Raw genomic sequence first — 72,089 nt, 5'->3', positions numbered from 1 at the left:
AAACATGGATAACACATAGGAAAGCGTGCTCGTCGAGTTCCTCCATGAGCACTGGGAAATCTTCGCATGGTGTCCAGCTGACATGCCAGGAGTACCCAGGGAACTTGCCGAGCACCCTCTCAATCTAGATCCAAGAGCCAGGCCGATTCGACAAACTTTGCGGTGTTTTTCTGAGCCAAACCGCAAACTATGCTATCTGAGTTCCGTCGACTCAAGGAAGCGGGTTTCATCAAGGAACTACACACCGAGGCCATGTGGGTCGCCAACCCAGTGCTGGTCTCGAAGAAAAACACTGAAGTCCTTCACATGTGCGTCGATTTCACGTGTCTCAATAAACATTGTCCAAAGGATCACTTTCCCCTCCCGAGGATCGATCAAATTATCGACTCCACAACGGGTTGCGAACGTCTTTCCTTTTGCCACAATTCGTGCTTTATACATTTCGACATTTCCATTGGAATCATGTTTTATTTTGTAGACCCATTTGCAGCCCACTGTTTTGGCTCCTTTAGGAATATTCTCTAAGTCCCAAACATTGTTGGCACTCATCGATCTCATTTCGTCTTCCATGGCCTCCACCCACTTTGATGAATCTGGGCTTCTCATGGCTTTTTCATATGAAGTGGGATCACCTTCCATATGTTTCTGTGTTGTAAACTTTGTAATCAGTCGAAATGGCTGATTTTCTAGCTCTTGTAGACCTTTTAGGGGCCTCATTCTCTGGAGCATTCTGTTCCTCAACTTGTGGCTCATCTTCTGGAGGTGGCTGTTGTTGCTCCCTTTCTTGCTCAACAAATGGTTCATTCGGCTCCTGACAGACAGGTTCCGAATTTTCACTCATTATTGTCATGGGTGGAGTCACAACAGACGCTTGCACCACAATCCCAGGGATTATCGGTGCAGCTGCACATGGTAGCGCAAAAAATGGCCCCTGAGTCATCAGATTAGGTGCATGCACCCTCTTCTCCTCAAGATCTATTTTCCGAGCTACCATGCTCCCCCTCATCATTTCATCATCTAAGAAGACATCGTGTCTCGTTTCCACAAACTTTGTGTATTTATCTGGACAGTAGAAACAATAACCTTTTGACTTTTCAGGATAGCCAATAAAATGGCAGCTGACTGTTTTGGTATCTAACTTTGCGATATTTGGATTAAATACTTTGGCCTCAGCAGGGCTCCCCACACTTTCAGGTGGTTTAGAGAAGGCACTCTCCATGTCCATAGATCATACAGTGTTTTGGGCACCGATTTGCTTGGTACTCTGTTTAGAATGTGAATAGCGGTTTTTAACGCATCAATCCACAATCCCAATGAGAGGGTCGAATAGCTCATCATACAACGCACCATATCCATAAGGGTACGGTTGCTCCTTTCAGCTACCCCATTCTGCTGAGGTTCGCCCGGCATAGAATACTGGACGACTATTCCAATCTCATGTAAGAACCTTGCAAAAGGTCCAGGGACTTGGCCATATGGAGTATGTCGACTATAGTACTCCCCTCCATGATCAGATCTGACTATCTTTATTCTTTTATCGTGCTGATTTTCAACTTCAGCTTTGAATATTTTAAATTTATCCAACGCTTATGTTCTTTCTTTGATTGGATAAACATAACCATATCGGGAGTAATCATCCGTTAATGTTATGAATGAATCATAGCCATCCATACTTTTCACAGGAAATGGTCCACATATATAGGTGTGAATTATTTCTAGTGTTGCAGTGCTTCGATTTGCACCCTTTTTAATTTGCTTTAGAAATTTTCCTTTAATGCAATCGATGCATTGTTCTATGTCTGAGAATTCTAATGGAGGAAGAATATAATTTTTAACATGTCTTTCTATTCTCCCCCTCAAAATATGGCATAAGCGTCAGTGCCATAATTTCAATGATTCATCAGTTTTTTTTGTTCTTTTTCCGACGCGGATATTTGCTCATTCACTTTACACACAGACAATAGTTTCACGCAAGGACAATAAATAAAGCTCATCATGGAGTAAAGAAACCCCCACATAAGCATTATTACACCGTATGGCACACTTGTCATGTCCTTCATGTCCATGTGTACTTTTCTATCACCAGTTGGTTCAGCAGCTGGGTCGCACATATCTTTGAACAACGAGTGAACTGACTCTTTATTCTTTCAAGATACTCCCCTACGGAAGCACACTCTGCAATTGAGCCCACAATAGAATTCTCAGTTGTATTCTTTATAAATGGCACTTAGCCACTTTTTATTCTGCCATGCAGCATCATCATCTTTGTCATTTCTGATTGGATCTTTTGGTCTGTACGGCTGTGGGAACCCAATCCACCTCAGCATAAATCGACCTTCTTTTCTCCATTCAGTGTAGTTGTCACCTCTGAGGGTTGGAACATCCTTGATGCAGCTCATCAAGTAGTACCCTCCTTAAAACCACAATGAAATGAGATCATAACAACAATTGCATGCAATAATTCAACATTGGTCAAAATTAGAACATACAATTGTTTGTGCACTTAAAACTATATCACCGTTGGGTAGAAAATAGAGCTAAATGCATATCTTATTGCAACAAAACATGATCATGTCATTAATAACGTTGTTCCAAAAATAACATAACTATAATTGTTACAATAATCACTTTAATCATTTCTTTAAAATTTTGATTATCACTTTTGCATTTTTTTCAAAATTAAAATGCATCTTTCACTATTTGCAGGGGAAACTTTGAATTCATTAAACTTTAAAACTTTCAGAAGCATCTCTTTTACCTTTTATTTCGTAAAACAAATATCTCGTTGGTTCAATTTGCTCAGAAAAAAACTTGACAAAAATGCTTCTTTTACTATTTGCAGCGGAAACTTTGACTTTAAACTATCAACTTTTAAAATTTTCAGAGACATTACTGTTCCTTTTCATTTCCTAAAACTAATATCTCGTTGGTTCAATTTGTTGGAAAAATAACTACGCAAAAATAGGCCCAAAACTGACCTAAAAATAAAGCCTCTGGAAATTAATAAACAGAAAAACTGTTAAATACTGTGCAGGGCCCAAAAACGCTGCGCGGCCCACAGCCCACGCGAGCGAAAAACTTTCTGCGCCACTCGGACGCGTCACCTTGCGGCCTGCCAACGAGGCCCAAAGTATGGCCCGTGGCCTGTCAACGGCCCGCACTGGCAGCCACTCGCGAGGAGCGACGCCAGCCGTCCGATCTGATCGGACGGCCACGCGCGTGTTTCGCGTCACATAAAACCGGCCGAAACGGCCAAGCCCCCCTAAAACCTAGTTCATTTTCCCCCTCATCACCTCTCTGTTCTCTATGTGGCTGCGGCGGCGAAGAGGCTTCTCCTCCCGCGCGCTCGTGCCGCCTGCCGGTGACGGCGGGGCTCTCCCCTCCGCTCTCACTTTCTCCATCCCCTCTTCCTCTACATCCAAAACTCGCGGCACGACTCGCGCGCTCACTGGTAGCGGACGGCAGCAGCGAGCGGCCCGGAGGAATAATGGAGGCCCCCCCTAGCCCTCTTGCCGGCGCGTGCGTGCACCCAAGCGTGGGCGCACCACCGGCAAGCGGCTCAGGTGGCAGTGCCCTTTTTCCGTCGACCACTAGCAGCAGCAGCAGCCGCGCTGTGGCCGGCGTTCTTTCGGCGCGTGGCGGCGCTGTGCCCCGCTGCCCGCTGTGCTTTTTCTCGCCGGCGAGCCCAAAGCCCCGGCCGGTAAGGATTTCTCTTTTTCCTTTCCCTTCTCGGATACGATCTAGGGTTAGGGTTTGGGGACGAATTAGGATTTTCCTTTTATTTTTCTTTACTCTCCCGAGCGCAAGATCTAAGGCCCTAGTGGCTCTGATACCAATGATAGACTATGTGGATCAACTAGGGTAGATCTTAGCCGGGTAGGATTGGAATGCCGTGAGGTTTACCTTCTCCCTGGAGGACGACGAACCCGTCGACGTCGACATGGTGATGGCGGCGGATGAGTGAGGGAGTGGTGGCGGCGGATCTTCCCGTCGGCACTGCACTAACCCTAATCGGTGGGTCATCTGGTGGGGCGAGTGGCAGCTTAGGGCCACCTCGTACCGAGTGCCACCGGCCCCCACCACTCTATATAGTGCAGGCGATAGAGGCCCACCAACCAGCGAACGGTTGGGTGCCCCCGATCAGGACGCGGTCAAAGGGCACGTCGAGCCGTTGGGCTCGTACGTGGTGGAGATCAACCTAACACTACTTCCTCCCATTTCAACCTTATACTCCCTGTTTTGCGGAATGGTCGTCAAATGGTAACTAAAACTCCAAGAAGCTTCATCATTTCTATGGTGGCACGGCCTGTGCCTTCATAAAATTCAGGTGTTATGGCCATATCGGCAGATCTTATAAGCTTGTAGCAGTGACTTGGATATGTCTTATGTCTACTTCACTTCAGTTTTTTTATCTAGTAGCTTTTTGGTGCATTCCTTTTTGTGGCTCTGAAGTGCCTGATTAGACATTGAGATTTCTAATATAAACTTCACCTCATTGGGCACTGTCTAGTTAATTATATGATCATGTCTAGTTATTTCATCTATCTGCTTATATGATGTTGACACTGGTAGACCCTTGTGTAGGTTAACGGTGAGAGAACATAGTATCTATGTTTCGGGAATTATCTGAGCATTGGCCCCTTTCTGTTAATTTCCTGCAAGCATCTTTAGTACTCCATGAAACATTAAACGTTACATACTGACTGTAGCATGTTCTTATGCATTTGAAAACTGGAAGTATTACTCAATGATTTTTTATTTGGATTGCAGCTTGTTTGCAATTATGTAACACTGCAATCTGGGAACTAAATGTTCTATGTTGTTACGTGTACAACAAATATAACTTTTGTAAATTCCTTGGCAAAATACTGCGAGTCCCCATCAAACATTAGCATATGGCAGCAGATGACTGGCCATTCTTTGAATGGGGGACCTGTCATATAAATCAGCCAAATATTAGAGTCCCCATCAAACACTCAATTTACCATGTTAGGAAAATTACGTGTCTGGAGAAATTTCTTCCTCCATGCCGTACACTAGAGGATCCATGACCTGAACTGCACACGATATGAAATGTTTCACATTGTCTCCGACCCTGAATTGGTCGGTCGACAAACCGCCATGACCGAACTCCGCACGAGACTTCAGGAACTCTGTTATGGTGAAACTTCGGTACCGTGCCGGTTTTTCTGCTGTCACCAGCTCAGGTAGAGGCCCAAACAAGTCGGAGTCGCCGCGCTTGGGAGGATTGAAAAAGGTGGCTACTGAGCGAAAATGGTGAATGGAACCTGGGTACGCGCGCACCCGTTTACGAAAAGTTCAAAAAAATACTATGTAAAAGTTTCCAAAAAATGTGAAGTAAATTTTTGCATGTAGATATTATGTTGGTACTTACTCATGTGTGTTTTCACGGAAAAATACGATTGTGTGTGACCTACACAAAAATAACAAAATGCAAATTCCTATTCCTATGAATAGTACAAATTCCTGTTCACTATTCTCATTTGGACATTTTGTCATTTTTATACAGGCCACACACAATGGTATTTTTTCGTGAAAACTCACACGAGTAAGTATCAACATAATATGTACATGCAAAATTTTACTTCACATTTTTTGGAAACTTTTAAATAGCATTTTTTTGAACTTTTCGTAAACGGGTGCGCGCGTACCCAGGTTCCAATCCTCCGGACCCTAGCATCCTGATCAGACTTGATCCTCAACTTGTGCACCACGCTCTTGTACTCATCATTTGATACCAACTGCAAAATTATCATCGTTTAGTACTGTATTATTTTTTTTTACAAAATATACCCTACCGAAACGTCCTATGTTTTGGTAGGAAGGTAGTAGCTGGTAGATTTTTCTAAACGAGAGTAGCTGGCAGATGAACACGAAGATACATCCTTACCTTGAGCACATCCCCTATGTTGACCACAAGTGCTCCAGGCACCGGCGGCACATCCACCCACGATCCATCATTGTTGCCGCCGTCCAGACGGAACTGAAGCCCTCCGACGTCGTCCTGCGCCAGCACAGTGAGCACGCAGGGGTCCGTGTGCTCCAAGGAGCCCACCACCAGCTCGGGCTCAGGGCACGGCGGGTAGTAGTGGACTAGTGGCCAGCCATAATCCAAGCCTCCACGGCCAGCCGCTCCGGGCCGACGCCGAGCGCCTCCAACATTATCCCGGCCATCTCCTTCCCGAACTCCTCCATACGCTGCTGATGTTCCACCAGCGCGTCCCGGCACACCTCAGGGATGCATCCAAAGTCGGGCTTCGGCGAAAAAAATCGCAGGCAGTCGCGCCAGGGGAGTAGAGGGCCGGCACCTCGTGCGTAGGGCATGGTGGAGTAGGTGACTCCCCTGACGGGGGCGAGGGTGTAGAGCGGCGAGCGGCTGGCAAGAGGTAGCTCATGAAAGGTTCGGACGGCGGACACTGCAGCACCGGCGTCGATGCCGTGGTTGGTGACGTAGAATAATCCACATGTTCGTGCAGCCTCCCCAACGAGGGACACAACGGCCGTACGTGGAAGGGTGAGGTCAATCGTCGGGATGGCGAAGGTGGTCGTCTTCAGAACTGGCGTCGATCCTGGGGTCCCGGGCGCGGGGACCCGGAAATAAGGTGGCACGGTGGTGATGCCGGACTCCACGAGGCCGCGGACACCGCCGCCGGACTCGTGGTACTTGGCCAGGGCGGCCGCGGTGTCACAGTTGTCGTTGGCAGCCATGGCCACCGCGCCGAAATTAACCTGCTCGATCGGCTACTTGTGTTTGCAGTTGTGTGTGGTGAACTGGTGATTCGGGTTGTCGGACAAGTTGGGTGTGTCTCATTCACCTATGGCTATGCTTATAACAGGGCTGAGTGTTTCGTGCTTGAGATTTGTGAGGGGGAAGGGAAATGAGAAGCATGATTGAGTCGACGTGCCTAATACTATTAGATAAACGGTGGATAATACAGAAAATGGATGTGTTGAATGAGAGCGGGCAAGTCAGTCTTGCGCGCGGCATATTCTTCACTGTCCGGTATGAAGATGACAAAACAAGTGTTGGAAGCATCTCCAGGCAATTGAGATGCTCGCCACTCAACGAACACGCCACCCATATTTTAATAATCATTAATTGTAGTTTAAAGTAATAAAAAATAAAAAATAGATTTTTGAACCACATAGCATATGAGAGACTACAGGCACCAGAGAAAGGCGAAAGGTCACCGCCTTCCTCACTGGAGGCGAGCAAAATTTGTCATAGTAAAGTTTGTTGTAATAGGCATACTGGAAATCGTCGCGCTAATAATTCAAAGAACCAATGCATCTGAGCAGTAACCACTGGCGGAGCGCCTTGGAGGCGAACCTGGGCTGCGACCCCCCCTTCCAAAATCGTTCGCATATTTTTCTAAGCATACTTTTCACTGTCAAGTGCAGGCAAGCTCAACCAAGCAAGGAGAAATAGGTTTGGCCTTCTGGGTTCCCAATTTCTAACTAATGCCTGGGCACGCTGTAGTCTTAGGCGGTGCCCCCACCTCGTGGCCGTCAGATCGCAACGAAGCGACGCAAGCCTCCAAAAAACGTTACGTACAGTACTACTTTCCCCGGTGGTTTCCCCCTTTCATCGGCCTCAACCCAAATCCTCTGTTCGTCCCTCATATATCTCCATAAATCAGCCTCGCCGGCGGCGAGCGCGATGTCGAGAAGCTGTGGGGCGGTTCTCCTGTGGATGGGAGCGGTGGTGGAGCAGCCTCGCCATGGCGACCTGCCGGGAAGCTGCGAGATGTCCTCCTGGTGGTGAATCGGCGATGGGGATTCAGCTGGCCGGTGGTGTGGTAGCGGTGAATCGGCGGAAACTCACGTACCCGCAGCTGCATCGAGCAGGGAGGCCGCGGAAGGGGTGGACGGGTTCAAGCTTTGGGCGGTGGCGTTCAATCGGTGGTGGAGGTGCCACATCTGCCGCACAGGTGCGGCTGAATCAGCAAGTCATGGCGACTGCTACTTCAGCGGCGCATCGATGGGGGCTCCGGGTTCCCTCATCAGCGGCCAGGAGGCCATCGCCTTGTTCAAGGGCACCATGCTACCGTCCTAGCCCAGGTACCCCCGTATCCTCTCGATTTTGGGGTGGAGCTAGGGGAAGGGACGGGCGTCCAGGGTGTGCAGGCGGAGGTGGAGAGGCTCGTCGGAGTCCGGATGGAGGCGACGGCGGAGAGGTCTCGAGGAGGAGGTGGCGGCTGCTAGGCTCCTCTTCAGGCGCCGTTGGCTTCTCGGGATATGGGAGGGCGGTGTAGTCGGGGAAGGCAGGTCCGGATCGCCATCGACATCGATTCGGCCGGCAAGCTGCGAGGATAGGGTGGCCGCCGGCGGGCAGGGAGAGAGGGCGGCGGTGGAGGGGGTTGCCGGTGCCGGCGAGCGGCGAGGGAGGAGGCGCAGAGCAGATCGATAGGGAGCAGCTTCGTGTGTGTTGCGTCGTGTCGAGGTCCAGTGGGATTCTGGACTATCCAAATGTGAGGTCCATAGGTATCCACTGTTATTGAACCGGATGTCCAGTTCATGTCCACGTCCAACGAAGAGGAACAATTGAGCTCCAGATGTAAGAATGGTAGTTTTCTCCCGATTTTGCCTAGTTTTTGCAGTATGATGTACTTCCTACCATTTTTTTACATCCAGGTTGATAAAAATCTCAAGATGTTTTTGCTCCCAATTCTAGATGAAACTTTTATGCATCTATATGTAATTTTAATTATTTTTCTACATCTAGTGTATTGATTGGAAGAAGTTAACGCTTGTATGTTTTTTATCCGGATGTAATTTTTATCTTTTTTGTACATCTATTGTTGCAAATTATACATCCTCAATTTAGATCACAAACTAGCTGGTATGTATTATTTTTACGAGAGATGTAACTTTTATAATTTCTTCCTTTTTTTTCTACATCTGCTGCTGTTTTTGTACATTCTCCATTGGAATAAAAAACACTATATTTTCGAGGATGTAATTTGTGAAGTTAAACTTCAATTTTTTACATGTCAATACTTGTTCTAAACTTGAGGCAAAAACGAAGCAGATGACAGTCGCGTTTTTTTGCCGTGAATTTGTGACCAGATGTATTTATTTTACACGATTGCTAATTGTAGTTTTTTTCCAACGGAACCGTGAAATGAGACTAGCTGATCTGCAGATCCCAATTTTTATGTGCAACAGCCATCCCAGACCGAAAGAAGGAACGTGTGGAATTAAAACTTTCTACTTTTAGACCATGAGGGATGTTAGAACTAATTTATTTCCATTTTTGGGTGGGGCACTCTCTAAGACTAACCGGTGCTATAGCACTGTGTAGAAACATCCTTCTGGGTTCTCATCATTTACTTGCCCCACCTCTGCGCATTCATGATTCTTGGCTGTGTGATGAGATGGCTCCTGTTAGGTAGTACGTTTCCTTGGAGCTTTGGGACATGGATTGATTTTTAATGCTATTTCCTTGGTGGCCATCGGTGGATGGATACTCCTTTTGTTGCAAATAAAACTAGAAATCCCTTGTCATGCCAATTACTAAATTAATCAGTTTTAAAAATCCTAGTATATTAATCAAGAAATCACTACTGGCCATATCGGCCAATCTTGGCTAATTTTTTTCTTCACTTACTTGTTAGGTTTATTCCTGCGTAAATAGAAATTAAGTGCATTTCAAAAATTGATTTTTTTTCAAAACGGAAGATTGAAAGTTAGATCTTGTTGGTACAAAATACCAGCCAAATTTCTGTGCATAGTTGTTTTTTATATTTTGAAAAGGTTCAGTTTTGCCCCCGCTCTGCCTTTGGTCACGCTCCGCCACTGGCAGTAACCATCGTCAAAGATGAGAACCATATATCGGAAGGGTCATACTTGCAACCACATCAACTTACACGAATACCAACCAGATCCTACAAAATCTACCAGGGATTGATGAGGACATCCCTACCACGCTACTACCTCCGTCATTACCAAATGAAGGTGAAGCTGCTGTGAAGCTCAAGTCCAATGAAGTTCGGATTGGACCTATTACAAGGGCTCGTGCGAAGCTACTTAAACAACATGTGAACTTGTTCCTAAACGATACTTTGATTGATGAGAACTGTATACTATCTAAGTCATGTTACTTATGTATAATCAGGTATGAAGAGGAGACAAGCATCGCACGAGGAGGAGAGGAGCAGCTGGACGTGAAGATGGACGTGAAGCTGGACATGGAGCTGGACATGAAGATATTCCATGGACGCGCGAGGGAGGAGCGGGAGGCATGCGCGAAAGGAGAAGTCAAAGTCCAGGCCGGTCCAGCACCCGGTCAGACCGGTCGCCACGCCGGCGCGCCCGGTCCCTGGCCCGGTCCAACCGGGCGGTCCGCCGGATCCACCCCGGCGCCAACCCGGCGCCCCGCTGATGCCAATCGGACGGGTTACGACACTGCCAGCCCCCGGTTGCCACCCGGTCACAGGCCCGGTTTGAACCAGCCTGCCCGGTCCCAGGCCCGGTCGACCGGCCCCCAGACCGGCCGTGTACGAGTCTGTCTCGACCAGATCTATTCTGGGTTGGTTATTTTCGTACTTTTTCGACCTGAGGTCGTCCCGGACGCCTATATAAGTGCCCAGGAGGCCTCCAAAGTTGGTTTAGACCACGTTTAAGATAAACCCTAGTTCTTAGTTGTTTGCTCTGCAAAACTATTGAATCCCCTACACCATATTGCTTGATTTGGTGTAGATCTGAAAGTCTTGTGTAATCTGCTGTTCCATTGGGGATTAGAAGGTTGCAACTTACCGCTTCGTGGTCGGCGGCTACGTGCGCAAGTGTGTGGAGTTGCGAATATCTTGCAGGGTTGAGAGCTGTTGCATTGCGACAAGGACCAATCGAGAGATCTCGTTGCGTCATACAAGTTATCATCCACTTCATCATCCGTGATTCTTCGCTGTATTCATCCCGTGATCATCATCAGTTCATCACCACCGTTGCTTACTGAGAAGATTGGGCCACCCCTTATCATCTTGGTATCAGATTTTCAGCGTTTCCTCGGTAAGCCATCCACAATCCACCCCATAGTTGAGTTGTGAGTGTTTCCTATCCAGAAAAAGCCATACAAAGTTAGGGTTAGGGTTTGCCATAGCCTTAGATTGCACTAATTTCGAGCTTTAGTTGTTTTTCGTAGTTGTTTTTGCGTATCTTTTTCTTCCATCTAGTATTGTTAGGGTTTGAGTCTCCACTATCATCTAGTTTCCGTTTTTGTTACTCCGAGTCCACATAGCGTACAGTGTGCTTGTTCCCAACCATAGACACAGCCTTTCGATATAAGTGACTAGGAACTTTCCCAAAAGAGACTAGTTTTACCGCTCGACAGGCTGCTCATTAGGGTTTTGGTGCTTTGCAATTTCTGTTGGCCGTGTTATCAAGGAGTTGTGTCATAAAATCAAAAAAAAAATAGAAAAGAAGCAAAAAGAGATACATAGCTGCGTGTTATACAAAAAGAAAACTCCAAAAAGAAAAAGTGAAGTGCTAGAAGAATCAAGTGAAGGCCTAAGTTTACTTTACTGCACCTGTAGTTGACCAATCTTGTGCCTGTCTCATTGAGCTTTGCTAGCGTCTCTCTAGTGCATTGCAACCTTTACTACATATAGTTGCATTGCCACATTTATCGCCTTGTGTGAGTATCATTGGTTGTCTATGGTCAGCGCTAGAGCTTGTTATTGGTGCAAATAGGTAGCCCACCTACAGCCCCACATATATCCTGCTTTGCCGTGTGATTTGTTCTTATACCCTTGATATTCGCTTCGCTACATCCGTGCACTAGTTGTCACTACAAGTGGTAAGCAATACTAATTCACTTTGGAGCGGTAAGATTTCCTTTTCTTATCAGTTTTGAGTGAGTTGTGAGAGTACCACCATATATTTTTGATTTAGTGCACTAACCTACTAACCATGTCTGCTAGTGATGCCAAAATTGTTAACCAGGAAAATAAGGATGCCGCGGATCTAATGACATGGAGGGAGTATGAGGATCTTCGTAATGAGATGCGACGTGAATTCCGCACTCAGGATGATGAGCTTAGGGGGACGGTCCAAGGGATCTCCCAGAAGCTGGACGCCACTAGTGCGACCGTCACTACAATGAAAGATCAAATGACGGATATCCAGCGCAGTCTTCAAGGTTTGCAAATGGCTGTTGACAACTTAACAAACCTACAGCAACAAGAAGATGACGACGAAGCCGAAGATGAAGCACCTAATGCTAATCGTGGTGCTGCACGTGGTAACCGCCCTCGTGGGTTTGCTGAACTCCGACGTCCAGGTCGTGGGTTTGAGGAAGAAGATGGATTGGGTAAGCCCAAGTTCTCCATACCCAAGTTTGAAGGAGGTGCTGATGTTGAAGAATAACTCACTTGGGAGCTGAAAATTGAGAAGCTATGGCGCTTACATAATTACACTGAAGATAAAAAGATCAAGCTTGCTTCTTATGAATTTGATGGCTATGCATTGCGTTGGTGGGATGGACTTGTTCGTGCTCGTGAAGAAGATGGTGAGTTGCCTATTATCAAATGGCGTGCTATGAAGGCGGCAATGAATGAACGTTTTGTGCCCACTAATTATTTGCGGTCTATATTTGATAAGTTGACCCTATTGAGACAAGGTGTGAAGACTGTTGATGAATATTACATGGAGATGGAGATGCTAATGCAGCGTGGCTGTGTCCGTGAGTCCCTTGAGATGATAATGAATCGTTTTCTCAATGGTTTGAAGTATGATATCAAAGGCATTGTTCGTCATTACAGTTACACCACTATGATTGAGTTGCTACATCATGCAAGAGAAGCTGAATCACAGTTGGCTGACGAAGCAAAGGTTAAAGGTCATGCTACAGGAGCTGGGCGCTTTACGCCTCGGGCGCCCCCATCTAAACCATCTACGCGCTCCGCACCTTATTCTACTCCGCCTAGCAAACCGGTCCCCAATGTGCCCAACACAAAGAAGTCTGAATCTGCTGCAAGTACGACTAGTTCTAGCATGTCTACGGCACGCAACTGCGATATGAATTGCCATACATGTTGTGGCAAGGGTCACTTTAAGAGGGATTGTCCTAACCGCAAGGTCATGATTATCAATGAGGACAATGAGTATGAGACTGGAGATGATGTTGATCCATATGCTCCAGAAGATGAGGACTATGACACTGATGGTGTAGATACTTATCCATCTGAAGCTCGCACTATTGTTGTGTCTCAGCGTGCTCTTAATGTGTTGCCTAGTGCATCTACTCAGCGCTGCAATTTGTTCCAAACAAAAGCTTTAGTTGGTCCTGACAAGGCTTGCAAGGTCATTATTGATAGCGGGAGTTGCCGTAATTTAGCAAGCAAGGAGTTGTGCACCAAGATGAAGTTGATGTATCTACCGCACCCGCATCCATACTATATTCAGTGGTTGAGCGACAATGGTGAGATGAAGGTAAACCACATGGTGCGTGTTGAATTTGTGATTGGACCGTAAGGATTCCATTGATTTTGGTGTGGTCCTATGACGGTGTGTCACCTACTATTGAGTCGGCCTTGGCTCTATGACCGTTCTGTGCAACACAATGGTCGTGCCAATACATATCACTTGGAGTTCAAGGGCAAGAAAAGCAACTTACAGCCTATGTTGACGAGGCGGTTCCTCGGCAATGCCCACCATGAGGGGCTTGGGTTTTAGAGAAAGGCGACGACTGAGGTTCCGGGAGTGAGGCGGTACACGACGTACCCAGGTTCACGTCCCCGCGGTGGAGGATCGCTACGTCCTGCTAGCAATCCACTATATGAATATATGTATACAGGGGGCCGCCATAGGCGGAGTTGTTGGATCTAGTCTAGTTCTAATCCGCGGGTTGCGGTTTCTAGGCGTGTCGCCTCTATGATTATGTTTCTTTTTATGTGTCCTCAGGGGTGTGATACGTCTCCGACTTATCGATAATTTCTTATGTTCCATGCCACATTATTGATGATATCTACATGTTTTATACACATTATATGTCGTATTTATGCATTTTCCGGCACTAACCTACTAACGAGATGCCGAAGAGCTAGTTGTTGTTTTCTACTGTTTTTGGTTTCAGAAATCCTACAAAGGAAATATTCTCGGAATTGGACGAAATCAACGCCCAGGGTCCTATTTTTGCACGAAGCTTCCAGAAGACCGAGGGGGGAAAGGAAGTGGGGCCACGAGGCGCCGACACAACAGGGCGGCGCGGCCTGGCCCTTGGCCGCACCGGCCTGGCGTGTGGGGCCCTCGTGTGGCCCCCCGCGTTGCCCTTCCGCCTACTTAAAGCCTTCGTCGCGAAACCCCCACATCGAGAGCCACGATACGGAAAACCTTACTGAGACGCCGCCGCCAATCCCATCTCGGGGGATTCTGGAGATCACCTCCGGCACCCTGCCGGAGAGGGGAATCATCTCCCGGAGGACTCTTCACCGCCATGGTCGCCTCTGGAGTGATGAGTGAGTAGTTCACCCCTGGACTATGGGTCCATAGCAGTAGCTAGATGGTTGTCTTCTCCTCATGTGCTTCATTGTCGAATCTTGTGAGCTGCCTAACATGATCAATATCATCTATCTGTAATTCTATATGTTGTGTTTGTCGGGATCCGATGGATAGAGAATACTATGTTATGTTGATTATCAATCTATTACCTATGTGTTGTTTATGATCTTGCATGCTCTCCATTATTAGTAGAGGCTCTAGCCAAGTTTTTGCTCTTAACTCCAAGAGGGAGTATTTATGCTCGATAGTGGGTTCATGCCTCCATTAAATCTGGGACAGTGATAGAAAGTTCTAAGGTTGTGGATGTGCTGTTGCCACTAGGGATAAAACATTGATGCTATGTCCGAGGATGTAGTTATTGATTACATTACGCACCATACTTAATGCAATTGTCTGTTGTTTTGCAACTTAATACTGGAAGGGGTTCGGATGATAACCTCGAAGGTGGACTTTTAGGCATAGATGCATGCTGGATAGCGGTCTATGTACTTTGTCGTAATGCCCAATTAAATCTCACAATATTCATCATATCATGTATGTGCATTGTTATGCCCTCTCTATTTGTCAATTGCCCGACTGTAATTTGTTCACCCAACATGCTATTTATCTTATGGGAGAGACACCTCTAGTGAACTCGTGGACCCCTGTCCATTCTTTTACATCGAATACAATCTATCGCAATACTTGTTCTACTTGTTCTTTGCAAACAATCATCATCCACACTATACATCTAATCCTTTGTTACGAGCAAGCCGGTGAGATTGACAACCTCACTATTTCGTTGGGGCAAAGTACTTTGTTTGTGTTGTGCAGGTTCCACGTTGGCGCCGGAATCCCTGGTGTTGCGCCGCACTACATCCCGCCGCCATCAACCTTCGACGTGCTTCTTGGCTCCTCCTGGTTCGATAAACCTTGGTTTCTTTCTGAGGGAAAACTTGCCGCTGTACGCATCACACCTTCCTCTTGGGGTTCCCAACGGACGCGTGATGTACGCGTATCAAGACTGTTTTCTGGCGCCGTTGCCGGGGAGATCAAGACACGCTGCAAGGGGAGTCTCCACAATCCAATCTCTTTACTTTGTTTTTGTCTTGCTTTATTTTATTTACTTTCTTGTTTGCTGCATTATATCAAAACATAAAAAAATTAGTTGCTAGTTTTACTTTATTTACTGTCTTGCACTCTATATCAAAAACACAAAAAAAATTAGTTACTTGCATTTGCTTTACTTATTTCAACATGTTTCCTTTTAATTTTACTGTAAAAGATATACCTGTGGGACAAGGGTCTATAATTGGAAGAGATAATATAGAAGAATTTTTCACCCATGTTAGTATGCATGAAGATCTTAAAGATATACCCCTTGCAAAAGTTGTCCCTACTTATGAAGATGCCTCTGTTTGTTTGGTACGCATGATGGAAGATAGATTTATTAGTCTCAACCCCATGATACAACACATGTTTCTTACACTTTCTGATATGGAGCGGGGAGAGAAGAGAGATTTTGTTCTAAAAGTCTTAGTGCGAGAATTTGCGTGATATAGCTAAAGAAGCTAGAAAAGTTTTTAGTAAGCATGAGAGGCTTGGTACAATCACCGATTTTAAAAGAACACTTGAAAAGATGGACATGGATAGAATAAAGTACACTAATAATGTTAATGATGGTGGGGAGATTAAAGCACCAATACCATGTAAGCTCCTAGCAATGCATGAAGCTCTAGAAAATAATTATGCTTGGCTTGTTTCTGAAAATTTGTTTGATGAGAGCAGCAAGCCCAAGACTAATGAAAAGGGAGCCGCTGAAACTTATGTACCCAACATACTATGCATGGTTGAGAAAACTCCCAACACCTCTGGTAATGATGTCAATGCTTCATCTCTTGACAACACTTGATATACACTTTCTGCGCCTAGCTGAAAGGCGTTAAAGAAAAGCGCTTATGGGAGACAACCCATGTTTTTACTACAGTATTTTTGTTTTATATTTGAGTCTTGGAAGTTGTTTACTACTGTAGCAACCTCTCCTTATCTTAGTTTTGTGCATTGTTGTGCCAAGTAAAGTCTTTGATAGTAAGGTTCATACTAGATTTGGATTACTGCGTAGTAACAGATTTCTTTGCTGTCACGAATTTCGACCTGCCTCTCTGTAGGTAGCTCAGAAAAATATGCCAATATACGTGCGTGATCCTCAGATATGTACGAAACTTTCATTCAATTTGGGCATTTTCATTTGAGCAAGTCTGGTGCCTCAATAAAATCCATCTTTACGGACTGTTCTGTTTTGACAGATTCTGCCTTTTTATTTCGCATTGCCTCTTTTGCTATGTTGGATGAATTTCATTGTTCCATTAATGTCCAGTAGCTTTATGCAATGTCCAGAAGTGTTAAGAATGATTGTGTCACCTCTGAACATGTTAATTTTTATTGTACACTAACCCTCTAATGAGTTGTTTCGAGTTTGGTTTGGAGGAAGTTTTCAAGGATCAAGAGAGGAGGATGATACAATATGATCAAGGAGAGTGAAAGCTCTAAGCTTGGGATGCCCCGGTGGTTCACCCCTGCATATTTTAAAAAGACTCAAGCTGTCTAGCTTGGGGATGCCCAAGGCATCCCCTTCTTCATCGACAACATTATCAGGTTCCTCCCCTGAAACTATATTTTTATTCCATCACATCTTATGTGCTTTGCTTGGAGCGTCAGTTTGTTTTTGTTTTTTGTTTTGTTTGAATAAAATGGATCCTAGCATTCGTTGTGTGGGAGAGAGACACGCTCCGCTGTTGCATATGGACAAATATGTCCTTAGACTTTACTCATAGTATTCATGACGAAGGTTGAATCTTCTTCGTTAAATTGTTATATGGTTGGAATCGGGAAATGCTACATGTAGTAATTCTAAAAGGTCTTGAATAATTTGATACTTGGCAATTGTTGTGCTCATGTTTAAGCTCTTGCATCATATACTTTGCACCCATTAATGAAGAAACACCTAGAGCTTGCTAAATTTGGTTTGCATATTTGGTTCTCTAAAGTCTAGATAATTTCTAGTATTGAGTTTGAACAACAAGGAAGACGGTGTAGAGTCTTATAATGTTTACAATATGTCTTTTATGTGAGTTTTGCTGCACCGGTTCATCCTTGTGTTTGTTTCAAATAACCTTGCTAGCCTAAACCTTGTATCGAGAGGGAATACTTCTCATGCATCCAAAATCCTTGAGCCAACCACTATGCCATTTGTGTCCACCATACCTACCTACTACATGGTATTTCTCCGCCATTCCAAAGTAAATTGCTTGAGTGCTACCTTTAAAATTTCCATTCTTTACCTTTGCAATATATAGCTCATGGGACAAATAGCTTAAAAACTATTGTGGTATTGAATATGTACTTATGCACTTTATCTCTTATTAAGTTGCTTGTTGTGCGATAACCATGTTTTCTCGGGGACGCCATCAACTACTCTTTGTTGAATATCATGTGAGTTGCTATGCATGTACGTCTTGTCCGAAGTAAGGGAGATCTACCACTTTAATGGTTAGAGCATGCATATTGTTAGAGAAGAACATTGGGCCGCTAACTAAAGCCATGAATCATGGTGGAAGTTTCAGTTTTGGACATATATCCTCAATCTCATATGAGAACACTAATTGTTGCTACATGCTTATGCATTAAAGAGGAGTCCATTATCTGTTGTCCATGTTGTCCCGGTATGGATGTCTAAGTTGAGAATAATAAAAAGCGAGAAATCCAAAATGCGAGCTTTCTCCTTAGACCTTTGTACAGGCGGCATGGAGGTACCCCTTTGTGACACTTGGTTAAAACATGTGTATTGCGATGATCCCGGTAGTCCAAGCTAATTAGGACAAGGTGCGGGCACTATTAGTATACTATGCATGAGGCTTGCAACTTGTAAGATATAATTTACATGATACATATGCTTTATTACTACCGTTGACAAAATTGTTTCTTGTTTTCAAAATAAAAGCTCTAGCACAAATATAGCAATCAAAGCTTTCCTCTTTGAAGGACCTTTCTTTTACTTTTATGTTGAGTCAGTTTCACCTATTTCTCTCCACCTCAAGAAGCAAACACTTGTGTGAACTGTGCATTGATTCCTACATACTTGCATATTGCACTTGTTATATTACTCTATGTTGACAATTATCCATGAGATATACATGTTATAAGTTGAAAGCAACCGCTGAAACTTAATCTTCCTTTGTGTTGCTTCAATACCTTTACTTTGATTTATTGCTTTATGAGTTAACTCTTATGCAGGACTTATTGATGCTTGTCTTTAAGTACTATTCATGAAAAGTCTTTGCTTTATGATTCAGTTGTTTACTCATGTCATTACCATTGTTTTGATCGCTGCATTCATTACATATGTTTACAATAGTATGATCAAGGTTATGATGGCATGTCACTCCAGAAATTATCTTTGTTATCGTTTACCAGCTCGGGACGAGCAGGAACTAAGCTTGGGGATGCTGATACGTCTCCGACTTATCGATAATTTCTTGTGTTCCATGCCACATTATTGATGATATCTACATGTTTTATACACATTATATGTCGTATTTATGCATTTTCCGGCACTAACCTACTAACGAGATGCCGAAGAGCCAGTTGCTGTTTTCTACTGTTTTTGGTTTCAGAAATCCTACAAAGGAAATATTCTCGGAATTGGACGAAATCAACGCCCAGGGTCCTATTTTTGCACGAAGCTTCCAGAAGACCGAGGGGGAAAGGAAGTGGGGCCACGAGGCGCCGACATAACAGGGCGGCGCGGCCTGGCCCTTGGCCGCGCCGGCCTGGCGTGTGGGGCCCTCGTGTGGCCCCCCGCGTTGCCCTTCCGCCTACTTAAAGCCTTCGTCGCGAAACCCCCACACCGAGAGCCACGATACGGAAAACCTCACCGCGACGCCGCCGCCGCCAATCCCATCTCGGGGGATTCTGGAGATCACCTCCGGCACCCCGCCGGAGAGGGGAATCATCTCCCGGAGGACTCTTCACCGCCATGGTCGCCTCCGGAGTGATGAGTGAGTAGTTCACCCCTGGACTATGGGTCCATAGCAGTAGCTAGATGGTTGTCTTCTCCTCATGTGCTTCATTGTCGGATCTTGTGAGCTGCCTAACATGATCAAGATCATCTATGTGTAATTCTATATGTTGTGTTTGTCGGGATCACATGGATAGAGAATACTATGTTATGTTGATTATCAATCTATTACCTATGTGTTGTTTATGATCTTGCATGCTCTCCGTTATTAGTAGAGGCTCTGGCCAAGTTTTTGCTCTTAACTCCAAGAGGGAGTATTTATGCTCGATAGTGGGTTCATGCCTCCATTAAATCTGGGACAGATGACGTAAAGTTCTAAGGTTGTGGATGTGCTCGTTGCCACTAGGGATAAAACATTGATGCTATGTCCGAGGATGTAGTTATTGATTACATTACGCACCATACTTAATGCAATTGTCTGTTGTTTTGCAACTTAATACTGGAAGGGGTTCGGATGATAACCTGAAGGTGGACTTTTTAGGCATAGATGCATGCTGCTTAGCGGTCTATGTACTTTGTCGTAATGCCCAATTAAATCTCACAATATTCATCATATCATGTATGTGCATTGTTATGCCCTCTCTATTTGTCAATTGCCCGACTGTAATTTGTTCACCCAACATGCTATTTATCTTATGGGAGAGACACCTCTAGTGAACTGTGGACCCCGGTCCATTCTTTTATATCGAATACATTCTACTGCAATACTTGTTCTATTGTTCTTTGCAAACAATCATCATCCACACTATACATCTAATCCTTTGTTACAGCAAGCCGGTGAGATTGACAACCTCACTGTTTCGTTGGGGCAAAGTACTTTGGTTGTGTTGTGTAGGTTCCACGTTGGCGCCGGAATCCCTGGTGTTGCGCCGCACTACATCCCGCCGCCATCAATCTTCGACGTGCTTCTTGGCTCCTCCAGGTTCGATAAACCTTGGTTTCTTTCTGAGGGAAAACTTGCCGCTGTACGCATCACACCTTCCTCTTGGGGTTCCCAACGGACGCGTGCTGTACGCGTATCAGGGTGCCCCTGCCTGGCTTTATATATCAGCCAAGCTAGGGTTTACAAGAGTCCTAGTAGGATTCGTATTGGAGTCTCCTTTCCTTGTAGCCCAAGTTGAGGCGTGCGCAGGTCCAGCTCGTTGAGTCCTTGTGCTGGTCCAGCTTCATAGTTTGCACCGGGTATGGCAATGTCGAGTACCCGAAGGGTTATGCCCACGTCAGTAGCCCCCGAGTGTCTGGCCGAAGTGAAGCTTCGGGCAGGGACTAAAGTTGTCTTCGCCGAATGTCTTGATCATCTGTTGAATCTTGTGCTTGATGTAGAGTCGAAGTTGCTTTCTGTCGGGTGCGCGAAGCGCTCCCGATGGGAGTAGCCCCCGAGTCTATGGGCGGGTGCTTGCAACCACGCATAGACTCAAGTTGTACTACTCGAAGATCTTGATTGTTGATGCCGACGTCTTCAACTTTATTCTTCTTTGTTGGCGAGGTTGCCATATTTTTTATCGGGTGCGCGACTAGCGCTCCCGATGGGAGTAGCCCCCGAGCCTGTAGATAAATATGAAATAGTTATGTATAGGGTGTAAAAAATGCTAAGTCAAATACCGTACATGTCCTCGCGTTCCGAGAACATGATGCCGATAACTCTGATGATTTCACTGATAGAGGAGTTGATGATTTGGAAGATAATATCCAGGAGGAGCCGATGATTTGGGTGATACCCAGGAGGAGCCGATGATTCAGATGATACCCAGGAGGAGCCGATGATTCGCATGATGGCCCAGAAGAGCCGATTATTTGGATGATGGCCCAGAGGAGCCGATGATTTGGATGATGGCCCAGAGGAGCCGATGATTTGGATGATGGCCTAGAGGGGCCGATGATTTTATCGGGTGCGCGTCCAGCGCTCCCGATGGAAGTAGCCCCCGAGTCTGGGCACTGATGCTTGCAATCGTGAGTAGACTCAAGTCGAGCAACCCGATGTTTATAGTTTTCTTCAGGTCTTGTTGACACATTGTTGTTTATTTCAAGGGGCAAAACGCACCTTGAGCATCGTTGATGCCATTGTTTGTAAGTTTGTCGGCAGCAAATTATTTGAGTGATCAGCTCGTGTTGCAGGTCTTGCTAAACCCGTTGTATGTGCAACTTTGCTTTCAACCGATGTATGTCTTGACAGCAGCTCCCGAATATATCGGTAGCACTAGCTCTGCCGATGACTCCGTTGCTCTTTGATACTTCCATAAGTAAAGTACCGAACGTGGGTCGTTTTCGTACATGTTTCATGATCCTTGCTATCTGCGGCACTCTTTGAGGCATCTATAGCAAAGGAAAAGAGTAAGGTTCCTGCTGTTTCATGATCCTTGCTATCTGCGGCACTCTTTGAGGCATCTATAGCAAAGGAAAATAGCAAGGTTTTCGTTGTTTCATGATCCTTGCTATCTGCGGCACTCTTTGAGGCATCCATAGCAAAGGAAAAGAGTAAGGTTCCCGTTGTTTCATGATCCTTGCTATCTGCGTGTAATATCCCAGATATTGGGGTTACAAAAAATAGATGAAACAGATGTGTGCATTGCATTCATGCATAGAAAATCCGGGGAATTTTCGTGCTTTAAAGTAAAACAGTCACAGTAACTGAAGTTTCACCTGACCTTGATGGAATTGAAGTAGCTCATCAAGTCCAGTGCTATAAACCTCAATGTGACTTTGCTAAAACCTTGTTTTGGGTAGAGATAATTTGATCTAATGGGTTAGATCAAATGGAACTAAAACCAACACAACAACACTTTATTCAATGATCAATTGCTTGATCTTATGAAAGCTCATAACATGGTATTCTTTACCATAACATCTAAACAACTATTCAATTGGAAATCAAGTAACAATAAATGGAGAAACCATTCTTTTTCCATGTCTTTAACAAATAAATATTCCTACCATGAACCTCATGGAAATCATTGAACTAAACTTTGGAATTTAACACCAACACAAGCTTATCATTAAACCCCAGAGATGGGAGAGGCCTATAACCATAAAATAGATAATAATTAAACTCTAAGTTATTAATACTTAAAAGTTAAGAAACTACACTTGAGGTATAATTGAATTCACTTTAAAACTTATTACCAAATATGGTAAAACCCAAGGACCTAAGTGCATAAAAGCCACACCTTCTAATTTTATTCATAACTTATTAAATATGTGCAATATCACAAAACTAAATTCGTTTACATTACGAATTATAGTTCAAACTATTTGAATAAAATAAGATATGAGTACTTTGAAACTCATATGATCATGCCTTGGTGAAATCAACAATCACCATTCAAAATTGGGGTATAATACTTGTCTTTGACATTCTGATCCCAATTATAATATAAATACAATCACATATGATATAGTGACTCACCCACAAGCATAAAACCCTTCACAAGATATTTAGTAACAAAAGCCACTTGGCTATCCAAAAATAAATCACATGAGAGGATAATACCAAAGCCACATAGGATGAAAATATCTACATAGCTTGCATCCTAAGCAATGACACCTCATGCTTAAAGGATTGCTATGGATGAGAGCATGAAAACCAAGCACCTTACTCATCAAATTAAAACAAGAGTCATCCACCTATGTGTCAAGATATTAGAGCATGCCCAAGCCTATAAAAGGAACCCTCTACCACATCCATTTCATCATTTTGCACCATGATGCAAGAAAACCAACACATTGAGCCACCCCATAAAATAGTTAGGATCAAGATGAAGCAGCTAGGAGGTGGAGGCATACCACAAGATGCAGGTTTATCAGAATTCCTGAAGAACAAGCTACAGAAGATAGCAAGGTAGAAATTCTAAGGAAGACCACAGATTTAGATAATCACATCATCATTCCTTGAGTAGAACCTTAGATTATAATCCAAGTCCTTGTGGAGTGAGAGGGGTAATTGGTACAACCATATCTAAATATTTCTAGTAATAACTTAGGAAGCCAAACCTTGATCATTATAAATTGTGTAGTGATCATAAACCCTAAGAACTTGAAGTAGAAGATATAAGCTCATAAGTAAAGCTTAGAGTTAAAGCCTATAATATATATGGTGAGAAACCATTCATCATTATAACCAAAGTTAACTATAAAAAGAACTATAACAACTTTAGTTACTATAACAATAGATTAGGGATAAAATAGAAATCTATTTGTATAATATAAAACCAACTCCCAAGTCCTTAGTAACTAAAGGAGAACATCAACTCTTAAGTAAGTACCCACCTTATCATGGTTAGGGGAAACTAAACCCTAGCACATGCAATATGGTGTCACCCCATATCTATAACCTAGAATTATGCCTTAAACCTAGCTTGTGTATCACTTGGGTGATCACAACTAAAACCTAAGCCACAATCGAATTCTAAACCATGTGCCATTAGGAAAATATAATCATAACCCTAGAATTGCTCACTAGTTAATGCTCATGCTTAAATTTGGAGCTTAAGAATAACCTAGTGCTAAACCATATGATTAAACCATGGTAGTGATCAACCACCTATCATTATAATTAAGACCAAACCATGATGGGAGTAATGTTTACTCCAAGTCATTCAAGGTGTTATTAAATATAATCCTAGTGCCACCTTTGAAATATGGTTATAATAAAATCTACAAAACCTTAACAAGCAAGAGCTCACATAAAATTATGTGCAAGTGACAACATTCCAAAATAAGAGGTCAAATCCTTAGACACATTTTAGAACATGAAATCATGCCATTAAAACCACCTTCTTATTTGCAATTCAGTAATAAATATTACCATGAAATTGTTTCTTGCAAAGTAATATCAAATAAAACCTACATATCACTAAGTGAGAAAAATAACATTGGAAAATAATTTAAATATTTTCAAGATGATATTCAATTCATGTCAATAGTAATATTTAAATCCAAATACCAATAGTAATTAAAAAACCAATGTTTTAGTACATATTAAATTTGTTAATACACAACAACAATCTTTAAGTGCCTGGAATGAATATTACTTGAATTCAATCAACCAAATTTACAAAATATGATTGAATTCAAAATAGTATTTAAATTAACAAAATAGAAAACAGAAAAAGGAAAACTGAAATAAAAGAAGATGTAGAAACAGGCTTACCTGGCAGATCCGAGTAGCCCAGCAGCAGCCTGCCCAGCAGCCCATCAGGCACCAGCCCAACACAGGCCAGCTTGGCCCAAGGTAACCCTTCGGCCAAAATATCAGGAGGCGTCGTCCTCATCCCCTTCCTCCCGCATGCCGGCCAGCACGACGACGTGCCCTTCCTCCTCTCTCTCGCTGTCGACTTCCCAGGGCTCCAATGCGTGACGAGGCATGCCACCGAGCCATATAAGTACCCTGGACGACGAATTAGCTCCGTTTCCCCTCTTTCCTCTCCAAGTTCATCCATGCCGAAACCCTGGCTCCGCCAGTCTCCATTACCGCCGGCGATAGAGGCCTCCCCGAGCCAAGCGAAGCATACCACCGTGACCGCCGCCATCGACAAGCCCAGTCCACGGGAGGAATTAAGCTGAGACACCCGAAATCGACGTCGGCAAGATCATCTTCTCCGACACCGACAGCTGCGAATTCCGGCAAACCAAGCCTCCCTGAGCTTCACCGAGCTCACCAACAGCCTCAGGTCGATCTTGCACGTCTCTGGAGCTCATTATTTCGAGTTATTGATGCGCATAGCTAGCAGTAGCTAGATGGCCGGAGTGCGCCGCCGCGGTACCTCACCGCCGGGCATGCTCCGGTGACCTATTCGGAGCGGCGCTACCACCACGAGGTTCGCCTCATCGCCCTCTTTCCAACGGACCTACGCATGTCCCCGCGGGAAACCGGCAACACCGACGACCATCGTCACTGCCCGCTGGCCACCGTGAGCCTTGCCACGTCGGCGCTGCGTGGCAAGTGACGTGTACATAGCCCCACCAGTCAGGGACTGTGTGGGTAGGCTGACCGTGTAGCTTTAGTAAATTCTCGTTTAAATTTAAAGTTCATTAATATCTGAAACTTTGCAGATTTATAGAAAATTCGTTATAACTCAGAAAAATATAAATAAGATATCAAAATTCTTATAAAGATAAGCTCTATCCAATAAAAATATAAAATGGAATTTTTATTTTTAATAAAAATTCAATTATTTAATACTTGTTATTTAAGCCTTTAATTTTAATTCTAAATTCAAAACAAATTCAATAATTAGTAAAACTTTTCAAAATAAATAACAATCATCAAGTGGATAAAGAAAACAAGAAAACTAATTTCCATTTATCATTAACTTATTAAATCCTTATTAGAAGGATTTAAACCCTGATTAATAATTACCTTAATTAATTATTCATTAAAAATAATAAAATGTCAAATCCAATATTATTTTTATTTCAAAGTTATTACTAACTCAACTTGATAATGAAGTTATTAATCATAGAACTATATGGTAATTAGGAAACCCTAATTCCTTATCAAATGATATTACAACCTCATCATTTCATGTGAAACCTAAAACCCTAATTCAATTAGTAACCCTAGTTCCATTACTTCATATGAACCCTAAATTGTTCCCAAACCTAAAACCCAAGTAACATGTGATCATGTTACTTTATTAGTAATCATAGGTTCATATTTAGCATGAGAGTGGATTTGGTGACCGCGTGTATACGTGAGCACGCATCCATTACCGTCCGATTTGCTTTTAGATTCTTGCTGCGCGCGGAGATGCTCACGGCGACGACACGGCGTCTATTAACTTTTTCTGACCGACTCTTGTGGAACACGCGGGGCGGGCTTCTGGTTCGTCTAACATCGTTCCCGATCGCCCCTCAAACCAGCAGAACCGAATTGATCCAAGCGAGCGTCAAGCCAGCTAAATCCAATCCATCTGCGCGCCGCCGCCGGAACCCATCGGCAAACCTCACGGAGGCCGGCCGTAGGTCCCCAGCAGAAGCACCATGCCGCCCCTAGCAAGTAGCTCATCGGCGTCCACACACATGCTCAACACCACCGAGCAGAGCACCATACCGCCGGCAACGCCCAGGACCATAGCTAGCACCTCCACGCTCGGGGCACCTCCAGGCGTCGCTGGCCGCTCCGGCACAGCTCGCCGGCAACATCGTCTTCTCGCCAACAACACCATCTCATCTCCTCGGCAACGTCGCCTTCTCGTCGGTGGCTCTGTCTCAGCTCGCTGGCAGTTCCGCCTGCTCCCAAGGTTGCTGAGCCGCCTGAACCCGTTGCGCCACACAAAAAATGGTGCTTCCAGATCTTGATTTTAGTCTGATGTTGTATGTACTAAATCTCACAGATGTTGATGATCAAACAATCACTAGGAGTTTACAGTAAAAATCATTTACATGCAGTCAAACTCTACCTATCATTTCTGAATTTGCTACTGCTACAGATTTATGGAGTAAAATCTCTGCTGCTAAGCAATTCCCATAAATGCAGAGTTTTCTCAATCATAGGTCAAACCAGCCACACCTGAACTGGCATTTGGTCCTCCTGCTCTACTTGTTCAGTCATCTCACCAAGGTAGTATGGCACCTACAGAAACCGAAAAATCATAGGTCCAAACTCTGGGTGTCCATGAGCAGGCTCTCAATCCCAATCAGCGCTTGCACTGCAGGCAAAATGTTTGAAAAATCAGGAGGACAAGACTAATCCAATATACAGACATTGTTCTTGGTTCGACTGATGAAACATCAGCATAGCCATCAATTCGGAGTAAGCAAAACATAGAGATACATGGCGACACTGACCTTCGCTGTGGACGCCCTTGGAGGATAGGAGGGTGCGGCAGGGCAGGACAACTGCGAGAAACACCATCGCTGACATTAGGAGGGAGGCGGGGGCGCCTCCATTGCCTAGAGCGTGGCGGAGGACCGGCGGACGAGGAGGGCAACGCCGCAGCCGACGACCATGGCGAGGGAGGTTGTGAGCAGCGCGAGTAGCCTGCGGTAGTCCCCCTCGCCCTCGGTAGGTGGGGCGCGGCCTGTCAGCAGCGCCGCCAATTGGTCCAGCACCGAAGCCGTGGAGTCCATGGCGGGGCGAAGAAGAGCACGACCCGCTGGCTGCCGTCTTGGAAGTCGCCTCCGGGAGCTTGTCCTTGACGTTGAATCGAATTCAGTCGCCGTGGTAGAGGTGCGTGCCAGGGCAGGATTCAAGCGCCGTGGTAGAGGTGCGCGCACGGCAGCCTCCTGGCCGCCTCCCCGGCCTCGATGTCGTCCTTGCACACCGCGCACTGCGCCGCGCCGCCGGACTCGGCGACCGCCACCGTCGGGAGGCCCTCCACGGCGGCCCTCGCCGCCGCCCGCCCGCCCTTGGCCGGGGGATCGTGCTCCGCCTCCGCGGCGAGCTGCCCGAACAGCGCGTCATCGTCGTCGTCGTCGAGGAAGTACGTGTCGACGCCGGCGCCGTCGTCGTCGTCGAGCAGGAGGCTGCCGAGGCTGTTGGCGGCGAGGAGCACCTCCCACTCGAGGCTGCGCACCGCGGCGGCCTCGAACTCGCCGTCCCCCCTGCCGGCGGCGACCTGCTCCCACTCCTCGGCGTCGCTGAGCCCGAGGCCGTCCCACCGCTGGGGGTGCGCCTCCTCGTGCTCCTCCAGCTGCAGGCAGTCCCAGCAGAGCGGCAGGCCCGCCTCGTCCGGCACCGCCCCCATGACGGCCCCGTCCTCGTCGTCGTCGTGGAAATCGAGGCCGAGGAACGCGGCGGCGGGTTCTTGCTGCGCGGCGGTACCTCACCTCGACCGGCGCCAGCACCTTTTGACCCCAGAGGCTCGATTTTGGCCGCTGCCCCTCGAGCTACCGTCGACGGAGCACGCCAAAGAGCAGCTGCAGAGGAGATTGAGGTTTTTCTGGGCGCCACGGCGAGGGGCACTAGGGAAGGTGGAGCAGGTGAGAGGATAAGGTTGTGCTTCAACCTTTTTTTAAGGAGATCAGCTGCGTTATCAGTTAACGGACGAGCCACACCGTCAGACACGTGTCGATCATTGGATGCGTGCTCACGTATACACCTGGTTACTAGGTTCTTTCCCTATTTAGCATCTCAATGCTTGTTCAAATCCACATAAAATATGGGTGTCCCATGTGTTCATCTTCATCAGACCTAGATAATCAAGTAGAGTCAACCAAGTGTAAAACCTAGAACCTATTACCAAAGCCATCATCATTATTTATCCCTATTTAGCATCAGACCATTGTGATGAACTCTATATAGCAACCAAGCTTAATATTTGGCATCAATTGCCATACACCTAAACCCTAATAGTGTAACATGTTTATAAACCACCTTATTTAGGAACCAATTATTCTCTACTTGATGAATTCAAAAGAAAAACCTACACAACCTCAACCTTAATTGTAATACTTCTTATTACTTAAGAAGTATGTTCTTCAAAAGTTATTCTTTTGAAGAAAATAAGGAATCATCATCCATCCTGCCTAATAGGACCTATAGCCAATAACCAGCTATCACCAGCAAGGTATACCAACCTTAATAGCAACTATTTATAATCAATTGCTCAAGATGCCTAGGCTTAGCTCAATCCTTACAAGTTCTAGCTTTTGATGAACCTAACTATGTTGTGATCCATCTAATCCTTATTCCAGAAGCTACTTGGAACCATAGTCAACCATAGAACCCCACCAACCTAATTAACATACTTGTTCTTTATTAAAGAACATGTTCTTCTAAAGTTATTCTTTTGAATTATATAATAAGTAATCATCAACCATGTACTATAGGACTTAAAATCGACAACTGCTCTTTACTTATTATATAACTAGTATTCCTTGGTGTGTATGATTGTTACTAAGCATTTTACCACTTGCTTATGATTCTAAAATAACACAACCCTGAATGAGAACCTTGTTTGTGACTCACTCTAAAAGTGCAACAAACCCTGAACAAATCATTACCACTCACTAATCCTAAATCATCGAGATTAGGTCACGCTTAGAGCGATTGCATCTCATACTTACGCATTATTGCATCCTTGCCAATATTTTAAACATCGTCCTTACCGGACGATGATGCTATTTCAGAATCTGGAGTTATTGCGTATCGAAGACCTTGCCTGCATAATCTTGCAGTAAAGAAAGGCAAGTTCATCACTTGCACATGTCATTTGAGTATTTTTACCAAATTACTTGCAAAGTACTATATTTATCACTATTGCATCAAAAGCAAAACCACTACTTTCATAACTATGAATATGATTATGTGGTTGGCAATGGAACCATGGATTGTGTTGATATGGTGGAGGTTCCATTGCAAGGGTTTATATCCATCTAGGATTAAACAACAAATGTCGTCCAGATGATTCTTGTGCCGTAATACCCGTGTTAACCATAAGATCCGGAGTGGGACGTAATAGTCAATTGTATTTCCACCTCTCGTACATCAACGGATGCGCTTATCGTAGACACTTGACCCAGGTTGGGCAAGCGGTGGGGTGGGGATCCCATTCTAATTCCCCACGGTAAGTGGTCTATGATGGGTTGCGACTACCGGCGAAGGAGTTTGGTTAACGAGTCCCGGATCGTTGTCGTGGTCGGGGTCCATCCTTAATTGGTATAAGAGGACCGGCGAGGACCCGTGGTCGGGGTATGCAACAAAGGGTGGGTGTATGAGGTAGCGGAGGAATATGATTGGCTATGACCTTATACCGGGCCTCACACCAAAGGAAGTGTGGACGAGCTCGCGACTCGGTTGGCACCAAGGTTAAGATCTCTTATGGGTAAAGCAACACACCTTTGCGAGTGTAATGAATCGTGAACTGTCACTCCTCGTTCCGGGATTTGGAACTGCGAACGCTGCCGGAAAGGAACTCCATGAAGTTCTAGTAAACCGGTGAAGGCCGACGGACATAGTTCTTCCGAATAAAAGTAACCTTTTGAAGAAATGGTTATGAAAACCTCGCATTGGTATTAGACTTTCTGGTCTAATGTTGTAGCTAGTGCATTAAACACCTCTTTCCTATAATGAACTTGTTGAGTACGCTCGTACTCATCCCACTCTTAAATCCCCTGCTTAGATATGGAGGCATCGAAGGAGGATCTACAGTACAACTCGAAGACCGAGGAATCAACAATTACTTCAAGGGACAGAAACCTGTCAGAAGAGTCAAATACCACATCTATCATGGAGTAAACATAGACTAGAAGTAAAAGGGAATTAGATTCCTTAACCTAGCTCCTATTTAGCTAGAATCTATTCATAGCCCCTATAACTAGTCAACACCTCTACAAGTAGAGTTAGTAATAAGATTAGACTACAAGTCGTTCTTCTGGAGTTTATTTGCATTTTTACCTCATTGTAAAGTAGGAGGCTGTGATGATCTTATGTAACAGAGTCTGTATGTAATTCTATAGACATGCCTTGGACCCGCATATGTTTCGTTGTACCACTCTGAGCGATGTAATACTAGTGGAACGGTGTTTCACTGGTGTTATGTCAGACTTGCATACTACATCATGCAGTGGTATGCCGGGTCACCACAGTTGGTATCAGAGCAAATGCTTTGACCTTAGGATTAAAACCCCTTAAAGGAGACCTATAGGATTGGTAGTGTCTATAGGAAGTTGTCTTAGGTGAACTAAATATTCTTATGACTTGAGATGGGTATTCACTTGAGAATAATGAAGGAGATATGCCCTAGAGGCAATAATAAAAGTGGTTATTATTTATATCTTTATGTTTATGATAAATGTTTATATATCATGCTAGAATTGTATTAACCGAAACATTAGTACATGTGTGATATGTAGACAACAAGAAGTCCCTAGTATGCCTCTTAAACTAGCTTGTTGATTAATGGATGATTAGTTTCATAATCATGAACATTGGATGTTATTAATAACAAGGTTATATCATTATATGAATGATGTAATGGACACACCCAATTAAGCGTAGCATAAGATCTCGTCATTTAGTTATTTGCTATAAGCTTTCGATACATAGTTACCTAGTCCTTATGACCATGAGATCATATAAATCACTTATACCGGAAAGGTACTTTGATTACACCAAACACCACCGCGTAAATGGGTGGCTATAAAGGTGGGATTAAGTATCCGGAAAGTATGAGTTGAGGCATATGGATCAACAGTGGGATTTGTCCATCCCGATGACGGATAGATATACTCGGGCCCTCTCGGTGGAATGTCGTCTAATGTCTTGCAAGCATATGAATAAGTTCATAAGAGACCACATACCACGGTACGAGTAAAGAGTACTTGTCAGGAGACGAGGTTGAACAAGGTATAGAGTGATACCGAAGATCAAACCTCGAACAAGTAAAATATCGCGAGACAAAGGGAATTGGTAATGTATGTGAATGGTTCATTCGATCACTAAAGTCATCGTTGAATATGTGGGAGCCATTATGGATCTCCAGATCCCGCTATTGGTTATTGGTCGGAGTGAGTACTCAACCATGTCCGCATAGTTCTCGAACCGTAGGGTGACACACTTAAAGTTGGATGTTGAAATGGTAGTACTTGAATTATGGAATGGAGTTCGAATATTTGTTCGGAGTCCCGGATGAGATCCCGGACATCACGAGGAGTTCCGGAATGGTCCGGAGAATAAGATTCATATATAGGATGTCATTTTATATGAAATAAAATGTCGCGGAAGGTTCTATGGAAGGTTCTAGAAGGTTCTAGAAAAGTCCGGAAGAAACCACCAAGGAAGGTGGAGTCCACAAGGGACTCCACCTCCATGGCCGGCCAGCCCTAGATGGGGTGGAGTCCCAAGTGGACTCCACCATAGGGGGCCGGCCACCCCCACATGGGAGGTGGGAATCCCACCTTTGGGTGGGAGTCCTAGTTGGGCTAGGATTGCCCCCTCCTATGGAAGGTTTTGGTTTCGGGTCTTATTCGAAGATTTGGACACCAACACTTGGGTTCCACCTATATAATGAGGGGCATAGGGAGGGGGCCGGCCACACAAAAGCCACCACCTTGGCCGCACCCCTTGGAGGCCGGCCACCCTCTCTCCCCAAACCCTAGCCGCCCCACTCCTCCTTCTTCCCCGCACGCTTAGCGAAGCTCCGCCGGGATTCTCCACCGCCACCGACACCACGCCGTCGTGTCGTCGGATTCAAGAGGAGCTACTACTTCCGCTGCCCGCCGGAACGGGGAGGTGGACGTCGTCTTCATCAACAACCGAACGTGTGACCGAGTACGGAGGTGCTGCCCGTTCGTGGCGCCGGAACCGATCGTGATCAAGATCTTCTACGCGCTTTTGCAAGCGGCAAGTGAACGTCTACCGCAGCAACAAGAGCCTCATCTTGTAGGCTTTGGAATCTCTTCAAGGGTGAGACTCGATACCCCCTCGTTGCTACCGTCTTCTAGATTGCATCTTGGCTTGGATTGCGTGTTCGCGGTAGGAAAATTTTTGTTTTCTATGCAACGTTATCCTACAAGTGGTATCGGAGCCGTGTCTATGCATAGATGGTTGCACGAGTAGAACACAATGGTTTGTGGGCGTTGATGCTCTTGTTATCTTTAGTTGAGTACTTTGCATCTTTATGGCATAGTGGGATGAAGCGGCTCGGACTAACTTTACATGACCGCGTTCATGAGACTTGTTCCTCGTTCGACATGCAACTTGTATTGCATAAGAGGCTTTGCGGGTGTCTGTCTCTCCTACTATAGTAAAGATTCAATTTACTCTTCTATTGACAACATTAGTATCAACGTTGTGGTTCATGTTCGTAGGTAGACTAGATCTATATCGAAAACCCTAAACCACGTAAAATATGCAAACCAAATTAGAGAGCGTCTAACTTGTTTTTGCAGGGTTTGGTGATGTGATATGGCCATAATGTGATGATGAATATGTATGAGATGATCATTATTGTATTGTGGCAACCGGCAGGAGCCTTATGGTTGTCTTTAAATTTCATGTTGAGTAGTATTTCAAGGGTAGTTGTAATAGTTGCTACATGGAGGACAATCATGAAGACGGCGCCATTGACCTTGACGCTACGCCGACGATGATGGAGATCATGCCCGAAGATGATGGAGATCATGTCCGTGCTTTGGAGATGAAGATCAAAGGCGCAAAGACAAAAGGGCCATATCATATCACATATGAACCGCATGTGATGTTAATCCTTTTATGCATCTTATTTTGCTTAGATCGCGACGGTAGCATTATAAGATGATCCCTCACTAAAATCTCAAGATAATAAAGTGTTCATCCTTAGTAGCACCGTTGCCAAGACTTGTCGTTTCGAAGCATCTCGTGATGATCGGGTGTGATAGAATCAACAAGTGCATACAACGGGTGCAAGCCGTTTTTGCACATGCGGATACTAAGGTGGCCTTGACGAGCCTAGCATGTACGGACATGGTCTCGGAACACGTGATACCGAAAGGTAGAGCATGAATCATATGATTGATATGATGAACACTTTGAGTGTTCGCCATTGAAATTACACCTTGTCTCGTGATGATCGGACTATGGTGTGGTGGATTTGGTTCGTGTGATCACTAAGACAATGCGAGGGATATTGTTTTGAGTGGGAGTTCACCTAGATTTTTAATTATGTTGAATTAAAATTTGAACTCAATTTGTCATAAACTTAGTCTAAACTATTGCAAATATATGTTGTAGAGATGGCGTCCCCAATCAATTTTAACCAGTTCCTAGAGAAAGAAAAGCTTAAGAGCAACGGTAGCAACTTCACCGACCGGTTCCGTCATGTGAGGATCTTCCTCTCGGCGGAAATCTGCAATATGTGCTTGATGCACCGCTAGGTGACCCTCCCGCGAAACTGAAACCGATGAAGTAAAAGCTGTTTACGAGACTCGGAAAACTCGGTACTCTCAAGTTCGATGTGCCATCCCGTGCGATCTGGAATCCGATCTTCAAAAACGTTTTGAGCACCACGATCCTCATGAGTTGATGAATGAGCTGAAAGCTATTTTTGAGACTCATGCGGCCGTGGAATGCTATGAAGCATCGAAACATTTCTTCAGCTGTATGATGGAAGAAGGCAGCTCCATTAGTGAGCACATGCTCGCCATGACCGGGCATGCGAAGAAACTCGGTGACTTGGGAATAGTGATTCCTAACGGATCGGGGATTAATCGTGTCCTTCAATCACCGCCACCAAGTTACAAGAACTTTGTGATGAACTACAATATGCGAACATGAACAAGGAGTTACCCGAACTCTTTGGTATGCTAAAAGCTGCTGAGATTGAGATCAAGAAAGAGCACCAAGTGTTGATGGTCAACAAGACCACCAGCTTCAAGAAACAGGGCAAGTCTAAGGGAAAATTCAAGAAGGGTGGCAAGAAAGCTGCCACGCCTCCTATGAAACCTAAGAACGGCCCTAAGCCCGATGCTCGAGTGCTATTACCGCAAGGAGAAGGGACACCGGAAGCGTAATTGCTCCAAGTATTTGGCGGATCCGAAGAGCGGCCTTGTCAAGAAGAAGAAAGAAGGTATATCCGATATACATGTTATAGATGTTTATCTCACTCGGTTCTCGTTCTAGTACACGGGTATTTGATACTGGTTCGGTTGCTCATATTTGTAACTCGAAACAGGAACTAAAGAATAAACGAAGACTATCGAAAGATGAAGTGACGATGCGCGTTGGAAATGGATCCAAAGTCGATGTGATCGTCGTCGGCACACTTCCTTTACATCTACCTTCGGGATTAGTTTTAAGCCTAAATAATTGTTATTTTGTACCCGCGTTGAGCATGAACATTATATCTCGGATCTTGTTTAATGCAAGACGGTTATTCATTCAAGTCTGAGAATAATGGTTGTTCTATTTTTATGAATAATATCTTTTATGGTCGAGCACCACAAAAGAATGGCTTATTTCTGTTAGATCTCGATAGTAGTGATACGCATATACATAACATTGATGCTAAGCGAATTAAACTTAATGATAATTCTACTTATATGTGGCAATCGTCGTCTTGGTCATATTGGAGTGAAACGCATGAAGAAACTCCATACCGATGGATTACTTGAATCACTTGACTTTGAGTCACTTGATAGATGCGAAGCATGTCTAATGGGAAAAATGACTAAGACTCCATTTTCTCGGTATGATGGAGCGAGCTACCGACTTATTGGAAATCATACATACCGATGTGTGCGGACCAATGAGTGTAGCATCGCGCGGTGGTTATTGTTATGTTCTAACCTTCACAGATGATCTCGAGTAGATATGGGTATATCTATTTCATGAAACATAAATCCGAAACTTTTGAGAAGTTTAAGGAATTCCAAAGTGAAGTAGAAAATCAACGTAACAAGAAGATTAAATTTCTACGATCCGATCGCGGAGGTGAATATCTAAGTTATGAGTTTGGCATGCATTTAAAGAAATGCGGAATACTTTCACAATTGACACCGCCGGGAACACCACAACGAAACGGTGTGTCCGAACGTCGTAATCGAACTCTCTTAGATATGGTTCGTTCTATGATGTCTCTTACTGATTTGCCGTTATCATTTTGGAGTTATGCATTAGAGACAGCCGCATTCACTTTAAATAGAGCACCATCAAAATCCGTAGAAACGACACCGTATGAATTATGGTTTAATAAGAAACCTAAGTCAGTCGTTCCTTAAAGTTTGGGGTTGCGAAGCCTATGTAAAAAAGTTACAACCGGACAAGCTAGAACCCAAAGCGGAGAAATGTGTCTTCATAGGATACCCTAAGGAAACTATAGGGTACACTTTCTATCACAGATCCGAAGGCAAAATCTTTGTTGCTAAGAACGGAACCTTTCTTGAGAAAGAATTTCTCACTAAAGAAGTGACTGGAAGAAAAGTAGAACTCGATGAGATTAATGAATCTATACTCGTTGATCGGAGTAGCGCAAGTATCGGAAAATGTACTCGTACCGCCTACACCGGCAACAGAGGAAGCTAATGATAATGATCATGAAACTTCGAACGAGGAAACTACCGAACCTCGCAGATCGACAAGGGAACGTGCCACTCCTGATTGGTATGATCCTTGTCTAAATGTCATGATTGTGGATAACAATGATGAGGACCCTGCGACGTATGAAGAAGCGATGATGAGCCCAGATTCCAACAAATGGCAAGAAGCCATGAAATCCGAAATGGGATCCATGTATGATAACAAAGTATGGACTTTGGTAGACTTACCTGATAGCCGAAAGGCTGTCGAGAATAAATGGATCTTCAAAAGAAAAACAGATGCGGATGGTAATATTACTGTCTATAAAGCTCGACTTGTCGCAAAGGGTTTCCGACAAATTCAAGGAATTGACTACGATGAGACTTTCTCACCCGTAGCGAAGCTAAAATCTGTGAGGATTTTGTTAGCAATAGCTGCATTTTTCGATTATGAGATTTGGCAGATGGATGTCAAAACGGCGTTCCTTAATGGAGACATTGAGGAAGAGTTGTATATGGTACAACCCAAAGGTTTTGTTGATCCTAAAAATGCCGACAAAGTATGCAAACTTCAGCGTTCAATCTATGGACCGAAGCAAGCATCGAGAAGTTGGAACCGACGCTTTGATAAGGTGATCAAAGACTTCGGGTTTATACAAGTGTCATGGAGAGGCCTCGTATTTACAAGAAAGTGAGTGGGAGCTCGTAGCATTCCCGATATTATATGTAGATGACATATTATTGATCGGGAATGATATAGAACTATTAAGCAATGGTAAAAGGTTATTTGAATAACGAGTTTTTCAATGAAAGACCTTGGTGAAGCATCATATATATTAGGCATCAAGATTTATAGAGATAGATCAAGACGCCTAATAGGACTATCACAAAGTACATACTGGACAAGATTCTAAAGAAGTTTAGAATGGACGAAAGTAAGAAAGGGTTTTTACCTATGTTACCGTGCAAGGTCTTGAGTAAGACTCAAGGACCGGCTACGGCAGAAGAAAGAGAAAGGATGAATCAAATCCCCTATGCTTCGGCGATGAGGCTCTATTATGTATGCCATGCTATGTACAAGACCGGATATAGCACATGCTCGTTAGTTTGACTAGCAGATATCAAAGTGATCCAGGAATGGAACACTGGACAGCGGTCAAGAATATCCTGAAGTACTTGAAAAGAACTAAGGATATGTTTCTTTGTTATGGAGGTGACCAAGAGCTCGTTGTAACAAGTTACACCGATGCAAGTTGGAACACTGATCCTGATGACTCTAAGTCACAATCTGGGTACGTGTTTATATTGAATGGTGTTGCAGTAAGCTGGGCAAGCTCGAAGCAGTGCACGGTGGCGAAATCTTCAACAGAATCGGAGTACATAGCGGCTTCGGAGGCTTCATCAGAAGCGGTATGGATGAAGAGGTTCATTGTAGAGCTCGATGTGGTTCCTAGTGCATTGGACCCATTAATCATTTATCGTGATAACATGGGTGCCATCGCCAATGCACAAGAGCCAAGGTCACACAAGAGGCTGAAGCATATCAAGCTGCGTTACCACTCGATTCGCGAGTACATCGAAGATGGAGAAGTAAAGATTTGCAAAGTACACACCGATCCGAATGTAGCGGATCCGTTGACTAAAGCTCTCCCTAGGGCAAAGCATGACCAACACCAGAATGCCATGGGTGTTAGGTATATTACAATGTAATCTAGATTATTGACTCTAGTGCAAGTGGGAGATCGAAGGAGATATGCCCTAGAGGCAATAATAAAAGTGGTTATTATTTATATCTTTATGTTTATGATAAATGTTTATATATCATGCTAGAATTGTATTAACCGAAACATTAGTACATGTGTGATATGTAGACAACAAGAAGTCCCTAGTATGCCTCTTAAACTAGCTTGTTGATTAATGGATGATTAGTTTCATAATCATGAACATTGGATGTTATTAATAACAAGGTTATATCATCTATTATATACTAAAAGCAAAATAAGGGGGTTTAAATAGAGACACGAGGTTAATCCACATCATCTAAATTATTTTTAGTCATTGGATCTATAATCTGTGACCAGGATTTAATAAGAGATAAATATTTACGTACGCGTGCATGTGTGACATGGACGTGAACTTGACATGTTATATTCCTTTCTTGATAAAATATATAAACCACCACGGTTAGGTGTATCAATTTTTTTTCCATGTGACACAAGGAATTCTAAGGCACGTAAAGTATAGTTTAGGAAATAATATACAAACTAGAGTCTCCTTCCTATACACGTAACAGATATTCTTTCCTTATCCGTAGGAGTCCATTTGGCCACGTCTAAGTGAGGTCACGTTTAGGTCAGTTTTTGAAAAGTTTAGCTGAGTTATATCTGTGTACTATACTAGCGTAGGACATGTCGTGAGTTTAAATTTACAAATCAGAATTCAGTTTTTTAGTAACTACATGCGTCATTGACATGTCCGAAAAAGCTGAGCGAGAGTGCCGGTAAGGAGGACACATTTTGCATCGAGTTACTGATGTAATCCTGCCGTCGAGCCCAGAAGAAGACGATGGTAAAAATTAAGCTAAATAGTGTGAAGTGATTTATACTATACATGAATTGAGTATAGAAGATCATAAGAAAAATTATTACCACTTCATCTCGAGAAGGATGTAGCAGATTTGTCTAAATTCAGATGTATCTTTACACTTACACTAAATATTGTACAGATACATCCAAAAAATTTAAAAATTGTGACATCCTCTTCGGGATGGAGGCACCACAAATTAGAGAACTTGTATGTATGATATACCAAAGAAGATTATCCATAAATACTAAGCGCGGATCTTAGTCCACAATTATTTAGCTCGAACGTTGGATACCAAGTTTTTCTCCATAACATCAGTTGTAGGTAATACGGTCGGTCATTGCTCCAATCACACACTCACGATGACCACATTATAACGTGTGTTTGCCACACATACATGTCGTCGGGTCTATCTCAACTCATTCTTAAGCAGTTGTTATGATTAAAGGGTGTAATTGGTTCCCAAGGGTAAATAAGTTCTATATTAGACAAATTATATTTGATAGGGTGCAATGTTTCGAAGAAACATGTTTAAAAGTCTATAGATGATTCAAAATACATTATTATAAGATTTTGGATTTAAAGCTGACCGCCATGTTTGGGTACTTTTATTTACGAAATTTTCCAAATGGTAATTTCAAGATACACGTTTTCCACTTCTAAGCTGATCGATTAAAAATTATGGTTATACTGATTCGGGCTCCGGGTGAAAGTGTACGGCGCGGTAAAATAAACAACAATTATATTATTATGGCTAATTTATTCTTATTTTAATACTGTTTTGCGTGGATTTAAGTGATTTTATCAAAATTTCCACATTGGCATAAGGATATAGAATCATGACAAGATTGCTCCATGTACCTTAAGAGTTAGTTTTAGAGAGATAATGTGAACAATGTTGGAGTCATTATTTGGAATCAAAATAAGTGATATATAAGCAATCCGCTTACATAGTTGGATTGAACACAAAAGAGGGTAATCATAATATATACATGGATGTGGTTCATAGTTATTTTATTAGAGAGAACAATGATGTAAGTGTAAGAGAATCAATAACAGGATGTTGGACCGTCACGAAAAAAATCCACTAACGCAAGGTTACACCTTCGATATCCAGTCAACAAATTAGCGGACTTTTAATTACCAAAAAATAAAATATAAATTATATAATATGTGACATGGTATTATTGGAAATGTCATTGTAACTATTCTTCACAAATCAAAATGATTCAAAAATAATATCACAAATATGATGTTTTACTCACATAATTTTGTGGGAGAATTTCAAATTTGTCTTATTTATGGCACCATAAGTTTACATCATCAAGAGATTTAAACTATTAAATATGATGCCCTCGCATTGGCGAGGGCCACCTTGCTAGTTATATGAATGATGTAATGGACACACCCAATTAAGCGTAGCATAAGATCTCGTCATTTAGTTATTTGCTATAAGCTTTCGATACATAGTTACCTAGTCCTTATGACCATGAGATCATATAAATCACTTATACCGGAAAGGTACTTTGATTACACCAAACACCACTGCGTAAATGGGTGGCTATAAAGGTGGGATTAAGTATCCGGAAAGTATGAGTTGAGGCATATGGATCAACAATGGGATTTGTCCATCCCGATGACGGATAGATATACTCCGGGCCCTCTCGGTGGAATGTCGTCTAATGTCTTGCAAGCATATGAATAAGTTCATAAGAGACCACATACCACGGTACGAGTAAAGAGTACTTGTCAGGAGACGAGGTTGAACAAGGTATAGAGTGATACCGAAGATCAAACCTCGAACAAGTAAAATATCGCGAGACAAAGGGAATTGGTAATGTATGTGAATGGTTCATTCGATCACTAAAGTCATCGTTGAATATGTGGGAGCCATTATGGATCTCCAGATCCCGCTATTGGTTATTGGTCGGAGTGAGTACTCAACCATGTCCGCATAGTTCTCGAACCGTAGGGTGACACACTTAAAGTTGGATGTTGAAATGGTAGTACTTGAATTATGGAATGGAGTTCGAATATTTGTTCGGAGTCCCGGATGAGATCCCGGACATCACGAGGAGTTCCGGAATGGTCCGGAGAATAAGATTCATATATAGGATGTCATTTTATATGAAATAAAATGTCGCGGAAGGTTCTATGGAAGGTTCTAGAAGGTTCTAGAAAAGTCCGGAAGAAACCACCAAGGAAGGTGGAGTCCACAAGGGACTCCACCTCCATGGCCGGCCAGCCCTAGATGGGGTGGAGTCCCAAGTGGACTCCACCATAGGGGGCCGGCCACCCCCACATGGGAGGTGGGAATCCCACCTTTGGGTGGGAGTCCTAGTTGGGCTAGGATTGCCCCCTCCTATGGAAGGTTTTGGTTTCGGGTCTTATTCGAAGATTTGGACACCAACACTTGGGTTCCACCTATATAATGAGGGGCATAGGGGAGGGGGCCGGCCACACAAAAGCCACCACCTTGGCCGCACCCCTTGGAGGCCGGCCACCCTCTCTCCCCAAACCCTAGCCGCCCCACTCCTCCTTCTTCCCCGCACGCTTAGCGAAGCTCCGCCGGGATTCTCCACCGCCACCGACACCACGCCGTCGTGCTGTCGGATTCAAGAGGAGCTACTACTTCCGCTGCCCGCTGGAACGGGGAGGTGGACGTCGTCTTCATCAACAACCGAACGTGTGACCGAGTACGGAGGTGCTGCCCGTTCGTGGCGCCGGAACCGATCGTGATCAAGATCTTCTACGCGCTTTTGCAAGCGGCAAGTGAACGTCTACCGCAGCAACAAGAGCCTCATCTTGTAGGCTTTGGAATCTCTTCAAGGGTGAGACTCGATACCCCCTCGTTGCTACCGTCTTCTAGATTGCATCTTGGCTTGGATTGCGTGTTCGCGGTAGGAAAATTTTTGTTTTCTATGCAACGTTATCCTACAAATAACCCTGACACACTTGAGTCAACCTTTCTTACTTATCTTTCCTAAGAAAAAGTTAGTCAGCTAATCCTAAACATAGCGCACATCATTAAGTCTGAAAACAATAGATGAGTAGATCACAGTTGGTATACAATACACGGTAGTCCAAAGAGAGGATACAACCATAAGGAAGATATCCTATTGGAAGAGGTGTACTAACACTTATTGTGTGGCTAAGCAAGAGTTAATCAAACTTGTCATAGGAGTGATAATAAGTGATTAAGATAAGTACATAAGGAAGGTATCTTACTAGAAGATGTATACCAAGACAAGTAATGGGTAAGTAAAAATATCCCAACTTGTGAAACATTTGATAGTAAGTGGTAAATATAAGTTAGATGCAGTAGTATACACCATGATGAGTCAATCATGGGAGGTAAGAAAGAGAGATAGGAGTAAAATATGCTTACTTACAGGGTAGAGTTGTTAATCATATATGATTCACCTAAGAATCGTTATGTGAGGGACTAGAACATCATAAATACTTAGAAGGAGTACAATAAGAAGTTAGGTGTTCACCAATAGTGCAGGAGTTGTGTTCCAAAACCATGGGAAGTGTGCCAAGCACATCATGACCATAGTCTTATGATAATATAAACACTTGGAAGTATAGGAGCTATATTTCCATAGTATGTGTTTAGAGTAGACATGTTAGAACTAATTGTATCATAGGAAGTAGTCCTCAATAGCACGTATATATGGTATACTATTTTGTTAGTACTTCCAAAGAAAACTAGGTTAACTTCAACTATTCCAGGCCACTTTGTTTCAAATTTATCTCCTTGCAAATGTGCAATTAAGATAAATGATGAGACAAATAGTAGAAATCCACTTATTCGTGCTAAGTATCACGAAATAAACCTATCTTATGTGGTGTTATATACTCACTCCGTTCCTTTCTGTAATGCCTATTGTTTTTTCGCAATTGTTTCAGAATATAAGAGGAAAGCTGTGTTTTTTTGCAAATAACCCCTTCCACCGATTTGTTTCCGTCCAGAAAATCTGAAAAGAATATGTTCACGTTGACAAAATCTGGTATGCAATCACGTAGAGAAAATCTGGATGTGAGATTAGGAAGGAGTAGATCACGCACGCGTCTGTTAAGGAAATAGCAAATACAGATCACGTGAGATTAGGAAGGAGTAGGCCGCGCATAGGGAGCAGATCACGTCTCCGATCTGTTTCCAGTTTCCTTTTTTTTCTCTCAAATGGCGCTGGGGGTTTTGTGTCAATAAATTTGCTTGCGCTAATTTCCGTGCCAAAAAACAATAGGCACTATAGAAAGGAACGGAGGGAGTACTACACATCAGAGCCTGATGTTTAGAGATGTCTTACTCAACTATTTTATTCAGGCTTATGATGGTGTGTATTATAAACACAAAGCTGAATCTTCTTGGATTTTTATTGGATTTTCATTGTTTGACTAGATCCATACATGAAGTTTGACTTTGATATGCAAATGCATGTTGCAATATCAAGTTCTTACTTGATGCTATAGATCTAGAGGGTAATGGTATTCGTGTGAGGAAGTGACGAATTCTAAAGATTCTGAAGACAAGATGAAGGTTCATTAGAAGAAAGGAGTAAAGTTGTGGGAAGCAACCACAATATTCAGAAGGAAGTACCAACCAAAACTCATGCTTTACCTCAACAGAGGAGTACTTTAGTACATAGGAAGCATGAAGGTGAGAAATATGATGACTGTGGAGTAGTAGAAGTAGAACCATAGTCATTATGGAAGAGGGAATGCATGGGAAATCACTTAGGATACTATATTCATAGTGTCAGCTAGTGGTTTTCTTGCAAATAAACCCTGGAGAAAGGAAGATGATATATGAAATCATAGCAGATATAAGAAGACCATAGTTGATATCAGAAGACCACAGTTGGTATAGGATCAATACTGCGAGATAATGTAGAGGATGTCCCGACCAATTGGTCAAAACCTATAATAGAGTCCATTTTTAGATAACAAAGAGCCATAGTTGGTATCAAGTAGTCCGTAACTAGATTATTTGTACCAAGAAGTGGTTAACAAATAAAACTTTATTAGCCAAATGATTATGACATATAAACATTCAGTCGAAGGATTGCCATTGGAAGTCCACAATTGAGTGGATAAACCACAAAGATTCTTCGTGACACTTTTAGAAAAGTACAACCCATAAGCTAGACCTAGACCAATATTCGAACCATAAGTCTAATGGTTGGAAGAAAAGGAGTTGAAGACCATAAGAAAACTCTAAGGGGTAGAGTAAAGATTGAGTTGACTGTACACTAACTCAATATTTTGAGAAAGATAGATGAAGAAGGTCTGAACTGAGAGGAAGTTCGATCTTATTTTCATAAGATTGATGAACAATACTTTCAGAAGGAAGTCAGACCAGAAGCCGAGGTTCATACCTCGAGGGAGTAAGAATTGGACTATAACTTGAGAAAGTGAGTAGTATTTACTCAGAAGTGCTAAAGCTCAAGTAAGTCAAGCATAAAGAAGTTGGACGAAGGAAATACAATAGGCTCAATAAAGCTCAAGATGGCCAAAGACTGAAGAAGATTGACCATACCAAAATCAGATACTATTTGAAAGATTCCTTTTATGGAACCTAAAGAACCCAAAATAGTTATATGTATCAACTATAAACCATGATTGGATGGACTAAGAGAGTCTAATCCATCATTAGGGAAATAAACCATCACGGCCAATTCCATAGTAAATACCTTACTAAGTACCATTATTGCAGTTTTGGTAGTAAGGGAAAACAAAGGCCTATTTACCAATGAGGAATATGTTATCAAATTAGTTTCAGTTAAGACTGGCAGCACCAGAATAAGTCCCAATCATTGAATCTTCAATGGGAAAGGAAACACGATTATGATATTGAAAGAAATCATGGAATTGAAGTAAGAAGCCATGGCTCAGAGACAGACACTATTGGATTCCAGGAAGAATCTGGACAAGGGATATATTCAATTATATCCAAAAGGATCACCAGGGAGTTCGAGAAAAGTTGTAGTCTATACACGTCAGATCCACACTCCGAAACGTGAGAGAGTTCAAACTTCCAGGATGAAGTTTAGTTTAAGGGGTAGAGACTGTAATATCCCAGGTATTGGGGTTACAAAAAATAGAGGAAACAGATGTGTGCATTGTATTCATGCATAGAAAATCTGGGGAATTTTCGCGCTTTAAAGTAAAACAGTCATAGTAACTGAAGTTTCACTTGACCTTGATGGAATTGAAGTAGCTCATCAAGTCCAGTGCTATAAACCTCAATGTGACTTTGCTAAAACCTTGTTTTGGGTAGAGATAATTTGATCTAATGGGTTAGATCAAATGGAACTAAAACCAACACAACACTTTATTCAATGATCAATTGCTTCATCTTATGAAAGCTCATAACATGGTATTCTTTACCATAACATCTAAACAACTATTCAATTGGAAATAAAGTAACAATAAATGGAGAAACCATTCTTCACTTATATTTTCCATGTCTTTAACAAATAAATATTCCTACCATGAACCTCATGGAAATCATTGAACTAAACTTTGGAATTTAACACCAACACAAGCTTATCATTAAACCCCAGAGATGGGAGAGGTCTATAACCATAAAATAGATAATAATCAAACTCTAAGTTATTAATACTTAAAAGTTAAGAAACTACACTTGAGGTATAATTGAATTCACTTTAAAACTTATTACCAAATATGGTAAAACCCAAGGACCTAAGTGCATAAAAGCCACACATTCTAATTTTATTCATAACTTATTAAATATGTGCAATATCACAAAACTAAATTCGTTTACATTATGAATTATAGTTCAAACTATTTGAATAAAATAACATATGAGTACTTTGAAACTCATATGATCATGCCTTGGTGAAATCAACAATCACCATTCAAAATTGGGGTATAATCTTTGTCTTTGACATTCTGATCCCAATTATAATACAAATACAATCACATATGATATAGTGACTCACCCACAAGCATAAAACCCTTCACAAGATATTTAGTAACAAAAGCCACTTGGCTATCCAAAAATAAATCACATGAGAGGATAATACCAAAGCCACATAGGTTGAAAATATCTACATAGCTTGCATCCTAAGCAATGCCACCTCATCCTTAAAGGATTGCTATGGATGAGAGCACGACAACCATGCACCTTACTCATCAAATTAAAACAAGAGTCATCCACCTATGTGTCAAGATATTAGAGCATGTCCAAGCCTATAAAAGGAACCCTCTACAACATCCATTTCACCATTTTGCACCATGATGCAAGAAAACCAACACATTGAGCCACCCCATAAAATAGTTAGGATCAAGATGAAGTAGCTAGGAGGTGGAGACATACCACAAGATGCAGGTTTATCAGAATTCCTGAAGAACAATCTACAGAAGATAGCAAGGTAGAAATTCTAAGGAAGACCACATATTTAGATAATCACATCATCATTCCTTGAGTAGAACCTTAGATTATAATCCAAGTCCTTGTGGAGTGAGAGGGGTAATTGGTACAACCATATCTAAATATTTATAGTAATAACTTAGGAAGCCAAACCTTGATCATTATAAATTGTGTAGTGATCATAAACCCTAAGAACTTGAAGTAGAAGATATAAGCTCATAAGTAAAGCTTAGAGTTAAAGCCTATAATATATATGGTGAGAAACCATTCATCATTATAACCAAAGTTAACTATAAAAAGAACTATAACAACTTTAGTTACTATAACAATAGATTAGGGATAAAATAGAAATCTATTTGTATAATATAAAACCAACTCCCAAGTCCTTAGTAACTAAAGGAGAACATCAACTCTTAAGTAAGTACCCACCTTATCATGGTTAGGGGAAACTAAACCCTAGCACATGCAATATGGTGTCACCCCATATCTATAACCTAGAATTATGCCTTAAACCTAGCTTGTGTATCACTTGGGTGATCACAACTAAAACCTAAGCCACAATCAAATTCTAAACCATGTGCCATTAGGAAAATATAATCATAACCCTAGAATTGCTCACTAGTTAAAGCTCATGCTTAAATTTGGAGCTTAAGAATAACCTAGTGCTAAACCATATGATTAAACCATGGTAGTGATCAACCACCTATCATTATAATTAAGACCAAACCATGATGGGAGTAATGTTTACTCCAAGTCATTCAAGGTGTTATTAAATATAATCCTAGTGCCACCTTTGAAATATGGTTATAATAAAATCTACAAAACCTTAACAAGCAAGTGCTCACATAAAATTATGTGCAAGTGACAACATTCCCAAATAAGAGGTCAAATCCTTAGACACATTTTAGCACATGAAATCATGCCATTAAAACCACCTTCTTATTTGCAATTCAGTAATAAATATTACCATGAAATTGTTTCTTGCAAAGTAATATCAAATAAAACCTACATATCACTAAGTGAGAAAAATATCATTGGAAAATAATTAAAATATTTTCAAGATGATATTCAAATTCATGTCAATAGTAATATTTAAATCCAAATACCAATAGTAATTAAGAAACCAATGTTTTAGTACATATTAAATTTGTTAATACACAACAACAATCTTTAAGTGCCTGGAATGAATATTACTTGAATTCAATCAACCAAATTTACAAAATATGATTGAATTCAAAACAGTATTTAAATTAACAAAATAGAAAACTGAAAAAGGAAAACTGAAATAAAAGAAGATGTAGAAACAGGCTTACCTGGCAGATCCGAGTAGCCCAACAGCAGCCTGCCCAGCAGCCCATCAGGCACCAGCCCAACACAGCCCAGCTTGGCCCAAGGTAACCCTTCGGCCAAAATATCACGAGGCGTCGTCCTCATCCCCTTCCTCCCGCATGCCGGCCAGCACGACGACGTGCCCTTCCTCCTCTCTCTCGCTGTCGACTTCCCAGGGCTCCAATGCGTGACGAGGCATGCCACCGAGCCCTATAAGTACCCTAGACGATGAATTAGCTCCATTTCCCCTCTTTCCTCTCCAAGTTCATCCATGCCGAAACCCTGGCTCCGCCAGTCTCCATTACCGCCGGTGATAGAGGCCTCCCCGAGCCAAGCGAAGCATACCACCGTGACCGCCGTCATCGACAAGCCCAGTCCATGGGAGGAATTAAGCTGAGACACCTGAAATCGACGTCGGCAAGATCATCTTCTCCGACACCGGCAGCTGCGAATTCCGGCAAACCAAGCCTCCCTGAGCTTCACCGAGCTCACCAACAGCCTCAGGTCGATCTTGCACATCTCTGGAGCTCATTATTTCGAGTTATTGATGCGCATAGCTAGCAGTAGCTAGATGGCTGGAGTGCGCCGCCGTGGTACTGTCGGGGGGAAGACCCCGGGTAGGGCAATGGACGCGGAGCAGCCGGCTAGAGGTTGGCCGGCTCGTGGCAAAGGCCGGCTGAGGAGCAGCCGGCTGGAGCCGTGGCCGGCTGCTTCGGAAGCCGGCTGGCTCTAAGTCCTAGTCGGCCCGGCTACGGCCATCCGCGTCGTAGGCTGGGCCGGCTTCTACAAGCCATATCCGACCGGGGTCTATACCTCGGACCGACTCGAGGCCGGCGAGTCTTGCATGAGAAGGAACTCGGGTAGGTGGTCCGGGTTCGAAGGTCCACGCCGACCTCACTTTCCGTGAAGCGCGGGGCACCGTAGAGCAACAGTGCCACGCGGCGGACAGAGCCATCATCGCCTACGACGGTCCGTACCGGCTACAGGACATGATGGCGACAGGGACACCTCCTCGCCATGCCGCTGACCCCCTCTGGCGGACGGGACAGGCCACTACGCCTCAACGGCTCCATGACGTCAACGCCTCGGGAAGGAGCGGAAGCCGGAGCCGGCCAAGCCGGCTAGTAGACCATAGGGACTTCTATGTAAAGTGCCAGCGCCTATATAAGCTGGGCTACCCCCCTCGTGCGGGGGACGATCGGTCATTCTTACTTCACTCTAGACTTAGCGCTACTCGAGGAGAGAGACCTTCGTCTACCTTAGCCTCCCCGAGCAGCCGGACACAGCTCTAGGAGCACCATTGTATTGTGTGACTACTATATACACTCATAGCAGGAGTAGAGGTGTTACCTCCATCGGAGGGCCTCGAACCTGGGTACGTCGCCGTGTCGCTCGTGCCCATACCCGCATCCGGATACCGCCGTGAGACCACTAGGAACCACTTCGATTAGCCACCCTATGGCATATGCCGTGACGATTCCACGACATTTGGCGCCCACCGTGGGGCCTTCAGCGTCCGCGGCCGGTGTCTTCATCCGGACGGGCCTCACCATCACCACCGGCGAGCGCGTCGCTTCAGGCTTGATCTGGAGATTCGGCTCCCTCGACTGCATCAGCGACAACGCTGGTTGCTTCGCCGATCGGCCATTCCCTGCCGGCGGCAACATCATCGGCTTCGGCGGCTTCGACGTCTACGTCGCCACCGTCGCCCCACCGCGCTATCCGCGCCAGATCCTGCGCTGCGCAAGCCCTCCCCCTGGAGCCGGCGCCAGCCTCACCGACGCCAGCCCCTGCATCATGCACGAGGTCATGGCAGCCGGCGACGAGCAGCCCACCAAGTCCACGCGCATCCGCGGCCCCGACTTGGAGCGCAACGTCGGCGGGCACGCGTCCGCATCAGGCGCAAAGCCGCCACCACCACCATCCCGGCTGGAAGAAGTCCGGGCGAAGCTGAGCACTCCGCTCACAACCGGCGCCGGCGCCGACGCCGCCACCGTCGAGGCGGACTCGGAGGCGCACCGCGTGCTCCTCCTCAAGCTGCATCGAGGAGCTGGCCGCCGCTAGCGCCGGTGGGAGATCACCCGCCGCGAGTACAACCGCGCCCACGGCCTCACCCCGGCGGCGGCAACCCCGGCCGAGCCGGCCGGATCCGCCGCGAAGGTCGCGACCTAGGCGCCGAGATCGACCGCGACGGCGCGGACGCGCCGGCTCCGTCAATGGAGCTGCCCCTCTACAACACCCCCGACAAGAACATGCTCGCGGCCGAAGCCGCCGCGAAGAGCTGCACCGCCTCGAAGGCGAAGAGTTACGCCGCCAAACCGAGCGGGTGACTGAGCTGGTGAAGGCTGCCAACCGGCAGTCGAAAGACCCCAGGTACGCCCAAGATCCTAGAGCTTCTCACGCTCGTGGTGCCGCAGGCAACGCCAGGGACACGGCCGAGTCCATCTCCCCAGCGCCAAGCCGGCGCAACGACTCCCGCGCCACGCACGCGAGCTCAAGCCGGCCGAGCCGCCAGCCAGGCGGCGGCAGCAGCCGCAGCCGGCCTGCACCAAGCCAGAACCAGGAGCAAGACTCCGAGCCTCGACGCCCGCACCGGCCGGCTCCAGAAGCCAGCAGCGCTCGCCAGCCGGCCCGCTCCCGGCTGGGCCCGCGCATTGAGCCGGCGGACGCCCGAGATCGCCTCGATCGGCTGGTCGAATCCCGCATTGCGGAAGAAGAGGGGCCAGCCGGCCCAAAGTGCTTCGGGCCCCGCATCGCCAACGAGCCCATGATCGACGGCTTCCAGCTCCCGCGCGACACCCCCAAGTACGACGCAAGCATCGCTAAGCCGGAGGACCGGCCGCCGGACTACTCCACCGCAGTCGGCATCGCCGAGGCAACAATCGCCGGGCGGTACGCTACTCCCCCGATGCCGGTCGGCTCCGCCCGCACTCGGCTCAACAACCCGCCGCCCGGCAGCATCAACGGCTGGCTGGATTTCGAAGAGGCCTTCATCGAAACTTCACCGGCACCTATCGCCGGCCGGGTCGCCCTCAGCAGCTTGAGATGTGCAAGCAGGGCCCGGACGAGACGGACCGCGCATACCGACGCGGCCGGTGCGAGATGCGCAACTCCCGCGAGGGTGTGCACGAGATCCGGGCCATCGGCCTTCTTCATGGGAGGCTGCCGGCCCAACACCATGCCGTGTGGCATAAGCTACGCTGCAGCGACCCCAAGTCGATGGCCGCCTTGATGATCATCGCAGACAAGTACGCGCTGGCGGAAGAAGCCGGCAAGGCGCCGGCTGATATTTCGCCGGCCCCAACAAGACGGGACAACAACAAGCCGGCCGAGCACAAGCCGGCCGAGGGCGGCTCGCATGGCAGCCGGCGGGACAACTACCGCGGCAAGCGGCACAATGACCAGCCGGACCGCCGGTACGGTTCCGCCCATGTGGCAGCCGTGTCGGACCATGCGGCGCCAGGCGGCAGAAGGCGCCAGAAGCAAGACCGGCAGTGGAAGCCGAAATACACCTTCGAGCAGATGCTCGACTCGCCGTGCAAGTACCACAGCGGCAAGAACCCCTCCAACCACACCACCCGCGACTGCCACTTCATGAAGCGGCTGACAAGCGGCGAACCCCTCCCGCCCCCACCCCCGCCTCCTCCAGCCGGCGGGCCGGGTGGCCAAGCCGGCGCAGAGAACGCCAACCTCGAGCACCACGAGGCTAACCAAGTGCAACACGGCCGCTACTTGGCCGAGGACGCCACCTACATCATCTTCACCTCCGAGCCCGAGGACAAGACGAGCCAGCAGAGCCGTTCCCTCGAGGTCAACACGATCATACCGTCGGTCCCCCAGTACCTAAACTGGTCAGAACAGGCCATCACATTTGATCGCCGCGACACACCGGCTGTCCTGCCGAAGCCGGGCAGCTACGCCATGGTCCTTGACCCCACCATCGGCACGACTCGGCGCAGCGTGCGCTTCTCGCGCGTCCTCATCGACGGGGCAGCAGCATCAACATCCTCTACCGCGACACCGCCCGCAAGCTAGGCATCCAAGAAGCCGAGCTGCGTCCCACCCCCACCGTCTTCCATGGCATCGTGCCAGGCCACTGCTGCCAGCCGATCGGCCGGATCACGCTGGAGGTGATGTTCGGGAAGCCGGACCACTTCCGCACCGAAAGGATCGAGTTCGAGGTAGTGGACCTCGTGAGTCCCTACCACGCGCTCATGGGCAGGCCAGCCCTGACCAAGTTCATGGCGGTGCCCACTACGGGTACCTGAAGATGAAGCTGCCTGGCCCTAAAGGGGTCATCACCGTAGCCGGCGACTATCGCCGCTCCATGGACTGTGCCACGCAGAGCTCCAAGATGGCCCAGACGCTGGTCATCGCCACCGAGAAGCAGCTCATCCACGACGCCGTCGCCCTGGCTAAGGCCGCGCAGGCGGACATGCCGGCTGTGGGTAACCCGGCTGGGACGACTCACTTCCAGCCGGCCGACAACACCAAGAAGATCCTGCTCGATCCGGCGCAGCCGGACAAGTTCGTCACCATCGGTGCCGGCTTGAGCAGGAAATAGGAAGGCGAGCTCACCAGCTTCCTCCGTGAGAATCGGGACATCTTCGCATGGTCTCCAAGGGACATGCCGGGTGTGCCGAGGGAGTTGGCTGAGCACCACCTCCACGTCGGACCCGAAGCCAAGCCGGTGAAGCAGCCCCTCGAGCGCTTCGCCGAAGAAAGAAGGAAGGCCATCGGTGAAGAAATCGCCCGGCTCCTTGCAGCCGGCTTCATCATGGAAGTGCTGCACCCGGACCGGTTGGCGAACCCGGTCCTGGTTTTGAAGAAGAACGGCTCCCGGCGCATGTGTATCGACTACACCAGCCTCAACAAGGCGTGCCCGAAGGACCCCTTCCCCCGCCGCGCATAGATCAAGTTATAGACTCAATCGCCGGCCGTGAACCGTTGTCTTTTCTAGATGCCTATTCGAGCTACCACCGCATTCCTTTGAATCCGGCCGATCAAATAAAGACTTCATTCATTACCCCGTATGGGGCTTACCGCTACACGACTATGCCATTCGGCTTGAAAAACGCAGGCGCCACCTACCAAAGGTGCATGCAAAAGTGTTTGCGGGATCAAATCGGCGTAAATGTTCACGCATATGTGGATGATGTCGTTGTAAAAACCAAGGAGATGCCTACCCTCCTTGATGACCCGAGAGAAACCTTCACCAATCTGCGAAGATTCCGGATGAAGCTCAACCCGGCCAAGTGCATGTTCGGCGTGCCGGCCGGCCAACTCCCGGGCTACCTCGTCTCTCGCCAAGGAATCGAAGCCAACCCGGAGAAAATCGGTGCCATTGAGAAGATGGAACTGCCGCAGTGCCTCAAGGACGTCCGGTAGTTCACCGGATGCCCGGCCTCCTTGAGCCGCTTCGTCGGCCCGGCTGGGAGAGAAGGCACCGCCCTTGTACCCGAGCTTGCTGAAGAAATCGGACAAATTCGCCTAGTCACCGCAGGCGGATGAAGCCTTCCGTGACTTAAAGCGCGTGCTCTCAACCGCGCCCATCCTCGCATCGCCGGCTTCAATGGAGCCGATGCTCGTTGTACATCGCTGCCACCAATCGTGTGGTTAGCGTCGTCCTGGTGGTGGAACGCAAGGAAGCCAGCAAGGAAGCCGGCAAGGAGCAGTCGGTCCAGCGCCCAGTCTACTACCTTAGCGAAGTGTTGTCCCAGTCGAAGCAAAACTATCCCCACTACCAGAAGGTCACATACGGCGTGTACATGGTGGCCAAGAAGCTCAAGCACTACTTCCAGGAGCATCCCATCAAGGTGGTGGCCACAGCACCCTTGGCGGAAATCATCGGCAACAAAGACGCCAATGGCAGGGTTGCCAAGTGGGCCTTGGAGCTAGCCGCCCACACCATCATCTACGAGCCGCGCACGACCATCAAGTCGCAGATCCTCGCGGATTTCTTCGTCGACTGGGCCAAGATGCAATACCTGCCGCCTGTGCCTGACTCCACACACTGGAAGCTGCACTTCGACGGCTCGAAGATGCGCAACGGCTTGGGAGCCGGCATCATCGTCACCTCCCCCAAGGGAGATCGGCCGGACTACGTCCGCGGATCCACTTCGTTGCATCCAATAATGTGGCGGAGTATGAAGCGCTCATCCATGGGCCGAAGCTGGCCAAGGAGATCGGCGTGCGTCGCATCCTTTGCTTCGGCGACTCCGACTTGGTTATACAGCAAGCATCGGGCGACTGGGACGCGAAGGATGCCAACATGGCCTCGTACCGCTTCCACGTCCAGCAGCTATCCGGCTTCTTTGATGGCTGTGAATTCCATCATGTGCCACGAGCAAACAACGAGGTGGCAGACGCCCTATCCAAGATTGGCTCAACCCGGCAAGCTATTCCGCCGGGCGTTGCCTTGGCGGTCCTCAAGAAACCGTCCATCATAGCGTCACCGGACTCGGATTCCATATTCGTGCCGGCTGACCCGGGGCTTCTCGGCCGAACCCGGGGCTTCATCGCCCAAGTCGGGGCTTATCGGCCGAACCCGCCGGCTCCACAGCCGAACCCGGGGCTTCTCGGTCCAACGCGGGGGCTTCTCAGCCAAACTCGGGGGCTTCTCAGCCGAACCCGCCGGCTTCACAGTCGGACCCGGCGACCACGCAGTCAAAGCCGGAAGCTCCGAAGATGGAGGCCTTGGTGGTCAGCGTATTTGAAATAAAATGCGTACCATCATGGGCACAAGAATTCCTCTCCTACCTCACCGATGGTGTGCTGCCCAATGACAGGGTTCAAGCCAGGAAGATTGAGAGAAGGGCCAAGGCCTATACAATCATCAACCACGAGCTGTACAAACGCAGCGTAAGTGGGGTGCTCCAACGGTGCGTCGAGCCGGCTGAAGGGATTGAACTCCTACGGGAAATCCATCAGGGTGAGTGCGGCCACCACGCCTCCTCCCGAGCCATAGTGGCCAAAGCCTTCCGGCACGGTTTTTCCTGGCCGACTGCGCTCAGAGACGCAGAAGAACTGGTGAAGAAGTGCAACGGCTGCCAACGCTTTGCCAAGCGAAAGCACACGCCGGCTTCCGCCTTGAAGACCATCCCCATTACCTGGCCGTTTGCCTTATGGGGCTTGGATATGGTGGGCCCATTCAAAACAGCCCGAGGCGGCATGACTCACCTCTTGGTGATGATTGATAAATTCACTAAGTGGATCGAAGCCAAGCCAATCAAGAAGCTGGACGGCTCCACAGCCGTCACATTCCTCAAGTAAATAATCGTGAGATACGGCTACCCCCATAGCATCATCACCGACAACGGCAGCAACTTCACCGAGGGCATTTTCAAATGCTATTGTGGGGAGATGGGGATCCGAATGGACCTATCGTCCGTGGCGCACCCGGAGTCAAACGGCCAAGTGGAGAAAGCAAACGGCTTGATCCTAGCCGGCATCCGGCCCCGGCTGGTGGAGCCACTTGAGCGCTCAGCCGGCTGCTGGATTGAAGAGCTGCCCGGCCGTACTATGGAGCCTCGCGCACGACGCCAAATCGCTCGGTCGGCTTCACACCCTTCTTCCTCGTATACGGGGCCGAAGCCGTCCCTGCCGACCGATATCGAGCACGACGCGCCAAGGATCAAGCTCTACACAGAAGCTGAAGCCAAAGAAGCTCGTGAAGATGGAGTCGACCTGGTTGAAGAGGTTCGGCTGATGGCCGAGTCCAGGTCTGCCGTATACCAGCAAAGCCTCCGTCGCTATCACAGCCGGAAGGTCCAGTCCTTAGCATTCCGAGAAGGAGACCTAGTGCTCCGGCTGATCCAACGGACAGCCGGACAACATAAATTGTCATCCCCATGGGAGGGTCCCTTCATCGTGAGCAAGGCAGTAGGCAATGATTCCTACTATCTCATAGATGCCCAAGAGGCTAAGAAAAACAAGGCAAACAAAGCCGACGAGGAGACTAAACGTCACTGGAATGTCAGGTTGCTTCGACCATTTTATACTTGAGAGCAGGAATGTATGTATCCCTTGTACCCCTTTTGTAAGCTATGAAAAAGCAAGCGCCAAGAGCGCCGATTTCGACAAGTTTTTCGCGTACTCTATTGTTTTCGCCAATTGGCTAACACCCTCTCACGCGGCCGGCTTAGTAACGTGATCCGGTTTCCGACAGCCGGCTTCCGACCAGCTACAGACCGCAACCCGGCTGTCCGGCTGGCGGGAGTAAGTGCCTAAGGAGCCGGCACGCGAAATACGACTAAGGGAAAGAGTGAAAGCGAATTGTTTCTTACACAACTCTTCATAAAAGTGCCGGATTGCCGAACTCGACTCGTTCGACTGAAATACTATCGGCCTCACCCAGCGGCACGCTCTTGATCCGGCGACGGACCGCAAGTCGGACGTACGACCGGCAAGAGCACAGCCAAAGAGTGGGCGGATGGGAAAAAGCGAACAAGTTGGAAGAAAGCAAGCCGGCACACATGATTAAATAAACACATTAAAGTGTGCCCTAATAAAAGGATGATAATATTGTCTTACATATGCACCCGGCATCCCGGGGATTTAACAAATTGTCTTGCAAAAGCATAGAGGAAACAGGTAAAAGCTAAGCACCGGCTGGATCAGGACCAGCCAGGGGAGCATCAGCGGAGCCGGCTGCCGGATCATCCTCATGCACATCTTCCGCCTCCTCATCCTCAACCTCCCCCTCCTCGTCGTCGGATGGCGGATTCGGGTCCGCGATGAAGATGGCCTTGTCGACGAAGTCGGCAATGGCGCAGGCACGGGCGAGCCGGGCGGTCTTGTTCTCCACTGGGAGCTTGTCCTCCACGTCGGCGCGCCGGTACTCCAACTGGTCGAGGTTAACCTCGTTATACCAGGAGAGCACAAACGACAGCGCCATATCAGCTCCGGCGCGCGCGGCCGACTCCTTCCAGTCCAGGAAGCGGTCGGGAGCCCTCTCTAGCCAGGCGATGAGGTTGGAGAGATCTTGCGGAAGCGTCTCCGTCGGCCACAGCAGCCGGATCAGCTCTTCCGCCGCCTTCCGCAGCTCCCAGCCAAGCTTTGTGATTGGCTCCACACGGGCGGCCATGGACGACAGATAATCATCCATGGTGAAGCAATCGAGCTCTCGCTCCCCGGTGCCTGCCGGCGCTCCTCCCGCGCCCCGCCAACGGCCGCTAACGCCGCCTCCTCGCGCCTCGGGGAAGGCCGCCGCAAAGAAGAAACACGTCGAAATCCATTGAAGCCGGAAATAGCCGAAAAATACAAATTTTCGAAGTAAAAAGTAAGCCTGGCGGCAGCCGGCAAGAACCGACTCGCCCTCAGACTCGAAGATGGAGATTCCGAAGCTCAAAAAGTAAGCCTGGCAGCAGCGGCAAGAACCGACCGCCCTTGACCGAAGATGGAGATTTCGAAGTAAAAAGGAAAAAGCCTGGCGGCAGCCGACAAGAACCGACTGCCCCCAGCCTGAAGATGGAGATTCCGAAGCTCTAAAAAGAAAGCCTGGTGGCAGCCGGCACGAACCTACTGCCCCCAGCCCGAAGATGGAGATATCGGAAAAATCAAAGTTTCGGCCGCCGGCTGCCAACCTAAGCCGGCAGCCGACGGCCGAAAGCCGGCAAAGGGAAAGGCATAAGATAAAGGACTCACCCGCCAAGCCGCGGTCGAGTGCGCTAATTTCCTCCACCCACCGCTTGGCGGTGGCCGACAGCTCATTGGACTTGGTGGTCACCTCTTCACGAAGCGCAAGCCGTTGCCGCTCCACCTCCTCCAGCCGCTTGCTCAGGCCCTCCAGTTTCTCCTCCCCGTCCTTCTTGAGGGCGGCAAGTTCCTTGAGGTGGTTAGCCTCAAGCTGGCGCAGCCGTTTCAGCTCCCCATCAGCCACCTTCAGCTTGGCGACGAGCAGCCCGGTTCGCTTCCTTGCTTACGGCGCATTGGGCACGGGCGACTCGGAGATCCGACTCCAGCCTGCGGGACCCGGGCGGCCTCACCGCAAGCCGGCAAAAACAAGCCATCGGTAAAAAGAAACCTAACAGAAAAAGAGCAAGTCAAAAGAAAGAAAGCCTTACCCTTGGCAGCCTCCAGCTCGCGGGCCAAGCCGGCCCGCTCAATCTTGGCCTTGTGGTAGCTAGTCACCACTTTGTTGTACAAAACGGTGCGTCGCTCCGCAACCACCTGAAAGAAACAATCAGATATCTAGACGAAACCCGGACCGGCTCCAAGCAGCCGGCCCATGCCTCGGAGGGCTACCAGGATAACAACGGAATTGCAAAAATGAGAAGACACATACCTTGTCAGCATCCTCCAGCGTTGCCAGCTGGGCAAGGGTCTCGGCGGCCTTGGCCTTGAGGCTGCCACGGAAGCCGGAGAAGAACATCTTCATGGGCGCCACGCCTGGCTGCCCCTCCCGACTTGTCACCTCGTAGGCATCCGCCTGGTGCCACGCCGCCTCCATGGTGCCAGCCGAGCCGAGGCTAGAGTCGGAGGCGGACGCTACGTTAAGCAGTCGGGCGCCTTTGGCCACGTGGAGGCCTTTAGATGGGTCCGACGGGCCCTCCATCCTTACCAGTGCCCGGGAGCCGGCGTCCTTGGCACGTGCCGGCTCGTCCCTGGCCGGCTCCTCCCTCGTCGGCTCCGAAGATGGAGGCGGCGCGGTCGAAGCAGTCGGCCCGGTGGGAGCCGTCGTCCCCGGCGCCTGAGGCGCTCCCTCCGGGCTGCTCTCCAGCACCACAACGTTAGGCGCGGGCCCGCCGACTCCGGTCGCAGGCGGCGCAGCCCCGCCAGCTCCAGCTCCGGTCGCAGGCGGCATACCCCTGCCAGCTCCGGCCGCCTGCTCCACAAATGGGGCGCGGCGCGGAAACATGTCGTCTATGGTTGGCCGGCGCACCGGCTCACCCGAGGCGCCGCCGCCAGGCGCCGCGGAAGGCGCAGCCGAAGAAGACGCCCCGCGAGAAGGCGGCGTAGCCGCAGGCGGCACGATAACAGCAGGCGGCGTGCGCGCGCGCGTCGAGGGTTGCGGGGTTGGCTCCCTCCTCTGCCGCTGAAGCGGCGACGTGATGGGAGGAGCCTGCCGAGAGCCGCTGCCCTGGGTAAACTTTATTGGGGCCCTAGTTGAACAAGCAAGAAAAGATAAATACAAAAAGGAAGGAAAGAAAAGGAATCAAACAACAGAGGAAAAAGAACTTACCCGGCTTGCTCCGGAACCCTCTTGGGCGCCTGCCGGCGTTGCTTCTTGGCCTTCGCCTCCACCGCAGCCGTGGACCCGCCGATGGCCCGCTTCTTCCCCTTAGGCGCGGAAGTCGCCGTGCCCGCAGGCGGCCTCGTGCGCAGAGGCACCGCAGGAATTGGCCCCGTGCCGGACTCTGCCGGCTTCGCCTGCGCCTGCTCCTGCTCATGTTCCGGCGAGGGCGGCGGGTTGTGCTCCCCCTGGCCGCCTTGGTCCGGCACCTCCGGCAGATCGTCGTCGCCGGCTTGGTCGCCGGCTGGGTCAGCCGGATCGACATGATCCGGCGTCTAGATCTTCGTCGCCAGGTCGCCATCCTCAATACCTTGGCGGGTGAAAAGCTGAAAGCAAAACAAGATAAATATCAAGTCGGCCACGCAGCCGCAAGCCGGAAGACGGCCAAAACATCAAAACTTACCAATTCCGGCGGCGCCTCCCGGTCGTAGGGCGGCAGCCCCCAATCCCAGTTCTCCGGCATGTTAGCCTTGGTGATGTTGTTCACCCGGCGAGCAACCTTGGACTTGGTGAGCTCCAACTTCGACGTCCGGGTTGGTCAAGCCGGCCGGACATGTGCCCAATCTTGTGAACGCGCCACTGGAGCGGCAACACCCGGTGCGTGACGTAAGTGCAGAGGAGGTCCTCGGCGCCCAGCCGGCCTCCCGTGACGCACTCCCCCAGGAAATCCCACAGGAGGTTCACCTCCGCGTCCGGGTCCGCTGACTTGGGGTTGTGGCCCCAGTTGAGCCGGCTGACTGGCGGCGCCGGGTTGTATTCCGGCAGGTTGAGCCGGTCGAAGGCTGGGCTTTCGTTCCGCACATAAAAGAAGGACATCTGCCAGTTCTTCACAGAATCCACAGTCGGGATCCGTGGAAAAGACGTACCCGTGCGAGGATAGAGGGAGGCGGAGCCGCAGGTCCTTAGACGGCCTTCAGTCGTCTGCGCCTTGATGTAGAAGAGCCGGCTCCAGAACTCCACATCCGGCCACAAGCCGGCGTAGCCTTCCATGAAAGCCACGTAGCAGCTGAGGAGGATGATGGCGTTGGCCGGCAGATGGTGCGGCTGCAGGCCAAAGAAGTCAAGAAACCGGCGGAAGAAGTTTGAAGCCGGCAGGCCCAACCCACGGTCGAGGTGCGCTCCGAAGACCACACGCTCGCCGGGTTCCGGCCTGGGCTCCATCTCGGTGCCGGGCGCCCTCGTAGTCACCCCCGCCGGAATGCGGCGGAGGCGCACGAGCCGCTCGATGTCGTCCTCCCGCATGTAGGAGCCCCTCCAAGAGCCGCTTGGTTGAGCCATTGAGGATGAGGAGGAAGAAGAAGTCCACGAGAGGCGAAACGGCGAAGAAGAACCGCTCCTCGCCGGAGGAGAGCGCGGTGGAGAAGAGCGCGCCGTCGACACGCGCGGCCCCGTGGCGCCGGATTGGCGGAGTTGTGGCGGTAGCTGATACGTCTCCGACGTATCGATAATTTCTTATGTTCCATGCCACATTATCGATGATATCTACATGTTTTATGCACATTATATGTCATATTTATGCGTTTTCCGGAACTAACCTATTGACGAGATGCCGAAGGGCCGGTTCTCGTTTTCTGCTGTTTTTGGTTCCGAAATCCTAGTAAGGAAATATTCTCGGAATCGGACGAAATCAAGACCCAGGTTCCTATTTTTCCCGGAACCATCCAGAACACCCGAGAGCCGCCAGAGAGAAGCCCTGGGGGCCCCACACCACACCCTGGCGCGGCCAGAGGGGGGGCCGCGCCGCCCTATGGTGTGGTGGCCCCAGGCCCCCTCCGAGGCTGCCCTTCCGCCTATTTAAAGCCTCCGTCGCGAAAACCCTGATGCGAAGAACCACGATACGAGAAACCTTCCAGAGCCGCCGCCATCGCGAAGCCAAGATCTGGGGGACAGGAGTCTCTCGTTCCGGCACCCGCCGGAGCGGGGAAGTGCCCCCGGAAGGCTCCTCCATCGACACCACCGCCATCTCCATCAACGCTGTTGTCTCCCATGAGGAGGGAGTAGTTCTCCATCGAGGCTCGGGGCTGTACCGGTAGCTATGTGGTTCATCTCTCTCCTATGTGCTTCAATACAATAATCTCATTAGCTGCCTTACATGATTGAGATTCATATGATGATGCTTGTAATCTAGATGGCGTTATGCTAGTCAAGTGAATTTTACTTATGTGATCTCCGGAGACTCCTTGTCCCACGTGTGTAAAGGTGACAGTGTGTGCACCGTGTGGGTCTCTTAGGCTATATTTCACATAATACTTATTCACTGTTATGAATGGCATAGTGAAGTGCTTATTTATATCCCTTTATGATTGCAATGTATTTTGTATCACAATTTATCTATGTGCTACTCTAGCAATGTTATTAAAGTAGTTTTATTCCTCCTGCACGGTGTAATGGTGACGGTGTGTGCATCCGTGTTAGTACTTGGTTTATGCTATGATTATGATCTCTTGTAGATTATGAAGTTAACTATTGCTATGATGGTATTGATGTGATCTATTCCTCCTACATAGTGTGAAGGTGACGAGTGTGCATACTATGTTAGTACTTGGTTTAGTCGAATTGATCTTTCATGCACTCTAAGGTTATTTAAATATGAACATTGAATTGTGGAGCTTGTTAACTCCGGCATTGAGGGTTCGTGTAATCCTACGCAATGTGTTCATCATCCAACAAGAGTGTAGAGTACGCATTTATCTATTCACGTTATGTGATCAATGTTGAGAGTGTCCACTAGCGAAAGTCTAATCCCTAGGCCTTGTTCCTAAATATCGCTATCGCTTGCTTGTTTACCTTGTTTTACTACGTTACTATCGCTTGTTCACTTTTCACGGTGCCGTTGCCACTTGCTCATACTTATTTATACCACCTGTATTTCACTATCTCTTCGCCGAACTAGTGCACCTATTAGGTGTGTTGGGGACACAAGAGACTTCTTGCTTTGTGGTTGCAGGGTTGCATGAGAGGGATATCTTTGACCTCTTCCTCCCCGAGTTCGATAAACCTTGGGTGATCCACTTAAGGGAAACTTGCTCGCTGTTCTACAAACCTCTCGCTCTTGGAGGCCCAACACTGTCTACAAGAATAGAAGCACCCGTAGACATCAAGCACTTTTCTGGCGCCGTTGCCGGGGAGGAAAGGTAAAAGGCACTCACACTCCGATCCCAGGTAAAGTACTTTTCTGTTGCCGTCGTGTGTGTGCTCGAAGCTATTTCCTTTAGATCCTGCAATTGCATCTTGTTGTTTCTTGTTTACACTAGTTTGGCATAATGGACAAGAGTGAGCTTCTTATTCTATTTCCTGATTTAAAACATGGATTGTTTGATGCGAAAATTAAAAAACCTATGGAACCTTATTTGCATGCTGGTAGTAATATTAGTATGAACACTTTGAACACCATTGTTGATAATGATATAGAAAGTTCTAAGCTTGGGGAAGCTGGTTTTCATGATCTTTTTAGTCCCCCAAGCATTGAGGAGAAAATTTACTTTGATGATACTTTGCCTCCTATTTATGATGATTATAATGATATTGGTCTTTTAGTACCGCCTGTTATGGAGGATAAATTTGATTATGATTACAATATGCCTCCTATATTTGATGATGAGAATAATAATGATAGCTGCTTTGTTGAATTTGCTCCCACTATTACTAATAAAATTGATTATGCTTATGTGGAGAGTAATAATTTTATGCATGAGACTCATGATAAGAATGCTTTATGTGATAGTTATATTGTTGAGTTTGCTCATGATACTACTGGATATTGTTATGAGAGAGGAAAATATGGTTGTAGAAATTTTCATGTTACTAAAACACCTCTCTTTTTGCTGAAAATCTTGAAGCTGCACTTGTTTTATCTTTCTATGCTTGTTGCATTATGCTTCATGAATTTGTTTATCTACAAGATTCCTATGCATAGGAAGCATGTTAGACTTAAATTTGTTTTGAATTTGCCTCTTGATGCTCTCTTTTGCTTCAAATACTATTTCTTGCGAGTGCATCATTAAAACTGCTGAGCCCATCTTAATGGCTATAAAGAAAGAACTTCTTGGGAGATAACCCATGTGTTATTTTGCTACAGTACTTTGTTTTATATTTGTGTCTTGGAAGTTTTTTACTACTGTAGCAACCTCTCCTTATCTTAGTTTTGTGTTTTGTTGTGCCAAGTAAAGTCGTTGATAGAAAGGTTGATACTAGATTTGGATTACTGCGCAGAAACAGATTTCTTTGCTGTCACGAATCTGGGTCTAATTCTCTGTAGGTAACTCAGAAAATTAAGCCAATTTACGTGAGTGAGCCTCAGATATGTACGCAACTTTCATTCAATTTGGGCATTTTCATTTGAGCAAGTCTGGTGCCCTAATAAAATCCATCTTTACGGACTGTTACTGTTTTGACAGATTCTGCCTTTTATTTTGCATTGCCTCTTTTGCTATGTTGGATGAATTTCTTTGATCCATTAATGTCCAGCAGCTTTATGCAATGTCCAGAAGTGTTAAGAATGATTGTGTCACCTCTGAACATGTTAATTTTTATTGTGCACTAACCCTCTAATGAGTTGTTTCGAGTTTGGTGTGGAGAAAGTTTTCAAGGGTCAAGAGAGGAGGATGATATACTATGATCAAGAAGAGTGAAAGCTCTAAGCTTGGGGATGCCCCGGTGGTTCACCCCTGCATATTTCAAGAAGACTCAAGCGTCTAAGCTTGGGGATGCCCAAGGCATCCCCTTCTTCATCGACAACATTATCAGGTTCCTTCTCTTGAAACTATATTTTTATTCGGTCACATCTTATGTACTTTACTTGGAGCGTCTGTATGTTTCTTATTTTTGTTTTTGTTTGAATAAATGCTTCTGTGGGAGAGAGACACGCTCCGCTGGTTCGTATGAACACATGTGTTCTTAGCTTTTAATTTTCATGGCGAAGGATGAAACTGCTTCGTTAATTGTTATATGGTTGGAATTGGAAAATGCTACATGTAGTAACTCTAAAATGTCTTGGATAATTTGATACTTGGCAATTGTTGTGCTCATGTTTAAGCTCTTGCATCATATACTTTGCACCCATTAATGAAGAAACACTTAGATCTTGCTAATTTGGTTTGCATATTTGGTTTCTCTAGAGTCTAGATAACATCTAGTATTGAGTTTTGAACAACAAGGAAGACGGTGTAGAGTCTTATAATGTTTACAATATGTCTTTTATGTGAGTTTTGCTGCACCGTTCATCCTTGTGTTTGTTTCAAATAACCTTGCTAGCCTAAACCTTGTATCGAGAGGGAATACTTCTCATGCATCCAAAATACTTGAGCCAACCACTATGCCATTTGTGTCCACCATACCTACCTACTACATGGTATTTATCCGCCATTCCAAAGTAAATTGCTTGAGTGCTACCTTTAAAATTCCATCATTCACCTTTGCAATATATAGCTCATGGGACAAATAGCTTAAAAACTATTGTGGTATTGAATATGTACTTATGCACTTTATCTCTTATTAAGTTGCTTGTTGTGCGATAACCATGCTTACGGGGACGCCATCAACTACTCTTTGTTGAATATCATGTGAGTTGCTATGCATGTCCGTCTTGTCCGAAGTAAGAGAGATCTACCACCTTAATGGTTGGAGCATGCATATTGTTAGAGAAGAACATTGGGCCGCTAACTAAAGCCATGATTCATGGTGGAAGTTTCAGTTTTGGACATACATCCTCAATCTCATATGAGAATAATAATTGTTGCCACATGCTTATGCATTAAAGAGGAGTCCATTATCTCGTTGTCCATGTTGTCCCGGTATGGATGTCTAAGTTGAGAATAATCAAAAGCGAGAAATCCAAAATGCGAGCTTTCTCCTTAGACCTTTGTACGAGGCGGCATGGAGGTACCCCATTGTGACACTTGGTTAAAACATGTGCATTGCAAAGATCCGGTAGTCCAAGCTAATTAGGACAAGGTGCGGGCACTATTAGTATACTATGCATGAGACTTGCAACTTGTAAGATATAATTTACATAACTCATATGATTTATTACTACCGTTGACAAAATTGTTTCATGTTTTCAAAATAAAAGCTCTAGCACAAATATAGCAATCGATGCTTTCCTCTTTGAAGGACCATTCTTTTTACTTTTATGTTGAGTCAGTTCACCTATCTCTCTCCACCTCAAGAAGCAAACACTTGTGTGAACTATGCATTGATTCCTACATACTTGCATATTGCACTTGTTATATTACTCTATGTTGACAATTATCCATGAGATATACATGTTACAAGTTGAAAGCAACCGCTGAAACTTAATCTTCCTTTGTGTTGCTTCAATACCTCTACTTTGAATTATTGCTTTATGAGTTAACTCTTATGCAAGACTTATTGATGCTTGTCTTTAAGTACTATTCATGAAAAGTCTTTGCTTTATGATTCAGATTGTTTACTCATGTCATTACCATTGTTTTGATCGCTGCATCCACTACATATGTTTACAAATAGTATGATCAAGGTTATGATGGCATGTCACTCCGAAATTATCTTTGTTTATCGTTTACACTGCTCGGGACGAGCGAGAACTAAGCTTGGGGATGCTGATACGTCTCCGACGTATCGATAATTTCTTATGTTCCATGCCACATTATCGATGATATCTACATGTTTTATGCACATTATATGTCATATTTATGCGTTTTCCGGAACTAAGCTATTGACGAGATGCCGAAGGGCCAGTTCTGTTTTCTCGCTGTTTTTGGTTCCGAAATCCTAGTAAAGAAATATTCTTGGAATCGGACGAAATCAAGACCCGGGTTCCTATTTTTCCCGGAACCATCCGGAACACCCGAGAGCCGCCGGAGAGAAGCCACGGGGGCCCCACACCACACCCGGCGCGGCCGAAGGGGGCCGCGCCGCCCTATGGTGTGGTGGCCCCAGGCCCCCTCCAAGGCTGCCCTTCCGCCTATTTAAAGCCTCCGTCGCGAAAACCCTGATGCGAAGAACCACGATACGAGAAAACTTCCAGAGCCACCGCCATCGCGAAGCCAAGATCTGGGGGACAGGAGTCTCTGTTCCGGCACCCTGCCGGAGCGGGGAAGTGCCCCCGGAAGGCTCCTCCATCGACACCACCGCCATCTCCATCAACGATGCTGTCTCCCATGAGGAGGGAGTAGTTCTCCATCGAGGCTCGGGGCTGTACCGGTAGCTATGTGGTTCATCTCTCTCCTATGTGCTTCAATACAATAATCTCATGAGCTGCCTTACATGATTGAGATTCATATGATGATGCTTGCAATCTAGATGTCGTTATGCTAGTCAAGTGAATTTTACTTATGTGATCTCCGGAGACTCCTTGTCCCACGTGTGTAAAGGTGACAGTGTGTGCACCGTGTGGGTCTCTTAGGCTATTTTTCACAGAATACTTATTCACTGTTATGAATGGCATAGTGAAGTGCTTATTTATATCCCTTTATGATTGCAATGTATTTTGTATCACAATTTATCTATGTGCTACTCTAGCAATGTTATTAAAGTAGTTTTATTCCTCCTGCACGGTGTAATGGTGACAGTGTGTGCATCCGTGTTAGTACTTGGTTTATGCTATGATTATGATCTCTTGTAGATTATGAAGTTAACTATTGCTATGATGGTATTGATGTGATCTATTCCTCCTACATAGTGTGAAGGTGACAAGTGTGCATACTATGTTAGTACTTGGTTTAGTCGAATTGATCTTTCATGCACTCTAAGGTTATTTAAATATGAACATTGAATTGTGGAGCTTGTTAACTCCGGCATTGAGGGTTCGTGTAATCCTACGCAATGTGTTCATCATCCAACAAGAGTGTAGAGTACGCATTTATCTATTCTGTTATGTGATCAATGTTGAGAGTGTCCACTAGCGAAAGTCTAATCCCTAGGCCTTGTTCCTAAATACTGCTATGGCTGCTTGTTTACTGTTTTACTACGTTACTACTGCTTGTTTACTGTCCTGGGCAAAGCACTTTTCTGGTGCCGTTGCCACTGCTCATACTTATTTATACCACCTGTATTTCACTATCTCTTCGCCGAACTAGTGCACCTATTAGGTGTGTTGCGGACACAAGAGACTTCTTGCTTTGTGGTTGCAGGGTTGCATGAGAGGGATATCTTTGACCTCTTCCTCCCTGAGTTCGATAAACCTTGGGTGATCCACTTAAGGGAAACTTGCTGCTGTTCTACAAACCTCTGCTCTTGGAGGCCCAACACTGTCTACAAGAATAGAAGCACCCGTAGACATCAGTAGCTCGGCGGAGGAACGTCGGGGCGACCGCTCGCCGAAGTTCGCCAGGGAAACGGTGGAGTAGCCGCGGCGGATCGGTGGAGAGCTCGAACGAGAGAAAGGGCGAAGTGGGAGCGCGAGGAAGAAGAAGACGCCTCGATACCGCTCCGGTGGCATTTATAGCCGCCTGACGCGCCAGTTGCGTGGTCACGTGGCGATCGTGGGCCACGATGGGGATTTACTGCGGTCATAACTACCCCCACGACGGCTGCGGTTACCGAAAACTGCCGCGCCACTTCCCCACGACCGCACCGGATCCGGAGGAGACATTGATGTGACCAGACGAAACGGCAACAGGAGCCAGCCGTCAGACCCGTCAAGTCGGGCGCAAGGCCCAAGGCGGCGGAAACTCCGGCGCTGCCAGTCGGAGCCGGAGATTAAATTCAAACCAGCTCCAAACTCTCCCAACAAGGCGGAGACATCGTCAATACTTGTAAAAAAGCAAAAGCTGCAGAAGCGAGAATGGCGTCCGGCTAGAAGCAGTCGGACGGGGCAAGCCGGATGAGGGCGCAGCCGGCTGAATGGATATTCTCAGTCGGCCCCTCCAAGGGCCGCCCAACGCATTCAGAAGATCTATGAGCCAGGGAAACCTGCCTAGGTCCCTCTTAACGCAGGACCTTGCCAGCTTCGGGGGCTAATGTCGGGGGGAAGACCCCGGGTAGGGCAATGGACGCGGAGCAGCTGGCTAGAGGTTGGCCGGCTCGCGGAAAAGGCCGGCTGAGGAGCAGCCGGCTGGAGCCGTGGCCGGCTCCTTCGGAAGCCGGCTGGCTCTATGTCCTAGTCGGCCTGGCTACGGCCATCTGCGCTGTGGCTGGGCCGGCTTCTACAAGCCATATCCGACTGGGGTCTATACCTCGGACCGACTCGAGGCTGGCGAGTCTTGCATGAGAAGGAACTCGGGTAGGTGGTCCGGGTTCGAAGGTCCACGCTGACCTCACTTTCCGTAAAGCGCGGGGCACTGTAGAGCAACAGTGCCACGCGGCGGACAGGCCATCATCGCCTACGACGGTCCGTGCCGGCTACAGGACAAGATGGCGACAGGGACACCTCCTCGCCATGCCGCTGACCCCCTCTGGCGGACGGGACATGCCAGTACGCCTCAACGGCTCCATGACGTCAACGCCTCGGGAAGGAGCGGAAGCCGGAGCCGGCCAAGCCGGCTAGTAGACCATAGGGACTTCTATGTAAAGTGCCAGCGCCTATATAAGCTGGGCTACCCCCTCGTGCGGGGGACGATCGATCATTCTTACTTCACTCTAGACTTAGCGCTACTCGAGGAGAGAGACCTTCGTCTACCTTAGCCTCCCCGAGCAGCCGGACACAGCTCTAGGAGCACCATTGTATTGTGTGACTACTATATACACTCATAGCAGGAGTAGAGGTGTTACCTCCATCGGAGGGCCTTGAACCTGGGTACGTCGCCGTGTCGCTCGTGCCCATACCCGCATCCGGATACCGTCGTGAGACCACTAGGAACCACTTCGATTAGCCACCCTATGGCATATGCCGTGACGATTCCACGACAGGTACCTCACCGCCGGGCATGCTCCGGTGACCTATTCGGAGCGGCGCTACCACCATGAGGTTCGCCTCGTCGCCCTCTTTCCAACGCACCTACGCACGTCCCCGCGGGAAACCGGCAACGCCGACGACCATCGTCACTGCCCGCCGGCCACCGTGAGCCTTGCCACGTCGGCGCTGCATGGCAAGTGACGTGGACATAGCCCCACCAGTCAGGGACTGTGTGGGTAGGCTGACCGTGTAGCTTTAGTAAATTCTCGTTTAAATTTAAAGTTCATTAATATCTGAAACTTTGCAGATTTATAGAAAATTCGTTATAACACGGAAAAATATAAATAAGATATCAAAATTCTTATAAAGATAAGCTCTATCCAATAAAAATATAAAATGGAATTTTTATTTTTAATAAAAATTCAATTATTTAATACTTGTTATTTAAGCCTTTAATTTTAATTCTAAATTCAAAACAAATTCAATAATTAGTAAAACTTTTCAAAATAAATAACAATCATCAAGTGGATAAAGAAAACAAGAAAACTAATTTCCATTTATCATTAACTTATTAAATCCTTATTAGAAGGATTTAAACCCTGATTAATAATTACCTTAATTAATTATTCATTAAAAATAATAAAATGTCAAATCCAATATTATTTTTATTTCAAAGTTATTACTAACTTCAACTTGATAATGAAGTTATTAATCATAGAACTATATGGTAATTAGGAAACCCTAATTCCTTATCAAATGATATTACAACCTCATCATTTCATGTGAAACCTAAAACCCTAATTCAATTAGGAACCCTAGTTCCATTACTTCATATGAACCCTAAATTGTTCCCAAACCTAAAACCCAAGTAACATGTGATCATGTTACTTTATTAGTAATCATAGGTTCATATTTAGCATCTCAATGCTTGTTCAAATCCACATAAAATATGGGTGTCCCATGTGTTCATCTTCATCAGACCTAGATAATCAAGTAGAGTCAACCAAGTGTAAAACCTAGAACCTATTACCAAAGCCATCATCATTATTTATCCCTATTTAGCATCACACCATTGTGATGAACTCTATATAGCAACCAAGCTTAATATTTGGCATCAATTGCCATACACCTAAACCCTAATAGTGTAACATGTTTATAAACCACCTTATTTAGGAACCAATTATTCTCTACTTGATGAATTCAAAAGAAAAACCTACACAACCTCAACCTTAATTGTAATACTTCTTATTACTTAAGAAGTATGTTCTTCAAAAGTTATTCTTTTGAAGAAAATAAGGAATCATCATCAATCCTCGCCTAATAGGACCTATAGCCAATAACCAGCCTATCACCAAAGAAGGTATACCAACCTTAATAGCAACTATTTATAATCAATTGCTCAAGATGCCTAGGCTTAGCTCAATCCTTATAAGTTCTAGCTTTTGATGAACCTAACTATGTTGTGATCCATCTAATCCTTATTCCAGAAGCTACTTGGAACCATAGTCAACCATAGAACCCCACCAACCTAATTAACATACTTGTTTTTTATTAAAGAACATGTTCTTCAAAAGTTATTCTTTTGAATTATATAATAAGTAATCATCAACCATGTACTATAGGACTTAAAATCGACAACTGCTCTTTACTTTTATATAACTAGTATTCCTTGGTGTGTATGATTGTTACTAAGCATTTTACCACTTGCTTATGATTCTAAAATAACACAACCCTGAATGAGAACCTTGTTTGTGACTCACTCTAAAAGTGCAACAAACCCTGAACTAATCATTACCACTCACTAATCCTAAATCATCGAGATTAGGTCACGCTTAGAGCGATTGCATCTCATACTTACGCATTATTGCATCCTTGCCAATCTTTTAAACATCGTCCTTACCGGACGATGATGCTATTTCAGAATCTGGAGTTATTGCGTATCGAAGACCTTGCTTGCATAATCTTGCAGTCAAGAAAGGCAAGTTCATCACTTGCACATGTCATTTGAGTATTTTTACCAAATTACTTGCAAAGTACTATATTTATCACTATTGCATCAAAAGCAAAACCACTACTTTCATAACTATGAATATGATTATGTGGTTGGCAATGGAACCATGGATTGTGTTGATATGGTGGAGGTTCCATTGCAAGGGTTTATATCCATCTAGGATTAAACAACAAATGTCGTCCAGTGATTCTTGTGCCGTAATACCCGTGTTAACCATAAGATCTGGAGTGGGACAGAATAGTCAATTGTATTTCCACCTCTCGTACATCAACGGATGCGCTTACTGTAGACACTTGACCCAGGTTGGGCAAGCGGTGGGGTGGGGATCCCATTCTAATTCCCCACGGTAAGTGGTCTATGATGGGTTGCAGCTACCGGCGAAGGAGTTTGGTTAACGAGTCCCGGATCGTTGTCGTGGTCGGGGTCCATCCTTAATTGGTATAAGAGGACCGGCGAGGACCCAGGGTCGGGGTATGCAACAAAGGGTGGGTGTATGAGGTAGCGGAGGAATATGATTGGCTATGACCTTATACCGGGCCTCACACCAAAGGAAGTGTGGACGAGCTCGCGACTCGGTTGGCACCAAGGTTAAGATCTCTTATGGGTAAAGCAACACACCTTTGCAGAGTGTAATGAATCGTGACCTGTCACTCCCTGTTCCGGGATTTGGAACTGCGAACGCTGCCGGAAAGGAACTCCATGAAGTTCTAGTAAACCGGTGAAGGCTGACGGACATAGTTCTTCTGAATAAAAGCAACCTTTTGAAGAAATGGTTATGAAAACCTGCATTGGTATTAGACTTTATGGTCTAATGCCGTAGCTAGTGCATTAAACACCTCTTTCCTATAATGAACTTGTTGAGTACGCTCGTACTCATCCCACTCTTAAATCCCCTGCTTAGATATGGAGGCATCGAAGGAGGATCTACAATACAACTCGAAGACCGAGGAATCAACAATTACTTCAAGGGACAGAAACCTTTCAGAAGAGTCAAATACCACATCTATCATGGAGTAAACATAGACTAGAAGTAAAAGGGAATTAGATTCCTTAACCTAGCTCCTATTTAGCTAGAATCTATTCATAGCCCCTATAACTAGTCAACACCTCTACAAGTAGAGTTAGTGATAAGATTAGACTACAAGTCGTTCTTATGGAGTTTATTTGCATTTTTACCTCATTGTAAAGTAGGAGGCTGTGATGATCTTATGT

At 46.3% G+C, this 72,089-nt stretch overlaps 1 pseudogene; it reads right to left on the bottom strand.

Annotated features, from left to right (window-relative positions):
* Positions 1 to 27,597: 27,597 nt before the first annotated feature.
* On the bottom strand, positions 27,598 to 47,924 carry LOC124707949 (annotated as a pseudogene).
* Positions 47,925 to 72,089: the final 24,165 nt, after the last annotated feature.

Source organism: Lolium rigidum, chromosome 1 (assembly GCF_022539505.1).
Source record: "Lolium rigidum isolate FL_2022 chromosome 1, APGP_CSIRO_Lrig_0.1, whole genome shotgun sequence".
NCBI lineage: Eukaryota > Viridiplantae > Streptophyta > Magnoliopsida > Poales > Poaceae > Lolium > Lolium rigidum.
The sequence above is the reverse complement of the archived record's forward strand: the minus strand, read 5'-3'. Positions and strand labels throughout refer to the sequence as shown.